The 72089-nt window shown below is 37.5% G+C and overlaps 1 protein-coding gene across 1 annotated transcript; it reads right to left on the bottom strand.

Annotated features, from left to right (window-relative positions):
* Positions 1 to 38005: 38005 nt before the first annotated feature.
* On the bottom strand, positions 38006 to 50044 carry LOC142520475 (uncharacterized). The gene is made up of 8 exons (XM_075623456.1): positions 49812 to 50044; positions 48328 to 48777; positions 48063 to 48237; positions 46945 to 47230; positions 45463 to 45535; positions 44561 to 44651; positions 38674 to 38753; positions 38006 to 38530 (listed from the first exon to the last, which is right to left on the bottom strand). The coding sequence occupies exons 1-8, from the start codon at positions 49893 to 49895 to the stop codon at positions 38177 to 38179; spliced, it is 1593 nt and encodes a 530-aa protein (XP_075479571.1). The 5' UTR covers positions 49896 to 50044; the 3' UTR covers positions 38006 to 38176.
* Between the last annotated feature and the right edge of the window lie 22045 nt (positions 50045 to 72089).

Genomic DNA, 72089 nt, shown 5'->3' with positions numbered 1-72089 from the left:
CAATTGAATGATATTGATATCTTTGATTTATTGATTTATGTACGGAGTCATAGGCGGATACGTCTAGTCGTACACGAGTGATCTTGTGACAGAAGCGCCTGATAGTGGTGGGATCGCCACGGGCACATTGCACGATGTCACAAGATAGGATATTAGTGAAAATGCCAAAGTCTGTGATGGTTAGGTCAAGACACCGGACGTTTGGCTATATCGGAGTGGATAGAATTGGAGTTTCTTCTATTACTGGAGTTCGATATGGAAAGAGCCAAAGTCCGTGAATAAGAACATGCCACCACCCCGATCGGGAGTGTAGGTGAGTGTATTTTCTTATTCCGATCGGGATCCCTAGATTAGGACTGATTCGAGTCTGAGTCTAAGAATCAAGGAGAGTGATTCATTGCTTGATATGGAATTATGTTCCTGATGATGATATATGTTTAGAATATAATTTATTCTGGATATTGATTCATGTTTAGGATTATAATACATGTGATGAATATTTGATTCATGTTCGGATTTCGATACATGTTATGAATGTTTATTTCATGTTTTTATATCGTTTAAATGAAAGGCATGTATACATGATTTATACTGGGAATATAATTTTCACCGGATTTATCCGGCTGTTGTCTTGTTTGTTTGTGTGCATGACAACAGGTGGGACAGGATCAGGGTCAAGACAAGAAGAGAGAGAGATCATGATTAGAGTGGAGACTACGGACTTGGATTAAAGATAGGATTGAACACTTGATAATTAGTTGTTAAACCTTAGTTTTTATTGAATGTAGATTGTACAGGACTTGTACTTTATTTATACGAATCTGTATATTAGTTAGATTCCATTACGTTCCGCAATTAAAAAATTTTTTTTTTATGACCCAAATTACTTGAATTAATAAATTGATCCTAATGATGATTAAGAATTGAATTAGCGTCCGGGTCCCCACAACAGGTGGTATCAGAGCAGTATGTTCCAGAACTGTAGGTTACCTTAGACTAAGATAGAGGCTAGTGAGCAGGGTAGAATGTGTTTTCTTTTCTTGCATGTGATTGCTAGCATGTGATTTATTATAATGTTGAATTGCATTGTGTGTGCTAGCATGATATTATGTGTGATTGTTTTTAATTACATGTTACCTGAATATCTGAGTTGATTTGGTAATATGTCTGATTTGAAAATGAATCAGAACCAATTCTTGATCAGAAGGTAAGCTGATCAGAAAGGGACTGAGATTGATTTATCTCATGTGATACTAACTCTTGTGGTAATCAGATATACCTACTCGAAGAATTCCAGAAAGAGGTAGTACTTCGATTGATCAGATAGATGTGTCAGAAACTCCGATGGAAATACAGTTGAAACAGTTTCAGTCATTTCAACCGCCGATTCTGAAAGGTACTGAGACATCTGATGATTGTGAGAATTGGTTAGATGATATAGAGATATTGTTTGATTCACTTGAGTATCCAGACGAACGGAGAATTAAACTAGTGCCCAACCAGTTACACGACGTCGCAAGGAGTTGGTGGATTACAACCAAAAGAGTATTAGAACAGCGTGGTACGGTAATTACGTGGGAAATCTTTAGAGCGGAATTCTATCGAATATTTTTCTCAGTTTCGTACCGAGAGGACAAGAAAGCAGAGTTTGAGAATTTGAAACAGGGCCAACTGAATATTGAAGAATATGTTGCTAAATTCTCTACTTTATTACGTTTTGTTCCTCTTATAGCTGGGAATGATGAAGCTGTAGCGGATCAGTTCATCAACGGATTGAATGCTGAGATATTTTCCTTGGTAAAGGTAGAGCGACCCCAGCATTTTGGTGATGTTTTGAATAAAGCAAGGAGAGCTGAGGCAAGTTTGAGTCGACAACGAGGGAGGTTGGATGTGATCCGACCCCAGACACAGCAATCCCCTCTCAGATTTGATAGTGGCAGTACAAGTAGGAAGCCAGATTTGTTGAAAGCTCGAAAGAAACAATTTAAGAAATTAGGGAGTGGACCGAGCGGTTCATCTAGATCCAGTGTTTCTAGCCCGAGTTATACTGGAGTGTATTGTAGAGCCTGTGGAGGAAGACATCCCACGGAGCAATGCCAGGGAGTGACTGGTAGATGCAATGTCTGTAAACAGCAAGGACATTTTGCTAGAGTTTGTCCACAGAGAAGTTCCCGAAGATTCCAGGGAGCAGAGGCGTCTGGTGGTAGTGACCGAGGAACAGATCAAGGATGCACTTGATGATGTAGTGACAGGTATCTGTTCTGTTATGATTTTGTCCCATATGTATTGGGAGATTCTCGTACATCTTATACATGATTCCGTATGAATTGCATTGACATATGCTTTATTCTATTGGGTCTGTATATACTGTAGTATTGATTTCTTTATCTTTTGGGGGAAAGATTGATACCAGTGAATTCTGTAAATATCGTATACTGCAGTGAAGTGAAAATGAGATTGAGTTATATTGTGATGTACTTGTGTTGTCTGATTTTGACCGTATTATTGATACTGATATGCTGACCAAGTACAGAGCTATTATAGATTCTTACCAGGAGATGGTAAGATTCGGACCTGAAATGGCCGAAGAATGAATGATGTACGGTAAGGATTTTCGATTAAAAATTCCTTTGATATCTGTATTATTTATGACTCGATGATTATCGAAAGGAATGGAGTAATTCCTTATACAATCAGCTGATTACTGAAAATGAATATACCATGAGCTGATTTGTCAGTAGCAGGAGAAATGCTAGAGTCTTTCTAGATGAAATTCCGGACTTGCCTTATATCAGGGAGAGTGATTTCCGCCTTGATTTGATACCAGGTACTGGTTTTATTTTAGAAGTCCGTACAGAATGATACTGATTGATTTGAAAGAATTTAAATATCAGTTAGAGGATTTACTGACCGAAAGTTACATCTGATTGTGTGTTTCTCTGTAAAATACTTCAGTTCTGATTATGGGTTGATGAATCCGGTATTCAAAGGTATTCTGATGATTTTATGCCGTTTATCTATGATATTTTGTGATATACTCGTGGCATATGACTGACTAAATCGAATATCTTGTATTGAAGGATCTGAGAACTGAAATCGTTGTATACAGAAATTGTTCAGATATGAATCTTAATTGAAACAGATTGTATTCCGAGTATGTGATATCCGAATATGGTACACCGATTGATATTAGCACAGATGAGGCAGTGATCAGTGGCTGAGAATGATACCGATGTCAGAAACTTCTTTATTTTCTTGTCTGAGTTTAACAGATTATTGTATATAACTATTGTTTTGAAATTGCTTGCGAATTGTTATTGTTCTAAAACAGTATTAAATACATATTATATTGTTTGGGGGACATTACATCCGAAGATGATATAGCAGTTGATCTAAACAACGTCGAAGAGGTGATACAGATTATTGGGAACCGTTGAGAGTATATACAGTTCAAGCCGAATCAGAGCTGATTTTGAAAATTAAAGCAGTCCAGAAGTTTAATCAGAATGTTCAGAACTCGGTTTCGATAATAAGAACAGGGTGTCGATCAGAATATCAGGTAGGTAATACTATATTATATGTGAATAATCAACTTGGTTGTGCCGAATATTTCAAATCTGAAATGACAGATATAGTCAGAAGCGCACGATAGTCGATTCAGTATTTATTCTGGTGACAGAAAATGTATGATTATTCAAAAAGACAGTTTTGATATAAATAGAGGAGATCTTTTGTAGCAGAGTTTGTATTGAAATATATGCATCGTCGATAGATGAAGACAGAAAAATAGAAACCAGGAGGTTGGTTATATAGATTATCGATTCTTGAATAGAAATGGGAGTACATTTCTATGGATTGTGTGACGACACTACTGAAATCTGGATAAGATTGTGCTATGATGTAATTATGATTAACAGATTGCTTGAATCTGCTTATATGATGTTGTACAGGATGACGTACAGATACGACCAGACGACTGAGATTTTTGTCAGAAAAAGGGGTCAGATGGTAATGAATGCTAAAGTTGATTATATCAGAATGTGATTTTCGTTTGATTTTGTACTTTTGGCAGAATATAAAATAAACTCTTTCACTTATCGTCTATAGATCGACAGATAATTGGAGCAACTATCCTGATACTGGAGGATATCCAGGAACTGTAGTGCTGGATTTTAGCACTAGTTGACATGATTTATTGTCACTTGTAAATTATCGTATAACGATAGCTATCAGATGAGTATCAAGATAGCATCATTCTAGGCATTGTACAGTAAGAACTGCAGATTTTATTCGTATGAGAATTATATCTCCGAGATACCTGAGATTGGATCGGATGGAATCAAAGATATGAAAAAGAAATTGAAACTGATTTAGAAGAAAATAAAGACAGCTCAGAATAAATAGATTGAATATATCAACGTCGGATGATGAATGTTGATATTTGAAGCTGGAAGATTGAATATAACCTCGATTGGAATTATCAGAGTTGATAGGAGATGATAGTATTGATTTGTTATAAGTTGTTAATTGGTATATACGGATGTTGTATAGCCAGTATTGTAAGATTGATTCTATCATCAATTATTCGAGTGGTATTATGAGATTATACTTCTTGAAGCATTATTCCAGAGGGAAATAAGAATCAGCAGAAGAAAGATGATTCAGGATAAAACTATTCCGTTGTTGGAAGTTCAAAGGAATGGGTAGGGTAGTGAAGAAACTATTTGCTGAATGGAATCTGAAATGAGATAAAGATTCTGGAAGTAGTTCATTAAAGTGAGTTTTCTGATTAACTTCCGGTATACATTTCTTCCGGGTTGATATGATTACCTGTGATATGATCTGATTGCCTATGATTTCGAGGACGAAATAGAATCTTAGGGGGGGAGAAATGTAAGGCCCGAGAAATTTATCCTGTTAATCTGAAATGATTTAGTGATTAATTGATGTGATTATAGACGGAATGAATCAGATCGGGAAAGACGAGAAAAGACGCGAAATATGTGCGAGGGAGAAGCCATCCGCGCACATGCGCGATCTGGTGCGCACACATGCGCGGATTTGGCAGAAGACCCCGCGCATATGCGCGGAGTGAAGGCGCGCATATGCGCGAGGTGTCCAGTAGCCAAGAAGCGATCACAGAACATTGCGCGCACATGCGCGACGTGAGCCGCGCACATGCGCGAGGGAGGCAGAGAGTTGGGCGCACATGCGCGGGGTGAAGTCGCGCATATGCGCGAGTGGTAGAATGCACGAGACAATAGGTCTTGCGCATATGCGCGACGATGGGGCGCGCATATGCGCGAGCTGCCGTGATGCTACGCGCCGAGACTTTGTGTCTCGCGCATATGCGTCGATGCTGGTTGTGCATATGCGCGAGACGTGCAGTATGCACATTTAGCCACTTGCCTTGCATGCGTGAATGTGTATATATATATATATATAAGTACCTTGCAATTCTTCAGAAGAAAGAAAGAAAAGGAAACCGAGGAAAGGTTCCGGGAAAAGTTTTAGCTTCTTTATGATTCCAATCCCGATCGTGCCAAATTCATTCGTTCGATTTTGAATCCGAATACAACACCGAGTTTCTAGCGACGACAGCTACAACAGGACGTAAGTTTTATTGAATTCTGGTATCGTTTGGAATTATGATATTGTCAGAATTGAATATGAATCATATATGGTGTTTCTGATATAATAGACATCGTATAATTGAAGTCAGATTGAAGAACAGACTGTGTATGTATTTGTTATGATTTTCGGAGTTGATTTGATTGAGATTCGATATCAGAACTGTATTGTTATTGATTATAAGTTGTACCAATATTGATTATTAATTCGGGTATTATATCTGTGATGTTGAGATTGACGGGGTTATTGAGACTGTATTATTATACCGTCGAAACATCAGTGGATTGATATTAATCAGATTCAGTAGCGACTTCGATTATATTGTGATATCGTCGATATGGATTAAATTGTATCTTGATTCGATATTGATCGGATTATGAGTTGCATATTGAGATTGTGCATATGCGATATTGTATTTCAGATTGATATGGACAGATTTGACTTTGAGACTTCGACTTCGTCAGACCGAGAAGATAAAGGTATAAATTAATATTGAGTTGTGATTGCACAACTCGAGTAAGGTTTGACTTGAGTCTCCCGAAATCACATACTTTATTTTATTGCATTGTTATTTGCAATTGAATGATATTGATATCTTTGATTTATTGATTTATGTACGGAGTCATAGGCGGATACGTCTAGTCGTACACGAGTGATCTTGTGACAGAAGCGCCTGATAGTGGTGGGATCGCCACGGGCACATTGCACGATGTCACAAGATAGGATATTGGTGAAAATGCCAAAGTCTGTGACGGTTAGGTCAAGACACCGAACGTTTGGCTATATCGGAGTGGATAGAATTGGAGTTTCTTCTATTACTAGTGTTCGATATGGAAAGAGCCAAAGTCCTTGAATAAGAACATGCCACCACCCCGATCGGGAGTGTAGGTGGGTGTATGTTCTTATTCCGATCGGGATCCCTATATTAGGACTGAGTCGAGTCTGAGTCTAAGAATCACGGAGAGTGATTCATTGCTTAATATGGAATTATGTTCCTGATGATGATATATGTTTAGAATATAATTTATTCTGGATATTGATTCATGTTTAGGATTATAATACATGTGATGAATATTTGATTCATGTTCGGATTTCGATACATGTTATGAATGTTTATTTCATGCTTTTATATTGTTTAAATGAAAGGCTTGTATACATGATTTATACTGGGAATATAATTTTCACCGGATTTATCCAGCTGTTGTCTTGTTTGTATGTGTGCATGACAACATGTGGGACATGATCAGGGTCAAGACAAGAAGAGAGAGATATCATGATTAGAGTGGAGACTACGGACTTGGATTAAAGATATGATTGAACACTTGATAATTAGTTGTTAAACCTTAGTTTTTATTGAATGTAAATTGTACAGGACTTGTACTTTATTTATACGAATCTGTATATTAGTTAGATTCCATTACGTTCCGCAATTAAAGAAAATTTTTTTTATGACACAAATTACTTGAATTAGTAAATTTATCCTAATGATGATTAAGAATTGAATTAGCGTCCGGGTCCCCACATGATCCTTGCAGGAAAATGGCATCATCAAGCAAAGTTAATTATTCCCAACAGAAATTCTCCACATAATTAATTTCTTTTGGAGATATCAATCTCCCTGTTTATCCTCAAAACTCACAAAAATGTTTCAAAACTTCAAGACCTTTTCATCTAAAAAAATCCCAAAAAACTTTATTAAATTCAATATGGAACTCCAACCAAACGATTCCAATCAAAAAGTCATAGTCTTAAACACTTTAGCCTATTATTTCAGTCAAATAAATCTTTCTTCCCAATCAGCACATGAAGCCGATTCAGAAACCGTATTATATTATATTGTTTACCAAGGAAAGGTGACATGAATCTACAACCATTGGACCCGAGTGGTTGAAGTAAATAAAATGAACAAAATTCTTTTTATAAAAGTTTTAAAACCATTTCTGAAGCTCTAGAATCAGCAAACCATTTTATTGGTCCAAATTACTTTATTTATTATCCCGTCAGAAAAGATATAAATACCCAAAAGAGTTATGGTAAACTATTAGCCAATGAAAATAGTTTTCCAAAAAAGAGTTTTTATGAAATTCCTAAAAAAGATTTAAAAACTGATTTCCAATTTTGTAACCATTGCGAGACGATGGTAAAAAATTTTAAAAGACTAAATGATTCGAAATCATTAATGTCTGATAAAATAAAGGAATTGACGGAAAAATTACAAGAAACAGAAGCAGCCCTTAAGGCAAACCTTGTAAACTTGGACATTCTTAAAAAGATTCAAGATTTTGAAATAGACAAACCCAGTCTATTAAACAGACCTAGTCTATTTAATTCTAGCCAAAAACTAAGCCCAACAAGATTTTTCTTTAGACCACTTACAGAATTAAGCATATTACCTACCCAAATAAATGACATTATTTTCTCAAAAGCCAAAGAAAATTTCTACCAAAAATTCCAAATGATCCAAGAACTTCTTTTCTTAAAACCCGATGGCATAAAAATTATTCCTTTAAAAGGAATAAATGAATATGCCAAACATAAAATTGATTGTCAAAAAGAAACTTTAGACATAGACAATTGTTCTTGTCAACTTCAATTCTACATCCTTTATACCCAAATATACTTTTCATCCTTCATAGATTTTTTCTTTCAGTTTAATAATAAGGAAGAAAGAATAAGTATAAATTCCTTATTAGATTTAGGATTAGTTTCAGAAACCATTATTACAGATAAAGATGACATAGACAGTCTCAACAGTGTTGCCCTTAAAAGTGCAATACAATATCTCTTTGATACCGGCAATAATGAAGTAAAATTAGAAATAAGATCAACATGTCCAGAATGGATTAGAACAGATTTAGAACCAGCAGTTAACAGAATTTGGGTCAAGCCCTTTTGTAAATGGCAAAAACAAAAAGAGGAACCCGAAGTCCATCATCCAACCATTTGCAGTGCTACAATCCAAAAACAAATAAAACATCAGAGATTATAGACATTAGCCTTCAAGCATAACTTCATCGAAAAAAGAAATGAAGACTACAGATTATATTTTATGAATCAGATTTACAAAATCTACATAATGAGCTCATCTCCATGCGTTGATCATTTTCCAGATTTTTATACAGATGCTCCCAAAGTTTTTTATTTTTATATTAGAATGTACAATAGATTCTTGGAAGAATTAGAAGACCAGAAGATAGAAAAAATCTTCTACTCCTCAGAGGAAGATGAAAAATGACATCAAAATGATGCAAGCATGACAAAGACAAATACTATTCAAGATTCCGAAAATACCCTTGAAGATGTCTATAAAAAGAAGACAAGGCCTCCAAGAGAATGGAAGTTTGTTGATACCAAGTTTTTATTCTCTCTTCTCTTTCTTACTTTTCCTACTTTCTCCACTCACATTCAAAGTGTTCTTATCCTTCAAGCTTTATGTTCTTAAAGAATTTGTAAATCCTTTGAAGATTCATATTGAAGTTCTTATTTTGATTCCAAGGTGTGTTTTATTTATGTGTTAAATAGTTGTACGCATATATATTATATATTATATGGCCGGTTAAACCGCCTAAATATATATAAATTCCTATATATATATTATATATATCTTTGAAGATTTTGTGGTGTTCTTTGCAAAAGTATGCTCTACATACAATTTTTAAAAGATTGTATGCAATCAGAAACTGAGGAACCTCCAATCTTTAAAGATCTTTAAATTCCTGCATTTAAATTCTTGTATTTAAATTATTGCCTTTAAATTCCGCATTTATATATATATATATATTATACATATTATATGGCTGGTTAACATTTTTAACACCGGTGTATCCCTTTGGATCAGTCAAACAATCAAATTTGTCAAAACTCAAAACATAAACCTTCTATATCTTTGAGTTTTCTACGTTATATCTAAATTTCAAATCATTGGACTTCATATGATCAAAATATGTCGTATTTCCCTCTTTAAAAATCATTAATTATTTAGTAATATCACATTACTAAATCAACAAATTTTAATATTTACTTCAGGCATTACATCGGCTTAGTTGGGTTTCGTATGTTGATCAGTTGAACTGTCTGCTTGCAACTGAAATCTAATCCGTTGATCAGTTTTTCTGAAATGCCGATAGATAGGACTCAGAACCCTGTAGGCTGGTTAAAACACCAAAGCTATGAGTCTAGAGAAGTGGCCACAATGTTAGTTGCAGAACCAATCCTCTCTGCTCTTTGCAACACGCGTTAGATAAATTTTTAAAAGGATTTTGAAAATAATATTAAGTACTTTTAAATAACATAATAAAATATTTTTAAAGAAAACAAATTTTAATCAGTTTTCAAATGTCTTTCTTAAAACAGCTGGCTCTGATACCACTTGAAGGATTGGTTCGGAATTGTATCAGTTTAAAACACTCAAAATAATCCTTCGTTAAAAAAACTGAACAGTTTAAAGATTTTAGCTTGTGTAAACTGAATAACTGAAATAAAGGAGATCAGTTCGGGATTGTATCAGTCCAGTTATATGAAGAACTGAATTGATAAAATCAGTTTTAAAATAATTGTTAAACAGTTAAAGACACAATATATGTTTATGGATGTTCAGAGACTTCAATTGCTCTTACACCACCCCTTCTATCACCTCAGGTAAGATACACTAGAAAACTTTGATTTATACAACACCTTGTACAAACCCACTCAAGAAGGACAACACTCAAGATTGCAGGCAACACCTGACAATCATCATAATGTTTAACGTTTCTTATGCCAAGACTACAAACACAATGTTTAATGTCTTTATGAGAAGACTCACTCAGCTAAACGATAAGCTCAACTCTCTGTATATGTAAGTGATTGTGTGTGAATGTGTGAGAACTGATCTAATCAATACAACATGAAGGTATTTTCACACAACTGGGCTAATTGCTTCTAGTAAGCTGATATGAAATGAGCGCGCCCTTTGTTTTCTTCACACACTAGTATTTTGTTGTAGTTCCGCTTATTCTTCAATGGTCTTGATTTGGTATTTATAGTCGCTTAGCTGACCGTACATGAAGACCGAATAATCATGCCTATTGTATTTTCATGTGATTCCTTATGATATGTCTGTTCATTCTGACAACTGTTATGGAAGTTTTCCTCTTTTAACTCTTCTGCAACGTCCATTATTGTACTTCCGTATGTGAAGTAGCTTGTAGCTTGTACATTCGTGGTCAGCTAGATTCCATTTGATAGTCTTGTCGTGATATGCAAATTTATCAGTTACAACTGATGCTCTGAACTCGTCTGTTGAAATCAGCTGGATTGGTTCAGTTTTGTCAATCAGTTGGCGTCTCGATAGCTTCATTATAGACTATGGGAACTGATCAGTTCGAGATATGATCTGTTTCAGCTTTTTTGCGCACTAGCTAAATTTTTAGAAACAAAATAACAAGTTTTGTTAACATCAAAATCAAGATTGCGAACATAAGCTAGTGTTGTTGCAGTATACCCTGAATCAAATCCTTGAGGAAAGATGCCCAACTCTTTTACGAAATTCTTCATCCAAACTACCTCATTTTTTGCAGCTGATACAGCTATGTATCCGACCTCAGTGGTTTAATCCACTGCGGTGTTTTTCTTGGAACTATTCCAAGATAGGACATCACCATTGAGCTTAAATACAAATTCAGATGTTGATTTCAAATCATCCATATATGATTGGAAGTTAGAATCATAGTAGCCTTCCAATTTTAATTCTCCACTCCTGCAAACCATAAATAAATTCTTATTCCTTCTCAAGTATTTAAGAATTTCCTTCACGGCTTTCCAATGCAATGGACATGGATTTGACATATATCTGCTTCAACACTTAGTGCAAAGGCTATGCCAGGTTGTAGATATCATACCATGCATAATACTACCAATGGTAGACGCATATGGAATGCGAGTCATGGTTTCTATCTCATCATTAGTCTTAGATCACATACTTGAATAGAGTCACACCATTATATATTGGTAAATATCATTCATTGAACTCTTCCATAGAGAATCTCCTCAGTATGATATCAATATAATTGGCTTGGGTGAGCCCTAACACCTTCTTTGATACATCTCTATAGATCTCTATTCATAATACATAAGATGCTTCACTCCTATCCTTCCAAGAGAATTTACTAGTCAACTATACTTTAGTTGACTGCAACATCCCTACATCATTATCATTTATTAGTATATCATCAACATAAAGTACTAGAAATTCCACTGCACTCCCACTAACTATAACGCCCCAGATTCGACGACTGTCCTCACTGTACCAAGACGAGTGTTTCCAGCGTGCTTATGTCCTCACTCACACGCACCCTGGGAAACTTCCCAGGAGGTCACCCATCCCAAAATTGCTCCAAGTCAAGCACGCTTAACTTTGGAGTTCTTATGTGATGAGCTACCGAAAAGAAGATGCACCTTCGTGATATGAGTAGTACAAATCAAATCTTTTAAGCCCTCTTCAACTGTACAGTACATTACATTGAACAGAGTCTCGGAATCCCTCTCATTCCGATCCCGTGTGGGTCGGTTCATTCATGTTCCCTCCACCTAGAAGCCTGCCAGGAGCCGCTCATTGTCCGTGCAACTGATGGCACCGGCGATCACCCCCCGCCCTCTTCGGCCCCGGGCCTCACATGCCCACCAGCTTCTGCTTGGTTCGTCCCCGAACCACACCGTACTAAGAGAGGTCGGCTCTGATACCACTGTAAAGCCCCAGATTCGACGATTGTCCTCACTGTACCAAGACGAGTCTTTCCAGCGTGCTTATGTCCTCACTCACACGCACCCTGGAAAACTTCTCAGGAGGTCACCCATCCCAAAATTGCTCCAAGTCAAGCACGCTTAACTTTGGAGTTCTTATGTGATGAGCTACCGAAAAGAAGATGCACCTTCGTGATATGAGTAGTACAAATCAAATCTTTTAAGCCCTCTTCAACTGTACAGTCCATTACATTGAACAGTCTCGGAATCCCTCTCATTCCCGTGTGGGTCGGTTCATTCATGTTCCCTCCACCTAGAAGCCTGCCAGGAGCCGCTCATTGTCCGTGCAACTGATGGCACCGGCGATCACCCCCCGTCCTCTTCGGCCCCGGGCCTCACACTAACCTACTTGTACACACAAGTTTTCTCAGGATTATTAAAAAATTCAAACTCTTTAATAGTGTTATCGAATTTAAGGTTCCAACTCATATATGTCTGTTTGAGACCATAAATAGATCTCTGAAGTTTGTATACCTTTTAGCTCACTTTCGACTTACGCGAATCTTTGAGGTTGAGACATGTAAATCTTTTCCTTAAGATTACCATTAAGGAACTATGTCATCACATTCATTTTTCATATTTCAGATTTATATCAAGTTGCTATGTCTAACAATTTTCCAAACTTGAACATTATGACTAGAAAAAAGGTTTCCTGATAGTCAATTCATTTCCTTTGAGTATATCATTTTGCTAGCAATCTAGCCTTGAAGGTCATTACCTTCACATCCACCCCCAACCTTCCATTTGCAAATTATTTTCCTTCCTATGGAAATAATTCTTTCAGGTAGATATATTAAGTACCATACTTGATTTGAATACATGGAATCCATCTTGGACTGCAAGGCTTGAATCTATTTGGATGACTCAAATCTGATAATGTTTCTTTGAAATTTCTTGGATTATATCTAGGAATGAGCTCATGTTGGCCCTCTTCAAGAATCAGGCTCATCTCCTGAGACCCTTTCTGATCTCCTAAGAGCTTGTATATCTTCAACTGGCTGTAGGGTGTGGGTTCTACTATTCTAAGAGCAGATGTTTCTTGAATCTCATCGAGTTCTATCATACATCCTTTTATATCTAATATAAATTCCTTTTCCAAGAAGGTGGTATTTATTGAAACAATTACTTTTGTTTCTTTGGGATCATAGAAGTAATATCCAACAAAATTCTTTGGATATCATACAAAGTAACATAAATTGATTCTACTATCCAATTTGTCTTCCACTGTCTACTTTACATAAGCAGAACATCATCATTATTTTTAGAAAAGAATATTTGGTCTCATCTATCTCATATGGAGTTTTATCCATTGCATTTGTATGGACGTCATTCAACAACATTGCTACAATCTCTAGCGCAAATTCCCAAAAGTACGACGAAGTTAAGTGAATCACATCGTAGATTGAAACATGTCAATCAATGTTTGATTACAATTCTTTGACATACCAATCAATGTTCGATTACAATTCTTTGACATACCATCCAACTGTAGTGTGGTTGGCCGAGACCACTGTGTGAGAATCTCATTCTCTTTGAGGTAATATTGAAATTCATTATTTAAGTATTCTCCATATCGATAAGATCAAAGTGTTAACACTCTCTCATAATTGTTTCTTTACTTCAGTTCTGAATTTTTTGAACTTTTCAAGGCTTCAGACTTATATTTCTTCAAATATACATACCCATACTTCGAGAAGTCATCATAAATGGTAATGAAGTAAAATTCTCTATATCTTTTGCTAACACTCAACGGACACAGATGGATCACATCCAATAGATCATGTGCACTCTACTTTCCCTAGCAAAGGAGCTTAGTCATCTTTCATTTTAGTGATGACTCACATGTATTAAGAGAGTTTATGTCTTACAAATCGAACATGCACTCTCCTAATAACTTGTGCATCTTTCTTTGAGAAATATGTCCTAGTCTAGCGTGTCACAAGTATGCTTGATTTATGATATCTTGTTTTCTTTTGTTTGTTGTTGAAATCGTATTAACTTGGACATTATTAAATGGAATATATGAAGCTCTAGAGATCGTTTTCTAACTCGCTTGTCCCTATCAAACATTTATTCTTATAAATATTACAAACACATTTAGAAATAAACAATAAAATCTATCTTTGTCTAATACAGGAATGAAAATAAAATTTTTAATAAAATTAGCAACAAATAAAAAATCTCGCATAAAAAAAACTTAAAATTATTCTTCAATACTAAATAAACGTCTCATATAGCATTTGCAGCAAAACTAGCTCCACTGCCCATTCTTAGGAGAGTCTCACCATCCTTCGGTCTTCTACTTCTTATCATTTTTTGTAAATTATTGCAAGGATGAAATGTAGAGCCCAAAATAAGTACACGTAAAACACATGCATTTATTTAATTGTTAAATCATTTATTTAAATTTAAAATCATTTTTTAGTGATGCATGACCTATTTAAATTTCATTATTTTAAATTATGTATGTTTATGTTATGCACGTTAAAATATTTTCTCGAGTTTCATGTTTCAGACGATTATTCGATGCGGGATCGAGGAAAAGAGACCGGTGACGATTTTGGCAATTTTAAAATGTGGTATTTTATTTTAAGTTAAGGATGGGGCATTTTAAATAATTTATTTAGTTGTACCATTTTAAAAGCCTAATTTGGTTATGAGGTGATTCTAAAATTTAAGAATTTTAAAAGGTGTACCTATTGTGTATTTTATTTCAATTTTTAAGATGATAGTATTTTGTGAGGAGTTAGTATTTTAGTTAGTGTTTAATTAACTTTTAATTAGGGGTTAATTTTTAATTAAGCAATATTTTAATCCTCTAATTTGACTAAACACACGCACACCGAGACACACACACATACATGTTTTAACACACACACACATATATCAATTCAGGTTTTCATATTTTTGAAAGAATAAAACTAGGGTTCCTTGAAGCAAGAACAGCCGCCCCTCTCCTTTTAATTCTCCAGCAATTTTTCGAAAATTTTTTTGCAAGAAAATTGTTGCACGATCGTCCCGGATCAACCCTCGCTTCCTTCCCGCGTCGGAGTCGTCGTTTCGGTAACGTTAAAGATTTAAATGCATGTATATTCTGTTCTTTTTCCTACGTCGATTTAGTCATATTATGTGTTGCGATGTTTTTATACGTGAAGGTACATGTGTGATGTGTAGAAGTTTGAGCAATCAGGTTTGGATCACTTTTGAAACCACTTTTGAGATCTCAAATCTCGTTTTTTATGTTCTTTTAAATACTGCGATTTTTTGGTCGCTTTTCTGGAAAAACGTTTACCATATGAAACATATAATTTTTTGATACCTTCGATTTGATATAAAACTCGAAATATTTGGATAAAAATTGAGTGAGTTATGGCGTTTTTCGTGGGACTGCTCAAACTGCGTTTTCTGAAAATTACGCTATTGATGTGTTCTTGAAGTTTATTTGTTGCAGGCTTCCTTGGGAACCGTCGGATGATCGCTGCTGTGTTTAGGTATATGGAGTATGAGTTTGGGATGAGTTTCGATACTTCGTTTCGCGTCGATAGTCGTCGGTTGCATTAGAAATCGTAGGAAACAATTGGTTTCAAAATTTGAGTTTATGGGTTTTATTGCGTTGCGTGTGGTGCATCGTTTCATTGGGAATGTTTGGGGCGTTTTTATGGAGTCGGGTCAGTTTCATAGTGTCCTAGGATGAGTTTCGATGGATTGGTTCATGAATTGTATTATTTAGTTAAGAGTATTAAGATGCAAGTCGCGGATTCCAGAAGACTCGGTGCCCGAGCGGTAATATTTTACCGCCCGAGCGCGACCCCATCTGTGAGAGTGTTTGGGTTCTTTCCTCTTTTCAAGTTCAATAATGAGTTCATGTCTTTTATTTTTGAGAAAATTTCACACATCATTTTAGAGCTTGTTTCGGGGTTTGATGTCATGGTTAGTATGATTAAACGAGGTCAAGTCCCGAATGTTCTAGAACGTCATAAGCCACTTATTTACTTCGGGGTTGAGTGCGAGTAGTACGTCTAAGTATGAAAGCTAAATACTTGGTTATGTGTTAGTATGTACAGCAATGGCCCCAAGCGAGATCTAACGAATCCTTCAACATCAAGTAAGTATGTTCGACGTGCAAAGAAAATATTTTTAAGTTTTTGAGTTATGCTAAATGTCTTGTGACCAAGTTATTTATGGGATTGGAAAGCGGTAAAGTATGAACAGGGACCAATCCACCCCATTAAATCATGAACGGGTTTAAATAAGGATTGGAAAGCGGTAAAGCATGACTAGGGACCAATCCACCCGTTAAGCATGAACGGGGATCTCATGTATGTGGCAGTGGATCTTCCCTGTCAGCCCAGTACTGTGGTTTAGTCTGATCAGGCGTATTTATGTAAGGGTCACTTGCTTTGAAACATGCCTCTACGCAAAATGATGAAGCTATGTATGTTCAAGTATGTACAAGTATGCAAGCATGTTTAAGAAAAGATTCACGTTATGGCATGTATATGCAATGTATGTAAGATCAAGCTTTTACACGCATGTTAAAGTTCAAGTATGTATGTTCTACTTTAAAGTTGCATGTGATTTTATTACTTGCTACTTCTAGTTTATACGTGTTGAGTTTTTAGACTCACTAGACTTGATCGATGCAGGTGAGGATGCATTTGAGGAGACGAGGGGTGAGGACCGGTGAGCTGGCTTGGACTGAGCGGGAGGCTAAACCCGAGGACCGCCATGTTTTTAAAAATTTATGAAAGTTTTAAATACTCTGATTTCATGTTTGTTTACGATATTCTAAAACAAGTATTTTGGTTAGCAAAATTTCTACGGTGATCTTTTATTGCAAATACTTTTAGATGGTTGGCAAACTCGAGTGTGGTTGGTTTATGGCAAATGTTATTAGACGAACGAGACATTTTAATGCAAATTCGAAAGTTTATTTCATATTTAAGAAAATTTTTATTTTTCCGCAAAATTCTAAGTAGTGTAAAGTATGGTATGTTACAGTTGGTATCAGAGCCGACCTCTCCGAGTACGGTGTGGTTCGGGGACGAACCAAGCGGAAGCTGGTGGGAATGTTAGGCCCGGGGCCGAAGAGGATGGGAGGTGATCGCCGGTGCCATGAGGTGACACGGACAATGAGCAGCTCCTGGCAGGCTTCTAAGTAGAGGGAACATGGATGAACCGTTCTTACACCGGAAGGAGAGGTATTCTGAAACTGTTCAGGTATGGGACTGTACAATTGAAAAGGGCTTAAAAGATTTGATATGTACTACTCATATCAAGAAGGTGCATCTTCATTTCGGTAGCTCGTCACATAAGAACTCTAAAGTTAAGCGTGCTTGACTTGGGGCAATTTTGGGATGGGTGACCTCCTGGGAAGTTTCCTAGGGTGCGTGTGAGTGAGGACATAAGCACGTTGGAAAGACTCTTCTTGGTACAGTAAGGACAGTCGTCGAATCTGGGGCGTTACAAGTGATATCAGAGCGGTGTTCTTGTAAAGGGTTATGCCTACTGCTAGTTGCGAGAAGCTCACGAAGCCACACCTCAAGTCTGTAAGTTTTAAAGTTTTGAATTATGTTATGTATTAAGCATTAAGTCATGATTTCAGCATGTCCATGTTTTAAGTTCAATTTACGTGCATCTTATGCTATTGATATTATGTTCATGCATATTAGGTTTACGTGTTGGGTAAATTGTTGGAACATTATGCCTCCTAGACGCTTGATTAACCGGGAAGCAAGAGAAGAGGACAGAGAGCCCGAGAGGAGGGGAGAGACGCTCCTCCTCCTCCCATGCCAGATATGCAAGCACAGATGCTTGCAGGTATGACTCAGTTCTTCGCTCAATTTTCGGGGAACCAGCCTGCAGTTGATACGGGTGCTAGCCCCAGACTAGAGGCGGTGTACGACAGGTTCAGGCGGATGAGCCCAAAGGAGTTTTCGGGGACCACTGACCCGATGATAGCCGAGGGATGAATTAAATCCATCGAGGTGATTTTTGCCTTTATGGAGCTGCAAGATGCAGATAGGGTCAGGTGTGCCACATTTCTACTGATTGAGGACGCCAGACTGTGGTGGGAGAGCACGTCCGTAGCAGTGAATTTGCAAACCGTTTCCTGGGATGGCTTTAAGGAGGTCTTTTACTCCAAGTACTTCAGTGAAGAAGTACGATCCAGATTGACTAGGGAGTTCATGACGCTGCGTTAGGGAGACACCAGCGTGGCAGACTTTATCAGAAAGTTTGAAAACGGGTGTCACTTTGTGCCCCTGATAGCTAATGATGCCCAGGGGAAGGTGAGGCATTTCATGGACGGGTTGCGGCCGATCTTGTGCCGTGATGTGAGGGTTGCCGGTCCTACTACCTATGCAGTTGCCGTGTCTAGAGCTTTGGCAGCAGAACAGGATTAGCGAGATATTGAGGTTGACAGGCAGGGCAAGAGGCTCTATCAGGCACCGCAGCAGCAGCAACAGCGACCATAGTTTAAGAGGCCCTTCCAGGGTCATCAAGGGAAGAAGCCATTTCAGGGACCACTGAAGGGCAAGGGTCCGGTCCCTCAGCAGAAGGTGCCCCAGAGGCCGGGTGAGCACCCGGTGTGCCCGAAGTGCAACCGCCAACACCCGGGATAATGTTTATATGGGTCAGGCAAGTGCTTTAAATGTGGAGCCAGTGACCACATGCTGAATGAGTGCCCACAGCGGAGGCAGCCGACCCAGGGAAGAGTGTTCGCCATGCATGCTCAGGAGGCGAACCCAGACATGACATTACTGACCGGTAAACTTATTTAAATAAGCGCAGTATTGTTTTACCATGCATGTTTCAAATTTTAATTGGGATTATTAGTGTGCTAGTAGTATTTTTGGGATCTTGGGTAGAGGTTTTCTACTGTGCTTGAGGTTAAGATTAGAATTGTTGGGATATAAGTTTTTGTATTATGCTGACGTCTCACAGGAAATATTTTCATAAAGAGAGTATCCATGAAGGCCCTGATATACTCAGGAGCCACCCACTCTTTTATTTCAGAGACATTCTCTAGTCACCTGGACGTCAAGTCTATTGGACTCGACGTGAGCTATTCAGTGACAGTCCCATCAGGGGAAGAATTGTCAGCTACTAGCGTGGTCAGGAACATCGATCTCGAGCTGCAAGGCCACCTAGTGTATGCCGATCTAATCGTGTTGCCAATGCCAGAATTTGACATCATTTTGGGAATGGACTGGCTGATGAAGAACAGAGTTCTGATTGATTTTCAGAAAAGGTCAATGTTAGTAAGACCTTTAGGCATGGAGCAGTTTCTCTTCGAGCCAGCTAGATGGAGGAGTTTCCCTCGCATGATCTCTTGCATGCAAGTGCGGAGACTTATGCACAAGGGTTGTCAGGCTTTCTTGGCCGGCATTGTTTCTGCACCTGACGTACCCACTCCGTCTATATCTGATGTGCCAGTAGTCAGAGACTTCCCAGATGTCTTCCCAGATGACGTCACAGGCCTTTCACCAGAGAGAGAGGTGGAGTTTTCCCTTGATCTTTTGCTAGGCACCATGCCAATCTCTAAGGCACCGAACTGGTTAGTTCCAGCTGAGATGTTAGAGCTCAAGCAGCAGGATTCAGGAGCTCCTAGACAAGCAATTTATCTGCCCTAGTTTCTCACCTTGGGGTGCACCAGTGCTTTTTGTGAAGAAGAAAGATGGGAGCATGAGGTTATGTATCGATTACTGAGAACTGAACAAGGTAACGATCAAGAACAAATACCCACTTCCAAGGATCGAGGATTTGTTCGATCAATTGCAGGGAGCTACAGTGTTCTCTAAGATAGATCTTCGGTCAGGGTATCATCAGCTGAAGGTGAAAGAGGTAGATGTTCATAAGACAGCTTTCAGAACCAGGTATGGGCATTACGAGTTCTTAGTGATGCCGTTTGGACTGACGAATGCTCCAGCGATGTTCTTGGACTTGATCAATCGAGTATTTCAGCCTTACCTTGATCAATTCTTCATAGTGTTCATTGACGACATCCTTATCTATTCTAAGAGCCATGAGGAGCACAGTCAACACTTGAGTACAGTTTTGCAGATTTTGAAGAGTCGCAAGTTATTAACGAAATTCATTAAGTGTGAATTTTGGTTGGAGAAGGTAGCATCTTTGGGCCATATAATATCTAGCATTGGTATTGAGGTGGATCCAGCTAAGGTAGCAGCAGTCCAGGAATGGGTTGAGCCGAAGAATGCGTCTGAGATTCGCAGTTTCCTAGGCCTAGCAGGCTAATACAGGAAATTTATTCAGGGATTTTCGTCGATAGCAGTGCCACTCACCTCATTGACAAAGAAGAATGCTAAGTTCGTGTGGAGTGACGAGTGCCAGAGGAGCTTCGATACTTTGAAGCAAGCTCTTATTTTAGCGCCAGTGTTAGCCATGCCAGCAGGGCAGGGACATTTTGTGTTATACACCGATGCATCTAAGCTCGGGTTAGATGCAGTGTTGATGCAGTATGGTCGGGTTATAGCTTATGCTTCCAGGCAGTTGAAGGTGCATGAGAAGAACTACCCGACTCATGATCTTGAGTTAGCCGCCGTTGTCTTTGCCTTGAAGATTTGGAGACACTATTTGTACGACGAGAAATGTTAGATATTTACCGATCACAAGAGTCTCAAGTATTTCTTCACGCAGAAAGAGCTGAATATGAGACAGAGACGGTGGTTGGAGTTGGTGAAAGACTATGATTTCGAAATTAGCTACCATCCAGGGAAAGCTAATGTTGTGGCAGATGCCTTGAGCCGAAAGGTTGCAGTCGTAGCACAGTTTTCAGTGCAGAGATCTCTTCAGTCATAGATTCAGAGATTCGGGTTAGAGGTTTATCATAAATACAGAGCTCCTAAACTGTCTAATCTGACAGTCCAGTCTTCCTTGCTAGACTGAATCCGTGCAGGTCAGCCTTCAGATGAGCAGTTACAGAAATGGCGACTGAAGGATGAAGCCAAAGGCAGTGTACTCTACACAATGTCTGATGGTATTGTGAGTTACAGAGGAAAGATGTGGGTGCCTAGTGTTGATTCGATCAGAGAAGATATCTTTTCAGAGACACATGCATCTCCGTATTCTATTCATCCAGGAGGTACTAAGATGTACAAGGATTTACAGATTCTGTACTTGTGGCCAGGTATGAAGAGAGACATCCGCCGTTTTGTATCTGAATTCCTCACTTGTTAGCAGGTGAAGGCAGAGTATCATAGGCCAGCAGGAATGCTCAAGCCACTCCCTATCCCCGAGTGAAAATGGGAGAATATCACCATGGATTTCGTTGTTGGATTGCCGAGGTTAGTCAGGGGATCCAATGCTATTTGGGTTATAGTTGATCGACTTACTAAGTCGGCACACTTCTTGCCAGTGAAGACGAATTTCTCCATGACGCAGTATGCAGAGCTTTATATCAGGGAGATAGTCCGATTGCACGGAATCCTAGTTTCTATTGTGTCCAACAGGGACCCGAGATTTACATCGTCCTTTTGGAAGAGTTTTCATGCAACCATAGGGACGAAGTTGCTATTCAGTACAGCTTTTCACCCGCATACAGATGGCCAGTCTGAGCGAGTGATTCAGATTTTAGAGGATCTATTGCGAGCCTGTATGATCGATTTCCATGGGACTTGGGAATCTAAGCTACCTCTAGTGGAGTTTACCTACAACAACAGCTTCCAATCATCTATTGGTATGGCTCTCTACGAGGCACTGTATGGGAGGAAGTGCAGATCGTCGATTCATTTGGATGAAGTCGGTGAGAGGTCAGAGCTTGGTCCAGAGATTGTTCAGCAGACTGCAGATGTGGTGGTCAAGATCCGAGAATGGATGAAGACTGCTCAGAGTCGTCAAAAGAGTTATGCTGACAAGAGAAGAAGGGATCTTGAGTTTGCCGTAGGCGATCACGTTTTCGTAAAGATAGCACCCATGAAAGGTGTTATGAGATTTGGGAAGAGAGGCAAGCTTAGTATGAGATTCATTGGGCCGTTTGAGATTCTCGACAGAGTTGGGACACTAGCTTATCGTGTTGCCCTCTCGCCGAATCTGGCCGGGGTACACAATATGTTCCACGTCTCGATGCTGAGGAAGTTATTAGCGAATCCTTCGCATGTTTTGAGCTATAAGCCGTTGCAGCTTGCTCCAGACATGTCATATGAGGAAAGACCTGTCCAAATCCTAGACAGACAGGAGCGGAGGCTACGGAACAAGGTGACCAAGTTGGTCAAAGTCCGGTGGCTGAATAAATCAGTGGAGGAAGCCACTTGGGAGACCAAGACAGATATGAGGAACCGATACCCAGAACTGTTTGATAAGATTTAATTTCGAGGACGAAATTTATATAAGTAGGGGAGGAACTGTAGAGCCCAAAATCAGTACAAGTAAAATCATTCATTTATTTAATTGTTAAATCATTTATTTAAATTTAAAATAATTTTTTAGTGATGCATGACCTATTTAAATTGCATTATTTTAAATTATGTATGTTTATGTGATGCACTTTAAAATGTTTTCTCGAGTTTCATGTTTCAGGCGATTATTCGATTCGGGATCGAGGAAAAGAGACCGATGACGACTTTTGCAATTTTAAAATGTGGTATTTTATTTTAAGTTAAAGATGGGAGATTTTAAATAAATTGTTTAGTTGTAGCATTTTAAAAGCCTAATTTGGTTATTAGGTGATTCTAAAATTTAAGAATTTTAAAAGGTGTACCTATTGTGTATTTTATTTCAATTTTTAAGATGATAGTATTTTGTGAGGAGTTAGTATTTTAGTTAGTGTTTAATTAACTTTTAATTAGGGTTAATTTTTAATTAAGCAATATTTTAATCCCCTAATTTGACTAAACACACACACACACACCGAGACACGCACACACATACACGTTTTAACACACACAACACACACATATATATCAATTCAGGTTTTCATATTTTTGAGAGAATAAAACTAGGGTTCCTTGAAGCAAGAACAGCCGCCCCTCTCCTTTTATTTCTCCAGCAATTTTTCGTAAATTTTGTTGCAAGAAAATCATTGCACGATCGTCCCGGATCAACCCTCGCTTCCTTCCCGCGTCAGAGTCGTCATTTCGGTAACGTTAAAGATTTAAATGCGTGTATATTCCGTTCTTTTTCATGCGTCGAACTAGTCATATTATGTGTTGCGATGTTTTTATGTGTGAAAGTACATGTGTGATGTGTAGAAGTTTGAGCAATCATGTGTGGATCACTTTTGAAACCACTTTTGAGATCTCAAATCTAGTTTTTGCTGTTATTTTAAATACTACGATTTTTCAGTAGATTTTCTGGAAAAACTTTCAACATATGAAACGTAGAATTTTTTGATACCTTCGATTGGATATAAAACTCGAAATATATGGATAAAAATTGAGTGAGTTATGGCGTTTTTCGTGGGACTGCTCAAACTACGTTTTCTGAAAATTACGCTATTGATGTGTTCTTGAAGTTTATTTATTGCAGGCTTCGTTGGGAACCGTCGGGTGATCGCTGCTGTGTTTAGGTATATGGAGTATGAGTTTGGGATGAGTTTCGATGCTTCATTTCGTGTCGATAGTCGTTGGTTGCATTAGAAATCGTAGGAAACAATTGGTGTCAAAATTTGAGTTTATGGATTTTATTGCATTGCGTGTGGTGCGTCGTTTCTTTGGGAACGTTTAGGGCGTTTTTATGGAGTCGGGTCAGTGTCATAGTGTCCTAGGATGAGTTTCGATGGATTGGTTCATGAATTGTATTATTTAGTTGGGAGTATTAAGATGCAAGTCACGGAGTCTAGAAGACACGGCGGCCGAGCGGTAATATTTTACCTCCCGAGCGCTACTCCTTCTGTCCGAATGTTTTATTTTCCAGAGACCTGGCACTCGAGCGGTAAAGTTTTACCGCCCGAGCGCGACCCCATCTGTGAGAGTGTTTGGGTTCTTTCCCCTTTTCAAGTTCAATAGTGAGTTCATGTCTTTTATTTTTGGAAAATGTTCACACATCATTTTAGAGCTTGTTTCGGGGTTTGATGTCATGGTTAGTATGATTAAACGAGGTCAAGTCCCGAATGTTCTAGAACGTCATAAGCCACTTATTTACTTCGAGGTTGAGTACGAGTAGTACGTCTAAGTATGAGAGCTAAGTACTTGGTTATGTGTTAGTATGTGCAGCAATGGTCCCAAGCGAGATCCAACGAATCCCTCAACATCAAGTAAGTATGTTCGACGTGTAAAGAAAATATTTTTAAGTTTTTGTGGTATGCTAAATGTCTTGGGACCAATTTATGTATGAGATTGCAAAGCGGTAAAGCATGACCAGGGACCAATCCACTCCGTTAAATCATGAATGGGTATAGATCAGATTGGAAAGCGGTAAAGCATGATCATGGACCAATCCACCCGTTAAAGCATGAACGGGGATCTCATGTATGTGGTAGTGGATCTTCCCTGTCAGCCTAGTACTGTGGTTTAGTCTGATCAGGCGTATTTATGTATGGGTCACTTGCTTTGAAACATGCTTCTACGCAAAATGATGAAGTTATGTATGTTCAAGTATGTACAAGTATGCAAGCATGTTTAAGAAAAGTTTCACGTTATAGCACGTCTATGTAATGTATGTAAGATTAAGCTTTTACACGCATGTTAAAGTTCAAATATGTATGTTCTACTTTAAAGTTGCATGTGATTTTATTACGTATTACTTGCTACTTCCAGTTTATACGTGTTGAGTCTTTAGACTCACTAGACTTGATCGATGCAGGTGAGGATGCATTTGAGAAGACGAGGGGTGAGGACCGGTGAGCTGGCTTGGACTGAGCGGGAGGCTAAACCCGAGGACTGCCATGTTTTTAAGAAATTATGAAAGTTTTAAATACTCTGATTTTATGTTTGTTTATAATATTCTAAAACAAGTATTTTCGTTAGCAAAATTTCTATGGTAATCTTTTATTGCAAATACTTTTAGATGGTTGGCAAACTAGAGTGTGGTTGGTTTATGGCAAATGTTTTTAGACGAACGAGAAATTATAATGCAAATTCAAAAATTTATTTCATATTTAAGAAAAATTTTATTTTTCCGCAAAATTCTAAGTAGTGTAAAGTACGGTACGTTACATGAAACACATCCAGTATGCAATACAAAATATTTTGAATTAATTGATATTTACTTCAATATTGAACATGCTCTTGTCAGAACTCTTATGCGCTAGATATTCCTTTAAGTTTCGCTTCCAGTGTATAGGGTTCTTGTAATAGAAAGCAAGAAAATATTACACTTTCTTTTAATTTTTCTTTTAGTGGGATCGCTATAAATTTTGAATCTTATTCATAATGAGGGATTTTAATTTATCAAATGTGTCTCATCATTTAATTTAAAAAATGTGTCTTGTTTGTTTATGTGTTTGTCAGATTCATGGAACTCTAGTTTTTACAATAATAATAACGCATATCATATACATCATAAACAATAACCTAGATCTATTTTATCCGTGGGAGTCATACACGAATCCAAGTCCAAAATCCAGATAAATGCATGGATGCAAAATGTAATATTACAAAAACTTCCAATATTTTACATGTTTTCAATCTTCAATATTCTTCTGGATTTTAGTCCACCGTCTTCAAATCTTGGTCTTCCATTAAATCTTATATTTATATTAGATATTCATGGCACATTAGAATACAAATATAAGGGGTCAGAACGAACCACAAACAAGCACACTTCAATAATTATCAAATAACTAAAATTTAACATGTAAATATCATAACATACACCTAAAAAATTGTTCGTGAATCTCGATCATCATTATATTATATAATATCAAATATTATACTAAAACCAAAATATTAAATATTATCACAAGAAATCCAAATTCGACTAGAGCGAAGAACGTGAAAAGAGCTTCCACACATTGAAGAAAAATCTCACGTCCAAACCAAAATTAAATTTTCCTACTGAGGATAAGGATTTTACCACCTACAGTGACGCATCAAAGGAAGGTCTGGGATGCCTACTCATGCAAAAAAGAAGAGTGATTGCTTATCCATCGAGACAGTTGAATCCGCATAACCAAAACTACTCTACTCATTAACTTGAGCTAGAGACAGTGGTCTTTGCTTTGAAAATTTGGAGGAATTGCCCTTATTGTGCTAAGTGTGAAATCTTCACATGCCACCAAAGCCTCAAATGCTTGTTCACCTAAAAGGAAATAAATATGAGGCAATGACGGTTGATGAACTTTTGAAAGATTGTGACTTGACCATAAGCTACCATCCGGGTAAAGCAAACAAAGTGACCGATGCTTTAAGTCAGAAGAATTGAGTAAAGTCATCCTAGCTTCACTCTCTGCTCAGCCATGTCTACAAGAAATAGTCAAATTAAATCAGGATCGAGAACATGTGCGAAAAAAAGCTTAAAGAGCAAGTCAAAAGAGGAAAGTCTCAAGATCTTCAGATCGACAACAGAGGAGTCCTATGGATGAAAGTATGGTTATGCGTACTTGACAGTGATAACCTTCGCCAAGAGGTAATGACATAAGCACACAAGTCCAAATTCTCAGATCATCCTGACAGTGCAAAAATGTACAGAGATGTTAAGAAGAATTTTTTATGGAATGGAATGAAGAGAGATATAGCAGAGCTTGTCTTTAAATGCCAAGTCTGTGAGCAGGTCAATGCAGAGCATCAACGACCTGGAGGATCAATGCAATCTTTAGAAATCACAAAATGGAAATGAGAGCGTATTTCCATGGACTTTACGGTCGGTTTACCAAAGTCAAGACAAAGTCATGACGAAATATGGGTAATCGTAGATAGACTATTAAAATATGCACACTTTCAACATGTTCGCATGAATTACAATCTTGATAGGTTGGCTACTCTATATATGGACAACATTGTGCAACTACATTGGGTGCCATGTTAGGACATCGTATTCTCGCACCAGAGACGCAGCGCAAGTTTAAAAATTTTGTTCTTGGGCATCGTGTGTTTAGAAATATTCATAGGGTGTTTAGAATTATATTTTTGCGTTCTTAACGGTTGGACTCCAAACTATTCCGATTTTTAGACGAAGATAGCCCTTCTTATAATTTCCTACGAACGGCTCTCCTCCTTTGATCGTCTAATTGGGTCCACGATTAGACTTGTCAAAATGGGTTAGGCCCGTCGGGCCGGCCCGCCCCGCCATTAAAATTGAATGGGTTGGATTGATAAAATAGCAGCCCGTTTGGAGGCGGGCCAAATGGGTTGAGCCCGTTTGGGTTGCAGGTCAAGACGGGTCGGGCCCAAACGGGGCGGGCTGGCCCGCCAAATTAGGATAAAATTTTATATTTTTAAGTTTTATATAAAAATTGGAATAAGTCTTATGCGCCCCCATATTTTAGAACAAATATATTGATAATTTACTTTTAGAACAAATATACATAAAGAAAATAAAAAGAGAGAAATTTACAGATATAAATAAAGAAAACAAAAGGGAAGAAATTCCTGTAAATTTTATTCATGAATCTTAAAATAATTATTAAGCATAGCAGTTGTTTGTGAACCCAAGAGCGGTTTCGTTTAAAGTCCGACGAGTTGCAGTGAAATTTTGTGGACCCGACGGAGGTTTGCTAATTATGTGTATTGTTGAAGACATAATATTTTTAAAATTTACTACCGTCTCTTTCCTCGACTTTATGTTCTCTTCAATGTCTCAATCTTCATGTTTGGTTTAAACACTTTATTTTTTATGGATTATGTTGTATGCTTTCTTAATTTCTTATTTCAACGTTTTTAAGTATTTTATGAAACTATTTGACTGAAATATATTTTTCTTCTATATTTACTGCGATACTTTTTAGAATTTTTTTTTAAAAAAAATAAGCGGGCCGGTCCGCCTAACCCGCGGCCCAAGGTGGGTTGGGCTGGGTTGACCATTTAGAGGCCCGCCAAAATGGCGGGTTGGCCCGCCCTGCCCCGCCCCGCCTAATGGCGGGTTGCGGCTGGTTGTGGGTTGGCCCGTCCCGCCAACCCATATTTACATGTCTATCCACGATCAGAAACTGAATTTCTTGTTTTGATTGCACTAGTAATTCCAAACAATTTGTGTATTGAGTTTGTAATCTCCGAATTTCCAAAATCCGGAGACGATGTGTTGTGACGACGCGGCGTGGTGGAATAAAATAAATTAGACAAAAAATTCCTTTTTCTCAAGGTTGGCCGTGACTTTACCTTAGGAATTGGAGAGAATTTTTTTATTGTTTTGTGTGCAAAACTTCATCCTGCAACCATGAGCCCTAATGATGTATTTATAGAGTGAGACTCCTAATCTAAATAGGAGTCCATCTCCCACAAAGACTCTAATAATTTGATTATATTTAAACTCCCACATAAATAATATATAATATCACTGATAGTACCTGCAAGAACCTTTAGTCATGGTTAGCGTACAGTACGGTTCCTTCAACACATATATCCCGATCGAATCTGCAACCATTGGTATATCGAGAGTTGCATATGAATTCGATAACGATGTGATTTATCTTTGAGTACTAATAGTGGCATGGTATGTGCAACTAGGAAAACACATTTCCCTAAAGCACATTTCTTGCTCTGGCCAGAGACTCCTTGCACTATTAACTCATCAGATCACATAGGTTATCTTCACCCGTAGGCGAACGGTGAATCCCCGACTACAATGCATTTGCTCCTTCGTATTTCGAAACTACACCCAACCTCACCACCTGATGACCCTCGATTGAGCCGGTAAATGGATCAAAGTGCATGCTAGTACGTATAGCCTCTACATTGTCCCGGGTCAAAGGACTAATGTTGTACAACCATAATTGCGGACTATTCCACTCGATAAGTGAGAACAACTTGGACAGTCCGAGGGAGGGTTGTTCAGTGCATCATCTTATGATCACACATCTGCGTGAATGGACATCTCCATGCCCTTGCCAATGAAACATGGCGTTTACACCACAAATGTTAGTCTCAAGCTCGAGCGACCTTTATCCTTGTTTTAGGCGGCTGAATCGACTAGGAACCTGTTTAGAATATACGGTACACTTCTTAATGAGTTCCATGATCTTACGTTGCGACGCAGACCTCATGGTACCTATTGTATATTCAAGGACTTTATCTATGCATCTTGCATGGGTATACAGACAAAGTATAATGCCATAATCAAATAAAATCGTAAAATATTATTAAAATAAAGATTGTTTTACATTAGAGTCAATGAAACTCGAACAACAAGTTGGCTTGCCGGGCACCTACTCTAACAATCTTCCACTTGCCATATAGCCAACTACCCATAGATCTTAGACCCATTGCTTCGCGATGCTTCTCAAACAATGGTCCTGGAAGGGGCTTCGTTAGTTGATCAGCAATGTTATCTGCGGAGGTGACTCTCTCTACCGATATGTCTTCTCTTTCCACATTCTCCCGGATTATGTGAAACTTCCTCAGTATATGTTTGGATTGCTGATGAGACCTCGGTTCCTTCGCTTGCGCAACAGCACCGGTGTTGTCACAGTAGACCGGGACTGGATCAACTGTTTGAGGAATTACACCTTACTCTTGGACGAAATTCCTCATCAAAACACCCTCCTTTGCTGCAGTCAGTGCAGCTATGTATTCGGCCTCAGTGGTTGAATCCGCTGTGATGTCTTGCTTGGAACTCTTCCAAGAGACATCACCACCATTGAGCTTGAATACAAATCCAGAGGTCAATTTCGAATCATCCACATCTGATTGGAAGCTAGAATCAGTGTAGTTTTCCAATTTTAGTTCTCCAATCCCCTAAACCAAGAACAGATTCTTAGTTCTTCTCAAGTACTTAAGAATGTCTTTCACTGCTTTCCAATGCAGTAGATCGGGATTCGACTTATATCGGCTTGCAACACTCAGTGCAAATGAAATATCAGGTCGAGTAGATATCATACCATACATAATACTGCCTATGGCAGACGCATATGGAATGCGGCTCATGGTTTCTATCTCTTCATCAGTCTTAGGGCACATAGACTTGGATAGATTCACACCATGAGACATTGGGAGATATCCTCTTATGGACTCCTCCATAGAGAATCTCCTCAGTATGGTAGCAATATATGTAGATTGGGTGAGCCCTAGCATCCTCTTTGACCTATCCATATAGATCAGTATTCCTAACACATATGATGCTTCACCCATATCCTTCATGGAGAACTTACCAGCTAACCATACTTTAGTTGACTGTAACATCCCTACATCATTCCCAATGACCAGTATGTCATCAACATAAAGTACTAGGAATGTCACTGCACTCCCACTAACCTTCTTGTATACACAAGGTTCCTCAGGATTTTGGCAAAATCAAACTCTTTGATAGTGTTGTCAAATCTGAGGTTCTAGCTCCTCGATGCCTGTTTGAGTACATAAATGGATCTCTGAAGTTTGCATACTTTAAGCTCACTTCCTACTTATGTGAATTATTCAGGTTGAGACATTTAAATCTCTTCCTTAATATCCCCATTAAGGAACGATATTTTCACATCCATCTGCCATATTTCATAGTCATACCATGCTGCTATGGCTAGCAGTATCCTAATGGACTTGAATATTGCGACTGGAGAAAAGGTTTCCTCATAGTCAACGCCTTGTCTTTGAGTATATCCTTTTGCTTCCAATCTAGCTTTGAAGGTCACCACCTTCCCATCCGCTCCAAGTTTCCTTTTGTAAATCCATTTGCATCCTACGGGAACAATTCCCTCAGGTGGATCCACTAAGGACCATACTTGGTTCGAATACATGGAGTCCATCTCGGACTGCATGCCTTCAAGACATCTAGATGAATCGGCATCATGCTTCCTTGAAATTTCTTGGATCATATCCAGGAATGAGCTCACCTTGGCCCTCTTCAAGAAGTAGGCTCAACCTATTGGGCGGCCTTGAGATCCTTTCGGATCTTCTAAGAGCTTGTGTTTCTTTGATTGGCTGTTGGGTGTGGGTTCTGCAATTTGTGTAGCAAGTGGTTCTCGAATCTCATCGAGTTCTATCATCCCGCCTTTTCTGTCCAATAGAAACTCTTTCTCTAAAAAGGTGGCATTCCTTGAAACAAACATCTTTGTTTCACTTGGATTATAGAATTAATATCCAATAGAGTTCTTCGGATATCCCACAAAGTAGCAAAGATTGGCTCTACTATCCAATTTGTCTCTCACTGCCTACTTCACGTAAGCAGGGCATCCCCATATTCTTAAGCAAAAATATTTGGGCGGCTTTCCCATCCATATCTCATATGGAGTTTTATTCACTGCCTTTGTATGGACTTGATTCAACAACCTTGCCTCTGTTTCAAGCGCATATCCCCAAAGGGATGGTAGCAACTCAGTGAATCCTATCATAGATCGGACCATGTTCATCAATGTCTGATTACGACGTTCTGACACACCACTCAACTGGGGTGTGGCAAGCGGAGTCCACTATGAGAGAATCCTATTCTCGTTAAGGTAGTCTTGAAACTCAGTACTCAAGTATTCTCCACCTCGATCTAATCGTAGCGTTTTAATACTCTTTCCTAATTGTTTCTCTACTTCTGCTCTGAATTCTTTGAATTTTCAAAGGCTTCAGACTTTTATTTCATTAAATACATATACCCAAACCTCGAATGATCATCGGTAAAAGTAATGAAGTAGAAATGGCCAAATCTCGTGCTAACACTTAGCGGGCCATACACATCTGTATGGATCAAATCCAACAGATCATGTACACGTTCCAATTTCCCTAGGAAATGGGCCTTGGTAATTTTTTCTTTCAGACAGGACTCACATGTCTCGTAGAGAGTTTTTGTCTGACGAGTCAAACATGTCCTCTCCCTCTAGCTTGTGCATCCTTCTTTGGGAAATATGTCCTAGCCTAACGTGCCACAAATGTGCTTAGTTTAGACTATCTTGTTTTCTTTTGGTTGTTGTTGAAATCATGTTTACTTGGACATTAACTTATCATCGCCAAAACATTTCTGGTCCAGATAATATATTATGTCCAGACTTCTTGCAGTGAAGCAAACATGTTCTAACTTATCGGGCTTTGTCAAATTTCAGGCCCACCACCTTCTCATTAGGCCCAATCATACTTATACCATGCTCATGGGCAAGAGCCCCATCTTGCATGCGTGTGGTCATGAGCTCCTTGAAAGTAGTGTGCATCATTGTACGAGTTTAATGCACTATGCAACTCTTGCATGTGTATTTGAATGTCAACAGCATTCGACATTTCCTCAAACTGTCTCTACAGTTCATTTGACATAGAAGCGAGCACATAACAGTTTAACTTGCATACTATGGTCCCACCATCCTGCATGCTTTGTCAGTTTAGCAAGACTAACATTAGTGTGTATGCTATTTTCTACGAATTTAGAACAATTTTCCCAGCCAATCTTGAAAATTAGTGTTCGGTTAGCTTGTTTTAATAACAGATATGAATTACGAGCCGAAATCATAAATATACTGATATGGAAACCGAATAAATGTTACCGACTATTTTAAAATATTTTATAAGACGTAAAATATGGACTTTTGTTTTTACGAATTGCCTCCCACTATTTTGACATTCTCACCACCATCTGATGAAAAACGAGAAATCCAATTTCCTTAGTGAGTACGCAAGGCCCAATTGCGAAATTATGATCCCGAATAATATCGGCCAATCATAACTTCCAAAAGGTAGAGCCCAATTGCAACCCCTTGCATTCCTTACGTAATTTTGTCTCACGTTTGAGGAGGGTCCAATAATATTATCCCCTTTCTCTTTACGTGTCGGGCTCGGTCCATCAATTTCGAACCTTAATAGACGGTCTCCATGAGATCTCACAATAATATGAGCCGAAGTCATAGGAGTTCCACGTAGTTCACATCAAATATGTCAGTGGAAGTCACAGCTTTCCGACGTCCAGGCCTCCCCAATAATATGAGCCAGACACTGACTGCGGGTAGCGTTCATCATGCAACCACCGTTGATGGAAGACAAGGAATTATTAAACTTTATTTTAATTATCCTTTTAATGGGCTTGATTTAATTTTTGGATCTCATCCAAAATGAAGGATTTTAATTTTAAAAATTTGTCTCATCTTTAGTTTTAAAACTCGTGCCATGATTGTTTGTGTGATTACCGGATTCATGCAACTATTGTCATTATATCAATAATAACTCACATACTGATTATTTATAATATATCACATACATCATAAATAATAAAGGATAATCGATAACCGATAGCTAATTGATCGTACGAACCACATACGGATCCATGTCCATAACCTAGGTAAATGGAGGGATGCAAATGCAATATTACATAAGCTTCCAATATTTAAATGTATTCGATCTTCAAAACTCTTTTCGAGGATCGGGCCCACCGTCTTCAAATCTTGATCTCCCATTAATTTTTACATTAAATATCCATGGCACATTGGGATACAAATTTAGGGGGTGGGTACAGACCATAAACCAGGTCCACTTTTAATTATCAAATAATCAAAAATACAACACCTAAAATATCCTAACATACACCTAGCACATTGGTCATATCTCTCGATCATCCTTTTAAAATATAATATCATATATTATATAAATTCCATAATATCACATATTATCAATAAATCGTGTATCTCGTAAATTATCACTAACCGCCATAATTATAAAATTAAATAAACACTTTTATTTAATTTCAAATAATTAAATTTCTTGTAAAACACCTTTTACCATAAATAATTAAAATCATATTTTAACTATTTATTTTGTAAGAAATTAATTTTATCAAAATTATTGTAGAGGTAAAATCGTCTGTATCTTAACAAAAATATCAATTTAGCCCAAAATTTTAAAAAATCAGAAAATCGCCCCTTGCCCGAACAATTCAAGCCCACGACCCAGGCGGTGCCCGAGACGTTCCCAGGTACCCGCCCGCCCGCTACCCGATTCGATCGGGCGCTGGCGTGCGCGCTGTGCGCTGGCCGCGCGCAGAGGCGTGCAGGCAATGCAGGCGCCGCGCGCCCGTCGTTCAGCGCCTTGCGCGCGCGCGCAGGGCGCCTACCGTGCACGCGCGCTGCGCGCGCGTCTGCCCGGAATTGTTCCACTCTCTTTGCTTATTTAGCAATCATGCCAACTTCCATTTCTTCCATCCTATGGAATCAGCTCATAAACTCTTTTATAAGCTTCATGTTTGATCTCCATCAAACTATAGTCGCCAAATTCCAACTCCTTGAAATTTGACTATCTCAACGAGAACACAGAATCCGATACTTGTGTGACCCTCGATGGTTCAAGGATACAGCTAGCCGTGGGTTCACATCTTCATGTGATTCAGAATAACATTTATTCTTATTCGTGCTTACCCTAGTTAGCCCCATTCTTTTCATCAACACCTTGATCAAGAATGTTAGAACTCATTTCTGATTTCACCCATCGGATCATGGTAAGAGCGTCTAGTAGCATCGTCCCATGATCTCCTAGGTATCACTGATAGTGCCTGCAAGAACCTTTAGTCATGGTTAGCGTACAGTACGGTCCCTTCAACACATATATCCCGATCGAATCTGCAACCATTGGTATATCGAGATTTGCATATGAATTAGATAACGATTTGATTTATCTTTGAGTACTAATAGTGGCATTGTATGTGCAGCTAGGGAAACACATTTCCCTAAAGCACATTTCTTGCTCTGGCCAGAGACTCCTTGCACTATTAACTCATCAGATCACATAGTATATCTTCACCCGTAGGCAAACGATGAATCCCCGACTACAATGCATTTGCTCCTACGTATTTCGAAACTACACCCAACCTCGCCACCTGATGACCCTCGATGGAGTCGGTAAATGGATCAAAGTGCATGCTAGTACGTATAGCCTCTACATTGTCCCGGGTCAAAGGACTAATGGTGTACAACCATAATACGGACTATTTCACTCGATAAGAGAGAACCACTTAGACAGTCCGAGGGAGGGTTGTTCAGTGCATCATCTTATGATCACCCATCTGCGTGAATGGACATCTCCATACCCTTGCCAATGAAGCATGGCGTTTACACCACAAATGCTAGTATCAAGCTCGAACGACCTTTATCCTTGTTTTAGGCGGCTGAATCGACTAGGAACATGTTTAGAATATACAGTATACTTCCTAATGAGTTCCATGATCTTATGTTGCGACGCAGACCCCATGGTACTTATTGTATATTCAAGGACTTTATTTATGCAGCTTGCATGTGTATACAGATAAAATATAATGCCATAATCGAATAAAATCGTAAAATATTATTAAAATAAAGATTGTTTTACATTAGAGTCAATGAAGCTCGAGCCACAAGTTGGCTTGCCGGGCACCTACTCTAAAATGCCAGTAAGCACCTACTCTAACATGCCAGTAAGCATTATGTCTAACAGAGATCCTAGATTTATCTCATGTTCAATGGGAACAAAGCTTACTCTTAGTACGGTCTATCACCCTCAAACAAATAGCTAAACCGAGAGAACAATACAAAACCATAGAGGATGTGCTGCAAGCATGCGCCCTAGAGTTCATTAGCAATTGGGGCACTCATTTTACCTTAATTGAATTTGCATACAATAACATATACCACAACAACATTCGAATAGCCCCAGATGAAGCTCTGTATGGAAGAAAGTGTCGATCACCTCTGTATTAGGATGACGTTGGAGAAAAAGCCATTGTTGGACTCGAACTTTTACATAGGGGGAAAATTCAAAAATGTAAGGGCACAAATTAAGTTGTACGGTATAATAAAAGATCTACCAGATGCTGGAAAATTAGACCTGGAATTTCTCATTTACAGGCTTAGCAAGGGAATATTTTCGAAAACCTATCCAAGGAGATAGATAAGGGAGGATAACTTATCTTAAATTCAAAATTTAATTCAAAAGTTTAAATGCGAAGACAATACATGATTAGGATAACAATCAGCCCCTATAAATAAGTGGATCTTCCCATTCGAAAATAACACCTGAAAATTTCGAAATTTTCTCTCAAGTGCTCTCAAGATTTTGAGTTTTGCTCTCCAAGTTTTGCCGAGTATCGAAGTTCTGTTGCAGTCCAAATCCAAGGAGAATTCGAAAATCCTAGAAACAAAACCATTCTTCACACTTTTAGCATCAAGATCTAAGGTAAATGAGCTTATATAAAATAATCTGCATATGAATTGTTTCGTTTTTGAAAGTTCCGGTCGAGTGCAATTCTTCATTTACTCTTTCTTGTGATATGATTATCTTTTGTTTGGCATTGTGAGGATTAAACTGGATATGCATTATAATCTCAAATAAGATATGTTTATGGCCCTTACACGGTAGAATTGTAACGGTTATATGTTATTGCCCCTTTGATAAGTAAAAATTAGGAGTTGATATCAGTAAATCATTCGTAGAGGAATATCAGTGCATATGCCACGAAATATGTTATATATGATATAAATTTTTCGAAAATCATGTATGCATGATATGTATGTGCTCAAATGGCCTCTGCTTACGGAGTAACGGTCATATCACTCATCACTTACTCTACATTCCACAGATAACTCAGAAGAAGAAATCAGGAACAAGAATAAGACTAATTTTGGGGCTAGTAGTGGACATATGAAAAAATTTAATTAAGAATATGTTCCTTTAAGTTTCATTTATTTAAAGTTGCAAAACGTTTCCGCATATTTTCTTCATTTTAAGTATTCATGTTGTAAAGACAATGTAATTTTTATGGTGTTTATGATATAAACTGATTTTGGTTTATATTGTACTATGAGGCTTGTTATTTGGTGATTATATGATTGTTGAACAACACCGGTGTGGATTAACCTTAGGCTCAGGGCGTGACATTATGTTTCAATTTTCTTTAAAAATGTAAAAATATTTTAATTTTCTTTAAAAATGCATCAAAAAATTTGATACCAAACCAAATACTGAAACTCATATCAATTTTTACTTTTTTAAGAAAAATCAATTGTTCATCACCAAATTAATAAAATTTCTTTAATGGAGAAGCAAAGCTCAAAAATAACATTTTCTAATTATTCAAAAATGTTTTTTAGCACTTATTAAGAACATCTATATACGAAACATCGAATAAAAATAACTTTTATTCCTCATCATGGAACACATGTTTTTGTTACACATGAATCATTTTCAAATTGGCAAACACTTGTGTGAAACGGTCTCACGAGTCGTATTGTGTGAGACGGATCTCTTATTTGGGTCATCCATGAAAAAGTATTACTTTTTATGCTAAGAGTATTACTTTTTATTGTGAATATCGATAGTTTTGAACCGAGTCACAGATAAAGATTCTTGAGACCGTCTCACAAAAAACCCACTCTTTCAAATTTAACACTTCAGCTCATATTTAGTTGAACTTGACTAGAGAACCTCAAACCTAATATTATTTGTGATGAGATCATATAAATTAATCGAGATGGCAATAAACCCTCCAAGTCGTCGTGCGTCTTCAATCTCTTTTATTTTCTTCGTTGCACCATTCATTTCGACTTTATTGATTGTATATATGCTTCACTCACGTGAAACTAGAACTCTTAAATGATAAGTCCGTTAAGTCAGCGATACCGGCATTATTTTTCAGAAAAGTTGAAGCAGAAGCTAAATTATCTCCAAAAATAACATTCACGGTTTGTTTATAACTCAATAGCATCGCTTCGTTACATATGTACTATCCCAAAACTCCAAAGCTGAGACCCAACCCTTCGACTAAAAAATCTATGGAATAACTCAATATACGAGGCTTAAATGTTCTGCAATACAGTTTCCTGCTGTTGCACGGTGCTTTGTGATGATCCAACAGGGATATGATGTGCCGATGGATTTTGAATTACTTGATTATACTCATTAAATTGCGCAGCTGGTTGCTGATGTTGGTGATGAATTTGATGATTTCGGTGCTGATGCTGCTGCCGGTGTTGGTGACGCCTCTGCCCACTTTGTGACTGCACAATGTTGCTTCTTTGCTGTGCTGAAGAATGGGGATGACGGCTTGATCTCCATCTCAAGTACTCGACAAGAAGTGAGTTGGTGCTGATTGCGATTCCAAACCCAGTGAATGAGGAAAGTAGAATAGACAGGATAGAGTTTACTTTGAGCTGCACGGGGTTTAGCATGTAATGGTTTAAAAAACAAAGCCCAACAAATTTATTGCTGAAAAGGGTATGTTCACATGAATTCGAGTCAATATACAGAGAGAAAAGGGAATGAACTAAGCAGAAGATGAACAGTTGTGTCATACCACTGTGTAGAATATATGAGCGAATAGGATGACTATGGCAAACTGGAATGAAGCATAAGCCCATATGTATCCCTTGCTCACTGTCAATTATAAGATAAGTCATTGTAGTTTTTACCCAAAACATTAATCTTTTAAAGAAAAACACTTCAAACAAGAAACACTAAAGGGTAAGCAAATGACTCAAATGAATAAAAAATGGTTTTCACTTTCAAATTATCGAATACAATTCAAAATTAAGAGAGAATACCCAGTTTAAGCTAGTATACATTTGTCATTGAATATCAGGTTTACAACCAGGAACACCAATATTATGCCATACTGTTTCTCGCTTTATTATCTTCCTCGCGTTACAAACTTAGTTCATACAATGGAAGATTCATTAAATTTAATGGGCAGCTGATATCATAAGGACATGGATCTCCCTGCTTCACGAAGTATCAAGATTGATATCTTATTTAATCATCAGACCATATCAGCCTATCCTCACTAAGATTTTGTGTCCAAGGAACGATGCAACAGAGAGAATTTATGGTTTCAAAGTATTAAAGAGAATTCCAACAAATTGTGAAAAGACCATCAATGTTCTATGATAATAATAGAACAATATGTCAGACAATATAAAGAGAAATAATTCTATTATTTCTTATTCTTTAAAGTTATGGATTATACACTTTATATATAAAAGTGATAAAAGGAGTAAAAACAAATCCCACTAAATCTGGAAAATATCCTATCATACCAATAATATAGGATCTTAGTTCAAAATAGAGCCTATCAAATCCTAACTACTTCAACACTCTCCCTCAAGTTGGTGCGAAGATATTCATCATCCCCAACTTGCTCACTTGTTTTTCAAAAGTTTGGATAAGCCCTTAGTTACGATATCTACAACTTATACAGTTAACTCCTCCTTCAAGCTTCTCTTATAGAAATGCATGTCAATTTTGATATGCTTTATTCTCTCATAAAGAACTAGATTGTGAACAATATTAATGACTGCTTTGTTGTCACAGTACAACTTGATGGGAAACTTCACTCATTTTTAGATCCTCCGTGACTCGATTAAGCCACAATATTTCACACTCTTTGTGCCATAGATTTGAATTCTGCCTCGGCGCTGCTTCTTACAACTACTCGTTGTTTTTTGTTTCTCCATGTTACCAAGTTGTCCCACACAAATGTTCAATAACCAGAGGTCAATCTTCGATCAGTGACTGATCCTGCCCAATCAGCATCTGTATATACTTCAACTTCTCGATTCTCAGTTTTCTCAAAGTGCAATCTCTTCCCTGGAGTTCCCTTTAGATATCGTAGAATTCAATGTACAGCTTCAAAGTGTTCTTCACACGGCAAGTGCATAAATTGGCTAACCATACTTACTGCGAAGGCAATGTCCGGGCGTGTGAGCGACTGTTAAATCAATCTCCCGACCATTCTTTGATATCTTCATGTATCCACTGCAACGCTATTGTTGATATCTCCTAGCTTCTTGTTGGCTTCTATAGGAGTATCTGTCCACTCATCCCTGTCTCCATCAGGAGGTCGAGAATGTATTTTCTTTGAGACACCATGATTCTCGTTTTAGACCTTGCTACCTCCATTCCAAGGAAATCCTTCGTTTCAAACTCTCTTGCCAAGCTTTTCTTTAATCTGTTCGTCTCTTCTATATCATCACCTCACAATATTATATGTAAGGACCGTGTATCGTATTATCGTAAACCTTATGGTGATTATCGATAATTCATGAATTTGTAATGTAATTATGTATATCATGATAATGAAAGTGAGAAAATAAATGTTAATAATGAAATATTGTACTAGATATTGATTAATTAACAGAATTGAAGTTGTAAGAGCGCGAGTGGAGAAGCCGGACGCCGATACAATACAAGACCAATAGTTGGGACAGAACATCTGGCGCCCGAGCGGTAGAAGATGACCGCCCGAGCGCTAGTGCACCACAAGTTGGGTAATTGTATAGAGCGTATGGCGTCCGAGCGGTAGAAAATGACCGCCCGAGCGCTAGTGTAGAATAAACTAGTGCTCGGACAGAACGTTCCGCGCCCGAGCGGTAGTTTTTGACCGCCCGAGCGCGGTGCAAGTAATACTCGGGGACAGAATGTCTCGCGCTCGGACGCGAGAATTCTATCGCCCGAGCACGAATGCGGTGGAGATAAGAATAAGTTTTCTTCTTTCTTTCCTTCGTCATTTCTTTCAGCAACTTCGAGAGATAAGTTGGAAAATTGATTTCTTACGTACGAAATCACCTCGAAACGTTATCCAAACGCGAAACAAATTATATATTTGGAATCTTCGCGTCGAGAGCTTCCTTTTGAGGTAAATTTCTTCTAGTTTCAGCCGCTCTAAATATTAAAGTACTGGAATAGCATGTATTTGAAATCGATATTCATATATGTGGTAGAATAACCGACAAGAAACTCATATTCGAAGTCGAAATTGAATTATGTTATGATTTCGATTTAATATGAATTTTCAAAATTTCAAAATATATTTGAAACTTATATTGATGATTTTGAATGATGTTATTGATTGGAATGAATATGTTATTGATGTAGATAGATTATTATACTGATATCTTCAAGCTACATCAACTGGAAGAAGAATTGAGGTATGTTGCGACCGGATAACATACGACAGGTATCTGTATCATATGATATATGTTTGATTGGTTTGATTGAGAAGATGTGTCTATATGCCTTATGTGATGACTTGATGTGGCATACATGACATTGTGATTGGAATATCGATGTATAAAATAAACATTTTGTTAACACATCGTTTGATGCATACATCGATACATAACATGCACGTTGAGCTATGATCCTTGGATACCCTGATATGATTTGATTTGATTCTGGGGTTTGTGAACACAATGCTATGTTTGGTATTATATGACCCTTAAAGCATAGTCATTTGTGACCCCGATGATTGATTGAGATTTGGGATTTGATGGCGCTTTGTCGACGCTATCATACGAGTATCCCTGATTGAGGCCGGTGTGCCAGCTCGAGCATTGATTTGATAGCGATTCGTTTGATTCTGACATGTGCTCAGTGGATGAGCATTTGAACTGATACCTCCACGACATACATGCATTGCATATCATATATTATCGTGTAGATCTGTTGTATATATGATGGTTGTTCCATACGGAGTTTTGCTCACCCCCAAGGGGGGCTGTTGTTGTCTTTGTGTGTGGACAATGGCAGGTACTCCAGGATATCAAGAGGCCGGAGAGGGTACTTCTGGAGAGAGTCACAGTTTGAGCTGAGGTTTTATGCTTTGTTTCCCAGTATATATGTATGTGTATCTATATACCGGGGCATATCCCGAGGATATGAGTTGTTTGTTTGTAGTTGGTCTTGATTACGTGTGGGCATGTTTTATGATGTGAGATGAAATACTATTTTTAGTATTCAAATAAGATGTTTTGGGCTCATCGTAAAGAAAATTTAAACTCGTTTTCCGCTGTAATTAATTAACCCTAATCAAATTGCATTGTAACAACGATTAGGAGTTAAAGGCCCCACATTATATCATCAACATAGACAATTAACATTGAAACCTTTCCACTATTGAACCTTTTTGTGAAGAGAATATGATCCGATTGTCCTTGACAATAGCCTTGGCTTCTCACAAACTTTCTGAACCTTTCGAACCATTCTTTGAGAGACTGTTTTAGTCCATAGAGTGATTTCTTTAGCTTGCACACCTTCGGTTTAAACTGATCAATAAATCCAAATGGTGGTTCCATGTAGACCTTTTCCATCAATCACATGCCGAACTGATTGTGCCCACTCCAAATAATTCTACCCATTCACTTTGTGGATCGTTATTTGAAGACAAGAATTTGGGGGTGTGACATGCGATTGGGTTCCACGGTCACTGCTTGAACTGGCGCCTTCACTACCAGAACCAGCGCCGACCATGGCTGCTTTGAAATTCATGGCCGATTCTAACCTAGACGCTCTAATACCATATAGAATAATATGGCAGACAATATAAGGATTTATTATTTTTTAAAGTCATGGATTAGTACACTTTATATAGATCAGAGGAGTAAAACCAAATCTCACTAAATCTAGGAAATAACATATCATACCAATAATATAAGATCTTAGTTCAAAATTGAGCTTATCAAATCCTAACTACTTCGACAATAATTAACAAGTATTCTCCAAATTATCAGGCTAGAGATTATGCTCAGAAGATAATGAGAAAGTTGCATCGAAGTGTAGAGCTCTTTGAGCTCCATCTTCGTTTATCTGGGTCTAAAGCCCAGATAAACATTGTGTACTGAGAACTAAATGTGTTGGGTTTCTCTAAGCAGCTGCATATGTAACTTTTTTAGACAAAAGATAGCAGAACAAATTTTAAGTTATTTAAGTTGTTGAATGCTCATTTGATTTGGTACAAAGCTGTACACAAATTGAACTCTTAGATTTCTGTATCTTACTATAAATTTCTTGGATACAGTGAAAACATTTGTATTTTGATGACTTCAGAAACCTATTACCCATGATTTGTGGCTAAATCAGGCCATTTTCTAGTGAATTTTGGCATCCAGAAAAAAAAAGCAATAGAATTCTAAGCCACTTCACTCTGGCATTCCTGTAAGTTGTGCAGGTCAAAAGCTTTAGTATTGAACGATGACAAAAGCAATCACAACAAGATCTTGCTGACATTCGAAGGTTATAAAAAATCACTTTAAATGGCTTTTCCAGTGGAGCATAACATCCAAGATTTCAAATCCTATTCCTGACTTTGAAAATATACACGCAGAATCTTTGTTCCGATGGAATTGATCAAGAAGCTATATAAGTCACAAGTGAATATCAAGAGGACTTTAGGAGCGAGACACTTATAAACAGACTTAAATTGCAAATTGACTCATTTTATACACAGATCCATGTCAGATTGTAAACCAAGGGCATCTAAAAAGATAGCAGTCTTTGTATCTGAAGCTTCACAAATAACTGAGGACTAAGTAAAGGAACCAAAATTTGTTATTTTCATTAGTTATATAGAAATGGGGAGAGGGAGGACGCAAGTTAGTGGCAACTGCTTATATGGTTCCCCCTAGTTTATATCTAGACAATTTATCCATGTACAAAGTAAAAGGTCTGGTATTCTTGAAGATTGCACAAGAGAGAGCAAAAGAAAATGGAATTATAGAATGCAATACCCATATGTCTCTTCTGGTTACCATAGAAAGAAAAAATGCTTTGGAAAGAAAAAAAAGTATATCCAAAAGAAAGAATTTTTCTCTCCTTTCACTGAGCAACTCTAGCTGATAAGTGGAAATTTAGTATACAGCCTCTTACAAAATTCAATTTCAAAATATGGTATACAACCTCTTATTCAATTTCAAAACATGACCTCATTTTTTAAACATTGCCCCATGCATTGGACCATGTGTGTATTTTCTAAGCATGTTCAATACGTAGTCCAACTTGTTTTTTGCAAATTCGAAGGTGACGTAACAAAAAATAAGTCAAAGAATGTTATAATTAAGCAATGTTTTCATAACCGAACTAGTGATCGAACCAGTACTGTTCTGAAAACACTGTAATTAAGTACAAATTTTGAACAGGATCATTTCTTAAATTGTCCCCATTGGTAACAACATTCCCTCGCTGATTTTCGAGATGTTAAGCACACACAGAGATAACCAGAAAAAAAAATCGGAGTAAGTGGGAGTAAGCCTTTGCTGCCCATTAATAAATTGTTCACATTTATCCTCTCAAAGAAAAAGAAAGAAGAGTTAAGAAAAGGAAAAAGGAGTACCTCACATGAAATGGTAATTTACCAAATAAAAAAAATATGTTGATTAAACCAAAAAATGTGATTAGCTGAGTAATCTTACCCATAGTAGATGCTATCATAGATGAAAGAAGTCCTAAAACACAAGAAAATGGCAAAGATATGGCAAGAGCTCGAGCTCCCATGTCAGATACCTGTAATAGTGGAAATCTTAAAGTTGATTGGAGACGAAACTTGAAATTTGAGATCAAAGATGAGAGATAGCATACATGAGAATATACAAAGCATGATAAGGCTCACTGCTTAAAGATGAGAAGCTTAGTGCATACAGTGTTGTCAGTTTCACTAGCCAAAAGTGAAAAACAAGATTATTAAATGAATCAATTCAATAGATGCAATGGATGAAGTGGGATCAAATCTGTGGAAGTTAATGCTGCAGAGAGATCATATCACTACAAACGACTATCTAGAGAGCACTGTTAGGTCATGAGCATCTTTGTTTTAGGTTATGAGCATCTTAGTTTTCCATCCCTAAAAACTAGCAAATATCGGCCATACGCAACACAGATGCATGTCTGTCCCGAAGTATACAGCTGTACTAACATGAAGCCATCAATCTCCATTCCGTCAAGGCGACACTAAAAGCCCAGCATTCTAAAGATCTGGCTATGATTTTCACACAACATAAAAAAACTTCAATACCCTATCAATTTTTTATTACAAGGAACAATATGCAATCAGACGTTATGTATCATAACATTACTAGTTCACCATGTCTAAAAATAGTTACAAGTCATGTAGTACCTTCACAGAGCATCATGAAACCAATGAAGATCTCACCTCTCTTCTGGAAGAGTCAAACTATCACGCATACAATCAAAAAGGAAACCAAGAAGAGTTGCTAGTAGAATGGGGAATAATTTGAATACCGAAGAACTTGATCAGCTAATAAGACAGTTTCTGACAAACACGGATATGAGCAAATTAAAAATGAAAAAGAATTACCAAAAGCTGCTCCAAAAAACAGAAATATGCAAGCATGCTGACCATGACAAGAACGGGGACATCCTGCCAGACCCTGTCGAGAATCGACATTAAGTTTACAAAATCAACAATGAGATCCAATTCGGAAAGCAGTTAAGTATAAGAATTATTTCCATAAATGCTTTTAAACTGTTGCCATTAAACATAAATCTAAAAAGGAAAAGAAACAATAAAAACATTCAACGGTTGGAAGAAACTGAAATGACATTCCACAGGTAGAAAGCACCAAGATAGGTTATTTCATTACTATGTCGTAATGAAAGAAATATTTGAGATGATGTATTTTAACATTTACATTTGAGATGATATATTTGCACATTTACAAGTTACAACCTTTATAAGGTATTGTCAAAGCAACCAAAGCAACCATGTTAAGATTTTCAGAAAGTATAACAAAAAAATAGAGGCCCCTTTCACTTGGCGGAAACTATGAAAACAGATATATTGAGTCCTTGTATGCCGCTTCCTCCATCACTCTCATAAGTCATCACTATGTCCAAAAACTACAAAACTAGATATATCAAGCCTAATCGATATCATAGAGCATAACTCACATGGTAAAATGGGTACTTATTGAAGCTACAGAATATAGTGCGACGTTCATATGGTTTCTGGTCCCTTTCACCTGGACCGGTCACTGTGGAGCAAGAATCTCACAATGACCAAACATGAGCACGCATTTCAACTAATGTGTCCCAGTTTAAATTCCCCGGCTGGGGAGAGAACACCATTGAAGCTTTTAATCATGACTAGGTAAAGAAAATGCAACGCTAACACACATTGGCACTAGTATTGTGAGTGTGGCGTGTTGCTTTGCCCTTAATTAGTCCCACATCAAAAAGGTGTTTGAGTTTGGTACCTGATTTGTGTGGCTATTTACCTCCCCTACCTTCACAGTTAGCTTTTGACGCCAAGCTAAAAAATTCAGTTTATTATACTATAATTTTATGGTTTATGTTTTATGACTTGACATGATGTTAGAACATTAATTTGAGAAAATTAGCTTCACCTGATTATCTTACAGATTTAAAGTGAATTGTTTCTACTAGATTTAGCTATCTCAGATTACAAAAAGGCTTGTATCTTTAGCAAGAACAAATCAAGATTTCATCAATAACATTCACAACCCCCACAATATCCACTTTCCACTCGTTTGAACTCCTTTTGTTCACATTGTAACTAGTTCGTGTGTCATCTCAGCATTGAAAGACATTTGTGAAGTCTGGCTTATGCATAGTCTCATCTAATCTTAAATTGTAGATCATAAAAGATACGAAGATTAGACATAAACAACATAGATGGAAAATTACTATGGGGAAAGATAATCTAGTAATCAAATTAGGTCCACAAAGTCAATGAAGCAGCAGGACAACAAACAAAAAGGAGAGATTGATCAGTGATACCAGCAGTGTCAAACTGTTCATAAAAGATTATTTTACTTACCTATAGCGAGCAGCTTCCCTTTGCTGCAGTCCAGCGGATCTTCTTGAGGCATTCGGAGGATTTTGTATTTTAAGCAATGTTACAGGAAGGTTACGGACATCCTGCTTACAAACATCACAGGTTTTATTACCTTTGATGCTAAACCACTTCACAGCACAATCCTTGTGGCAAAGTGCAAGCTCTCCTTTGCAGCTGCACTCCATCTTCAACGTTTCACCCCCTTCTCCAAGTTCAACAAAACAAATTCTGCATACAGCTTCTTCTTCCGGAATGTCTTCACCATCATCTATATATGAAGTAAATATGCTACAATAATTATCTATAGGGAGAAAATATATTAACAAAGGAACGTAACAGAAAAAAGAAACACACAAAAAATGGTGACAAATAGAAAGGTTTTACCACCACTCCCTATGAAACACATCGGTTCATGTAAATTAATTTGAAATACTATAATTTATGGAAACAGTTGAAGAGTCACTGATGAACCATCCACACACTGAAATGGAGTATCTGATTGGCCTCCCAAGATCATAATATGCTGAAGCTCATTTATAAAAGCTTTAAGCTAAGCATTTGTGGTGTGCTTCACACACACACACACACACACATATATATCCACTGATTACCAATATTTATGTCTGGATTTTCAACATTAAATTTTTTGAATCTGTCAGCACAATATGCATGGATGCAATACGAGATTCACTGTCACGGGCTCTTTCTGTGGAGGCAGTGTCAACTGATCTAGCCAACTCATTTTTGATATAAAAGCACTAAGCTCAGTATTTGTGGTGTGGTTGACATATGGAGGCCCATTGATTGCAATTATTATGGTTAGATTGTACAAGCACAACACAAAAAAATTTCTGAACTCTAAGCACAACACTCATGGATGTAGTACCAGATTCAATTGTCAACGATATATCCGTGGAGGCAGTGTCAACTAATCTAGCTAACTGATTTTCGATATAAAAGTATCAAGTTTGGTATTAATGTGTGTGTGACATGTATGTAGGTCGATTAACGAAAAATATTTTGTTTGTATTTTTAAGCCCAGTGCGAATATAATTTTAAACTCTATGAGAACAGCATTCATGGATGCACCGATGCAGTACCAGATTCATTGTCAGGGGATATATCTGTGGAGGCAGTATCAACTGATATGGCCGACTGATTTCTGGATATTACACGAATCAAACCTCCCAAAGAATCTGCCCCCCTCAAGCTTCTTGTCTTGACATTAACTGGAACAGAAAATGACCGCATCATGTGTTGTTTAACTTCTGTTATCTGAACACATCAATTAAGTTAGAACGGAAGAATTTGAAACAAAAATACACTCAACATTTCTAGTTATAAGAACTTAGAAAAGTAACTTACAGGTGTTTTAAATTGGCGATTGTTGTGATTTTCATGTGAGGACTTAGGATCAACATCAGGAATTGGTGTGACGGGTAAAGAATGTGCCGATTTTGTTGAGGAAGAGAACAAAATTTTGTTTAGAGAAAACGACCTTGAAGTCGAGGGTTTGTCTGATAGAGGTGTATCCGGGGTAATCAGAACTTTTTTACCATCATCCCGAGATAGATTTTTACAACCTGCGAAGCTTTTCTGGGGAAGCAGGTTTCTAACAGATGATATAAATTTTGCTGAATTTGGTCTGGGTGGCAATCCTGCTCTTATGGAATTTGGGCTTGGAACATCAATCCTCGTAAAATCGGACAGTGTACTTTCCAAAGAACGCACAGGTATTTCCAACGACGAGAGGTTTGGCCGTCTTGGGTGTTGCTGCATTAAGGTGTCTTCTTTTTCATACTTCAGACAAGGTTCCTGGCAAATCAAGGAAAAACCAAGCTCACTTTTATCCCTCAACTTTCTAAATAATCTCTGTACAAAGCATCATGGAGATGTAGTTGAGAACCAACCTGATAAATACTAAATAGACAAGAAAGTGATTGCTTATAAGTGGTGCAACAAGTAATTTTGCAAAGGACGATATAGGGGGAACTGTTGCTAAATGGCACACTAGTTATCAACAATGCAATGAAATTGTTGCTATAGAGACAGAAAATACTACTAGAAAACTCCCTTTTTCACTTTAATTAATTATGTATTTCTCAATTGTTATTGAATTCAACAAGCAATTCGTCTCCACATTTTTTACACCTGAGTTTCAAGATATCCATACACTCTCATTTCCTCCATTCATACTAGCAATATATGGCATGAAAATCACATTTTTTGATACCGCAATTTCAAGATAATCCATTAATTTTCATTTTCTCCATTTATAATAGCAATAAATAGCATGAAAACCACAAAACCTGTCCCAGTACCACATTAGTTGCATCCAAAGCCGATCTTTCCAGTTTCTCATAATTTAAGATGATCACATTCCTTTTGAAGCACTATTTAGAGCCTTGGACTGTTGAGTTTCTCCTTAAACATTCATGATATTTTAAATTGCTTTCCAATATTTTTTTGGAAACTTATTTTAAACACCAAATCCCAAATCCCCTTTCACCAAGAAAACTTAAACCCTCATCATGTATCAGAGAGTAAATGAATTTAAAAAAAAAGCCACAAACTTGTGGGGGTACCTAATAAAAAGGATCCATTCCTCGACAAAAATGCTTGTAAATTACATGGAATTAACCAAGACCATCCCAGATTTCCAAAAATCAAAGAAAAAAACAAAAGGGTAATTTTAAAGTTTCCATAGCCATTAACTTAAAACTTCCAAGAAAACCAAAGAATCACACATACAGATCATTGTAGAAAAGCTAATACTCATCACCATCACCAAGAAAACAAAAAACCCAGGAAAATTACACAGAAACAAGAAGCATAAACGAGAGAACAACCTGATCATAAGCCTCATGGGCATCATTCTCAAGTTCTTGAAGAGAATTTTGATTCACTGTTCCAACACTGTTAATCTCCGCCATTACTGATGTTGATTCCCAATAGGAATCAGGCACTAGAGAAGCTTTATTAGGCGTGAAAGGTGTCGTTGGACTTTGAATAGAAAGCAGTCAACAAAATTCTGTTGGGAGTTTGGAGTGAAGCTGAATCGACAAGGTGGGTAATAATACGATAAAGGGAACAAAACAAGCTTCTTTATTTTTATCTTTTTACAAAAATTCGTGTGAAAAGTGTCATGTGTCGTATTTATGAGATAATATCATCAATAAAAAAATTTTATTTTTTATACTACGAGTATTACTTTTTATTGTGAATATCGGTAAGGTTGACTCATCTCACATATAAAGATTCGTGAGACCATCTCACAAAAAAATTCCCTTTTTTTTTAAGCAAGCTTCTTTAATTCTTAATCTCCTATAATATTACCATTAATTAACAAATCAAAAAATAATAATGATCATCAGCAGCATTAGATTTTATTTATTTATATTTCGAAATTACACACACTACATAATGATCATCAGCAGCATTTGAGTTTATTTATTTATATATCAAAATTATACACACACTTCATTATCGTTTAAGCTATATTTACATAAATGTTCATAATAAATAAATAAATAAATATTTATTTATTTATCTTTTTGTCTTGGGATGGTAAAATATTTATTCGTAAAAAATATTAAAAAATTGTATAAAAAAAAACAACTCTAAATATGATATTTATTGTCATAGGTCTGTTATCTAAAGGCATCCTCGGTTTCTAAACCCATATAAAACTTCACTCCTCAAATATTGAAAAAATGATTTTTATTATTTTTGTAATTTATTTAAAATAAGGGCAACTTCGTATTCACTCCACATCTCCATATTAATTTTCTCTTTTAATTTTTATTCCCTCACATTTTTGTTTTAACTCCCCAGATTTTCAAAATTTCCAAAAATATTTTTAATTCTCATAATTATGGTATGTGGCATTATTTTACACATCAAGTTTGTTCTTAAAAACATATAGCCTCAAGACATGCAGCTACGCAAGGTTTTCGGCCTATATATCATATTTCGATTATCGGTTTTTTTTATAAATGGCTCATCATGCTTCCGTATAATAAATTAAACAATTTACCTATGTGACCGGAGTGCCGTTGTGTTATATCCACCGAGTTTTACAGATTGTTCTTCACAGCCCAACCACATAATCGCAACCGATGGTTTCTGACGTAGATTCTTTCAACAGCACTTGGCACAACCCTATTTTGTTTCCTACCTCAGGGTATATAGTGAAAAGCTCAATTTGAAACTAACACATGAGAGAGGCAAAAGCCTTGGTCTTTTTATTCAAATATAACAAATTATTATTACATAGTAATCTCTTGTAGAGGATGAAGAACTTGTTTATCTACTTATAATAGCCGAAGTTAACACACACATAAACTAGAAAGAGAAACTATTACAATGTTTTGAAAGAAAATGAAGAGATTAAGTGATGTCTTCATCTTCCTTCTGTCTTTATATTTATAGAAGTCCTTTGCGGATATGAATTTAGGACTTCAAAACTTGCCTTTGATTTTCTTTAATTCCTTCCAGCTGTGTTTGGCATTATCTCTTGAGTGGGTTGAGTAAGTGGTTGAATAATCCCTCCTCTTTTTCTTGAATTGTCTCTTTTTTTTCTAGATCATTAATCTAGAAACAGCTTGTTCTTCCATTTTTATCTTCTGGCATAACCAGTAGATACGTATTTGGATCATATCAGCTGAAATCTCATTCCCTGCTTCTTTTAACAGTTTGTATAGATCTTTGAAGATTACTACTTGATTTCTTATCGCCTTAATCTGTCTTTTGGAAACCTTGAAATATGTAGAATACATTTAATTTGGTTCCAATCTCGTTTTAATTCTTGTGTGATTTTCTTGTTCTCATTTACTATGTATTTATAGGTGTATTTGGGTCCAATTCTTTTAGTTAGTGAGCAAATTACATGTCTACTTGCTTTTGTCGGGGAATATTTATCTTTTGTTATCCCCAAAGAAAAGTGATTGTAGTCACATGTCCACTTATTTTTGTCAGGGAATCTTAAACTTTTGGTATTCCCGAGGAAAACGTGGTTGTGGTCCTTCAACACTTGGTCATGTCTCTGCAAGATGCTTCCTGTCTGACCGAGATCTGAAGCCCTTGCCAAATTTTGGCTCCTTTTGATTCGGGCATTCTAGGCAGATCTGTTCTAACTATATTCCCACATAAGCCATGTTGCAGAATTTACGACGAGTTTCTTTACTCCCCGACAGCTTGTTATTCCACAAAAGATTTCTTTTCTTTCAAATAAATCTTCTGTAAAACTTGTTGTTTTTCCTATCATAGCATTTAATAGGAATGATCCATTTACTCAATTATGATAAAATTTAAACGGAAATGTCATCTTCAGTTATTGAAGCAACATGAGTGTTTCTTCTATCGGAGGATCATTGATTAATTTTTGAACAATAATATCTGGCCTCCTTAACGTGATGAAATGAAAGACTTCGTGAGAGCCTTTTCCTACTGGTTCTGGTACTGTACTAAAGAACTATAACTCCAGAATGTCTCATCTGGACAAATAGTCGTTATTTGCTCATGTTTCATGAACTGCTTCCTGAATCCATTTAGGTAGCCCTGAAATTTCTGGGAAGCTAGGTGATATAGTATAAACCGAGGCAAGAGCCCTGAATTCATACCAGACGTTTACTTCCTTTGGATATGAATTTGGTTTCATCCATACCCTAGGATATTTTCCTGAAACATCAACCCTGATTGTGGCCGGGTTAATGTCTACTCTTTTTTTTTTAATTTCTCTCACATTTGTTGATAAACCTGAAACGGAGAAATTGTAGCTTCATTAGTATCAACCTTAGATTTTCCCTTGTCTGTATTGGGTCTAAGGTTGATCTTTCTCTCTTCGATCCCCGAGGTGAAGGGTTGACTTGAAGACTCGAGATAGGGATCTGGAGTTTCAATTTTCGTTTCAGCCGACTCATCTGGAGATGATCCCTACTTAATACTTGTGCTAAGGGTATTTGAATCACCTGCTCCAGTTATAGAGTCATGTACTCGAAAACTCTCCATTTGGAAAACCAGTGGCTTCTCAATGCCTTGGAGGATAGGCCTTTGTATGACAAACCATAGCTGAGTATAAGCCTGTAAACATCATGTGATTTGATCAGAGACAATTTTCTTATCAGCTTATTGTAGCCTACCCACAACTTCTGCATTTAGGACAAGCTTATTGAACTCGTTTTGAAGCAATTCAATGTGTTCCCTCAAATGCCTCTACATTTTATAATGGCATCGATATCACAGCTGTCCATCTCTTGTTAAAAATCTGCAAGAATATTTTCATGATATTTAATAATCACAATATCAAAAATGTAATTTTGACATTATATTATATTTTATTCCTCAAGAAAGCTTTTACCTGTATGTCATCAACTTTTAAAGTAAATTTCTTTGCAAATAAAAATAATGGTCATTTTTCAAAAGCTCTTTTTACTGCATAAAATTCTTTTTCATTAATATGTCATCTTATGGCTTCTGCATATGAGAAAATTCTACTGCAATATATGTATGATTGTTCTCTTTCTGGTGTGAGCTTGGTTAATACTGCCGCCCACCATTGATCATTGGAATCTATATATAATATCAGATCATCTTCATCCTGAGGTGTAAGGTCTAAGAAATTCGAACTACGTAACCCGACTGCATGCAATCTAAAGTTTTATTTAAATATGTGTTTAATGTTTTTTTATGTATTTATTTCTTGGTTGGCATGAATAGGTGGTTATTTTTAAAGTTTCACGCATTAGGGTATTTAGATGCATTTCGAGCTCGAACAGGTAACGGAGACCGGAGATATCAGGAATTTTTTTTAGTAAATATTTATTTTAAATTATTTAATATGAGGTGTTTTATATGTGAATTTCGAAAATTGAGCCTTGGTGATTAATTTGACTCGTCAGGTCATATTTTTTTACCGGTACGCAATTTTTAACGTTTCGAATGACTTTTTGAGGGTTCAGGCATTATTTTAAAAAACATACCAAAACGAAATAATTTTCGAGAGCGTAATTGGGTTTAATGGGTTTATTTTAATGCTTAATGAACTCGAAACCTTTTTTAATCCATTTAATTTTCTTTAAGGCCCATTTATGCATGCAAATTATATTTAAACCCTAACTAAACAAACCCTAAACCTAATTACACTAAGTGGCCGCCCCCTCCCTCACTTTTATCAGCATCCACCTTCGAAAAACAGCAGCAACCAGCAGCCATTTCGAAATCCTCCATAATTCTTCAAGAAAGCTTCTCCCTCGCCTCTCCGTTTCACGTCCCACGCGCGTATCTTCGAGTATTTGAACTCTTAAACGCTAAGGCACTCCATGTATCTTTATTTTTGCATCATTCATATTGTATTTATGCTGATATGTGTGCTATATATGTATAATGCTCGATCCTTGCATGGTTTTATGATTATGCTTTCGATTTGTTCATGAAAACGCATGTTTATGCATTCAACTCACGTTTTTATGATTCATGTGCAAGGAAAATGCCGAGTTTAGTTGTTAAGGGGCTGTGTACGTTGAAAATTATAGTTTCATAGGGCTGGAGTTTTATGAGGGTCGAGATATTGCATAGGCCGAAGGGTGCACCTTGGTTGCTTGAGTCGAGGATGGCTAGATCAGAACATTTGGGTGCGCTGGCTGTGCAAGGGTCATCTATAGCCCTAGACCAGACCCTGGTGGGTCTGAACCATGGCCTAGGATGGCTCGAACATGCCTGGGGTTAGTGAAGAAGTGGTTTGAGCGAAGGGTGTTAAGGTGGTTCTCGGTTGGGGTTTTGTGAGTGACTAGCGGTCGTGTGCATCGTGCGGTGTGCATGGGGCTATGAGCTTGAGTTAGGTTGGTCCAGGAGGGTTCTAAGCTTTGCTAGGATGGGTTTGTCCAAGGCTGGAACGAGCTGGTAGGGCCTAGGGTCGAAGGGTTGCACGTTTGGTGGACTAGGGTTGAAGTTCGAGAGACGCTGGAAAATTCCAGCAACTTTCAGGCTTGTTCGTGACTCATAAGTAGGCTGAAATAAGTGGTTTTTAGGTTGTACATGTAGGTTTAAGTCATATTTTAAGTTGGGAAAAGTTGGTTTGAAATTCGAGTTGATTCGGGTTAAACCGGAACCCATGTCCAAGTTTTAAAACAAATCGTTTAAGTTTTGGAACGGGTTCGAGTTTACCTCTAGGAAATGCTTATAATTATTTTTTGAGGTATGTTAAGGAGTTTGGTAGGCTTCGGGTCGAAAATTTGAGATCCATGGGTAAAACGGTCATTTTGGGTCTTTAGGGGAAAAATGGTTATTTTGCACTCGAGTCGAGTTTTTAGTCATGGCAGTGCCCTAAACACGATTTTACATGTTTTAAACGTTTATGATATCATGTATATGACTTTTTATGTAATTATGAAAAATACGTTGTATGCTTGATTTTAAGGAAAAGTTTATGTATATGCATGTTTTTATTAAGTGGTGAATATGATGACATGTTTTTGAAGGAAGGGAGTTGGTTGTGACTAATACGAATACGTTAGTTAATACAATGATATGGAAGATCAATGCCCAGTGGGGCGGGGGGTGGTAATGTCGTCGCTGATGTCCCCGCCGTCGAGTACCGCAGTTACACATAGATGGATCCGTCGCCTAATACAATGATACGAAAGTCACAGCTAATGAACGGAATTCAAATTAAGAAAACGAACACGTATATTTTGATATGTTATGAAATTTTTATGCTTTAACAGACCACGATTATGCATACGAATTTATAAGATCATGAAACGTATATTTATTACAGTACTTTTCTCTGTTGTCTGTTATCTATATGTATTTGCTATAATGTTACAGGTGTGTTGAGTCTTTAGACTCACTAGTTGTGAATGATGCAGGTGGGTTTGTTTATCAGAAGATTAGAGGTCCTGAAAACTAAGTAGGCAGGGTTGGATAAGCGCACGCTAACCCGAGGACCTTACTTCTTCTGCATATCATGTTTACGAGATAAGAGTGTTTTGAATATTTTCGAACTATGTATTTTTACGTTGATAATTTTACAGGAGTTTTGAGATTATTTTAATTGCAGTGATTTTCAGTATCAGATTTCGCTTATTTTAAAAATGTTTGATTTACAGTAGTTATTGCATGCATGCTTGTAGTTGTTTATTTTCGAAAAATAGCTTTCAAAAAAAAAAAAATTAGTAGACGTTTCATGAGGAATAGCCATTTTTTGAATATTTTTACAAATCTCCTTGAGTTGACTAAGTCCCTGTGTGTGTTCTTTCATCCATATAAATTTCGCATCTTTTTTTAGCAATGGATTGAACACTTTCCTGTATTTTGCTAGGCTTTTAATAAACATCCCAGCAAAATTAACAACTCCTAGAAAACTTTGAAGTTGTTTCTTTTCTTTTAGCTTGTTTGGAAAATTTTGCATTTTTTCTACTATACGATCCTGCAAAATTATTCCAGACTCATCGATTTCTATTCCGAGGAATTCAATCATTCTTGTGGCAATGACTGCTTTCTTTTCAGATAGAACCAATCCTTTCTTTTTACAAACTTTAGAGAAAATCTCTAAATGCTTGATATGTTCCTCTATATTCTTAGATGCGATTAAAACATCATCAATATTGTAAGGCCTGAGATTTGATCATTATAACCCGAGATTAATTAATTGACAAATTGACGTGATTATAGAAAGAAAAGCCGAGGACGACGTGGGGAAAACATATGATTCATGTGTGAGGACAGAAGGCCTCGCGCATATGCGCGGAGATGAGGCGCGCATATGCACGAGCAATCAAGGCCGAGGTAGAAGACCTCGCGCATATGCGCGAGGCGGGGCGCGCATATGCGCGAGCTGGTGAATGTCATTATTGTCGAGACAGTAAGTCACGCGCATATGCACGAGAAAAGGCGCGCATATGCGCGAGCAGATGGATTGGCCAAGCGCTGAGACAGTTGGTCTCATGCATATGCGCAAGACTAGGCGCGAATATGCTCGAGCAGAAGACTTTCTATGTGCCGAGACAGTAGGTCTCGCGCATATGCACGGGTGATGGACGCGCATATGCGCGAGACGTGCTGAAGAAAGGATGAGCCACATGTATATACATGCATATCAACATGTAAGTTTCTTCACTTTCCCTTAGAATCCTCAACAAGAACCAAGGAACTTCCGTGGGAGAATTCTCAAGTTGTTCATTTTAGAAATTTGATTGTGCAATATCCGGCCGTCTGATTTTCAATCTGTGAGACCCCGAATATAAAATAGCATTGATGGCATTTTCGTAAATAAGTTGAAAAATAATGAATTAATTTTAATGGCAAAATGGTAATTATGTTATGGATTTTAACTGTAACGCCCCGAAAATTTTAAGGGCCACGCAAACCACGTGCATGAGTTATTAAATTCTTTTGTATTTTAATTAAATGTTTTAATTGCATGAATTAATTATGTTTTGCATACTTGCATATTTAAAATATATTTTTCTACATGATTGCATAAAAGTTGTATTTTTTAAGGAATATTCAAGTGACGATCGAGGAACGGGGACCGAGGGCTGAAAAATAGAAAATGTTTTTATTAAATAATTATTTTTAATTATTTAAAATATGGTTGATGGTTTTTAATATTTTTGAAAATAAGGGGTTTTGAGGTGATTTTATACGCCGGGACGTAAATTTTATCGGTGTTGGTTTTTCAACTAAAATACGAGCTTTTTGGCAACCCGGCTAATAAATTCACAAACTTATTTAAGCAAAATTATTTTTAAATCTTTTAAATATTTTAATTAAGCATTAATGGGCCTAATTAATCTCTTAATGGGCCAAAGCTTAATTAGTAATTAATTAACTATATATTATGTAATTAACCTACCCCAAACCCTTTAACTACACGCCCCACTTTCCCCCAACCAATAAAACTCTTCTTTCTTTCAAATTTACACGGCACACACAAGCAAAAGGCATGGGAAGAGTTTTGTTAGTTCAAGGGAAAAGCATCAAAGTTTGCTAGAGTTTTCAAGCGTCGTCCCTCGTCGTCGTTCTTCAATCGTCAACTTTTTTATCGTGCGTTAAATACGCAAAGGCACGCCATACATCTCCTTTTCTCATCCATCATATCATATTATTGTTTGAATTATTGTATGCATGAAGAACATGAAATATTTCTCATAATTTTCGGATTATTGCATGTATACATGAGGAAACTTGATTTTTGATCCAAAAACATGTTTATATGGTTGCTAAAGGGGCTGTCATGGCTAGGATATAATTAAGGATGATTTACACATGTTTTAAGAGTCCTAATCACCCCAAAACGCTGCACAAACATGAAAGTTAAAGGCTGGAATCCAAGGGGAATACGTACAGAGAGGGCCGATGGTTTTGGTTGGGTTGTGAAAGTGCAAGGTTTCGGTTGTCTTGCATGGGGTTTAGGGGTTCGACTAGGGCTTGAGGAGGGCTCGGTTGGGATGTGGCTAGGTCCTAGATAGGGTCCTAGGGTGGCTAGGGTTCGAATTCTAGGCTGTGGAAGGAGTCCACCCGAAGTGGGACTCCTCCCATATTCACGAGCAGAGGCTGTTCGGGGTAGAAGAGGGGATCGCAGCTTGGTCTGGGGGCTAGCTAGGTGGTTCATTAGAGTCCTATGATGATGGTCAGGGGTCGGGCTAGGGCCTGGAGTGGTGGGCTCGCTGCTGGTTGAACCAAAACGTGAGGAAGCGCAAGGGAAGCAAAGCTCGCAGGTTCTGGTGTGGCCGAGAATTTCAGGGGGGTTGCTCGGTTAGGGGCTTGGCTAGGTGCTCTGGACGGTGGCCAAGGGTGATCCAGTGAGGGTTTGGAAGGGCTGGGCTCGGTGGTGGCATGGGTAGAAGCCTCCACATGAAGTTGACAGCAGCCGCGCAAGGAAGGGAAGGAGGGACGCGCAGGTGGTTTACTGGTTACAGAAGCTTTGTGCGTGGGTTAGGGGCTCGGGGCTGGTCTGGGTCGAGTCTGGGCGTGGTCCAGGGTTGGTGAGGGTCCTAGGTGATCGTTGGTTAGGAGGCTAGAGGAGTCCTAGTTGGCTAGGAGTCTTGGTAAGGTGGTAAGAGTCACACTCAACACATACAGATTTTGGGTCGACTTTCAGCAAGTTTTGAGCGGTTTAGGGTCATGTTCTTTGGGGTGGGCTTGGACAGTAGGGTCCCTAGATGGGTTGGCTAAGTTTTGGCTCGAGGTGGCTCGGGCGTGGCTCGAGTAAATTAGGAGATGGCTCGGTGCGTTTGATTAAGTGTCAAAAACGAAATTAAAGAAGGAAAAAATTGATCCAAGGGTCCACGGGGGTGGTTAATGACTTGGGAGGGTAGAATAAATACTAAAAATGCTTTTTTTTAAAATTTGGGATCAAAATAACGAGTTTTGGATTTATTCGGATTTTAATCGCCGCACGAAACGCTAATTAACGAGTTAATTAAAAAGTCTAGTTTTATGCTTTATAAAATTATGAAAAATTACCTTTAAGCTTAAATAATTATTAGAAGTCTAAGTTTTTAATTTGGGAATTTTATATTAAGGTTTGGTTTAATTCGGGATTAAAACGCGTTAATACGTCTTATTTAAAGATTAAATTAAAAGTCCTCGATTTAAGCTAAATAAAAATATGGAAAAATTCATGTAGGCTTAAATAATTATTTGGGACATGTTAGAGTCATGAAATCAAGATAAAAGTCGAAAACGTAAAATGTCGAGTCTTGGGGTAAAACGGTCTTTTTACACCTAAAAATTAGTAAACGTCATGGCAGTGCCCTGAATGCTGTTTTATGTGCTAATATGATTAGTTTCTATAGTTATGGATGTTTATGGAATTTTTTTATGTTAAAATGATATTTTAAATGTTTAAGGAATTCTATATGTTTATGATTTAATATGTAAAAATGTTATTTTACATGTTTTGAGAGTAAAATGTCATTTTAAATGTTTATGAAATGTTCATGATTAAATTATGATTTTTAAATGTCTAAGGGATTTTTAGGATTTAAGGAAGACATTTAAAAGACATGTTGCATGCTTGGTTTCAAAAACAAAATGTTATGTTATGCATGATTTTTATAAAGTGGTGAGAATATAAATGTTGAAGGAAGTGAAGTGATTGTGACTAATTCGTTAATGATGGCGACGTCGTGAGGGTTATGGTCCCAGTGGGAGCCCGACGATCGTGTTTCCATTATTATGAATATGAGGTTATGAGGTTTGAGGTAAGAATGAGAATATCGTGAGGGGAGAAGGCCCCAGAGGGAGCCCATTTATGGGAGAAGGCCCAAGAGGGAGCCCCGACGATCGTATTTCTATTCGATCATGTTAGGCCGGGGCCCAGTTGACCGGTGAGAGTGTTGCTGGTGCCCCCCGCCGCCCAGTACTGAGGTTTCACGTAGATGGATCCATCGTCATGTCATGTCATGTCAGAAAAGTCACAATTAACGATCTGAATTCAACAAAGGAAAAAAAAAGGAAATGTTCATGATTATGTTTAAGGTTTTATGTCATGTCATGTTTAGGAAAAGTAAATTCATGTTTGCATGTCATGAAAATGTTTATGTTTAAAGTTTTATGCATCATGAAAATGTTTACGAAAATGTTTATGTTTATGCATCTTCATGAAAACGATATTTTAAGTACAAGTATTTTTCACCGTTATATGTTGACTGTATTACGTATTACTCGTTATCAAGATTATGGTGTGTTGAGTCTTTAGACTCACTAGGTGTGATGGATGCAGGTGGTATTGAGGGAGGACTTGATGAGTGACTTGACTGGACTGAAGGCGCACACAACCCGAGGACCAGCGCTTCTACTTTTTCCGCATTATGACTTTTGACTCATGCTTTATGATTAAAGATTTTTAAGATTATTTATTTATGCATTTGAGAGATTTTTGAGAGGTTTAGTATGGGCTATTCTTTTCAAATTATTGTTTTTTAGGTTTGGTAAAAGGGTTGACGATTTTATGCTTTAAAATATTTTCCTTTGGATTTTTAAATAGCAGTTGGATGTTTATTTTTAAAATGATGTCAAAAATATTTTATGATTCGGCCGATGCTAAGTGAGGTTTAAAAAAAAAAAATCTTGTACTTTTAAAGCAATAAAAAGGACAGGACGTTTCATTAACATAATTGTCCGAATATTAGCCCAAATGATTTGAGATTTGGATATAACGTAGAAAACTCAAAGATAGAGAAGTTTCATGTTTTGAGTTTTGAAAAATTTGATCGTTTGACTAGTCCGAAGAGATATATCGATATTAAAATGTTAAATATTAAAAAAAAGAAATTTAAATCTTGAGGCGGTGGAAATCGATTTGCAATTCAATTCATTTCCACCGTACAGCATATGTCGAACAGAGAGGTGAGATATTAGAGAGAAAATATTATTTCGGTTTTCTTCTCGATCGTGTGACTTATCGGTTTATCCAATCGACGAACCGACTTCAGATCTAGGATCGTTGACACGAGTTCTTCGATTTGAGATATAAATTTCATAGTTTTGGTGATGTTTGAAATTCGTCGATTTTTGGAATAAATCCGATAAATTGTTAAATCATACTGGAATTGAATATTGTTGAATAGTGTATGATTTTAACGAAGAAGAGATGATTATATTGATGTTATTTTGAATTATTCTCAATTTATTATAATTAGAGAATTTTAATCATTTGACTGAGATTGAAGAATTATTTGTCGGTTATATATGCGGTAGAATAACTGACAAGAAACTAAGTTTTGAAGTCGGAATTGAATTATGATATGATTTTGATTTGATATGAATTTTTGAAGTTTCAAATGATATTTGAAACTCATATTAATGATTTTGGATTATGTTATTGATTGGAATGAGTATGTTATTGATGTAGATGAAGTATTATACCGATATCTTCAGGCTACATCAACTGGAACGAAGAATTGAGGTATGTTGCGACCGGTTAACATACGACATGTATCTGTATTATATGATATATGTCGGATTGATTTGGTTGATTGGAATAAGAATACATGTCTATATGCCTTATTTGTTGATTGATGTGGCATACATGACATTGAGATTGAGATATCGATGTATAAAATAAATGTTTTGTTGACACACATCGTTTGATGCATACATCGATACATGACATGCACGTTGAACTATGATCCTTGGATACCCTGATATGATTTGATTGGATTCTGGGGTTTGTGAACACAATTGCTATGTTGGTATTATATGACCCGTAAAGCATAGATAATTGTGGCCTCGATGATTGGATATGAGATTTGGGATTTGATGGCGCTTTGTCGACGCTATCATACGAGTATCCCTTATTGAGGCCGGTGTGCCAGCTCGAGCATTGATTTGATAGCGATTCGTTTGATTCTGACATGTGCTCAGTGGATGGGCATTTGACCTGATACCTCCACGACATACATGCATTGCATACCATATATCATTGTTTAGATATCTGTGGTATATATGATTGGTTGTTCCATACGGAGCTTTGCTCACCCCCAAGGGGGGCTGTTGTTGTCTTTGTGTGTGGACAATGGCAGGTACTCCAGGATATCAGGAGACCAGAGAGGGTACTTCTAGAGAAAGGCACAGCTTGGGCTGAGGTTTTATGTTTATATCTTGTTCCGAGTATATATGTATATTTATCTATATACCGGGGTATGTCCCGAGGATATGAGATGTTTGTATGTGATTTTCTTTGATTACGTGTGGGCATGTTTATGATGTGAGATGAGATACTATTTTTAGTATTCAAATAAAAGGATTTGGGCTAATTGTAAAGAAAATTTTAACTTGTTTTTTGCTGTAATTAATTAACCCTAATCAGATGGTGTTGTAATAACGATTATGAGCTAAGGGCCCCACACTAGTATGGTATCAGAGCATAGCTGGGAATGCTCGATTGAGTTTTGTGTACACTTGAATAGGCACAAATGAATTGTGCGTATGTGTTTGATTTATTTGTATTACTTGCTCTTACTTGATTTGATTCGAGTAAGTATCTGATGAGATTAATGATATGAGATAATGATGATGTGAAATTGATATGGATTTGTGATATTCATCTTTTGATTGTAGATGGATCCCACAAATGAAACTGCGAGTAGCAGTACTGAAAGAATAGTTGGGCAATTTGAAGGATTGTCCATGGATGTAGTGATGGCTCGATTTCAGGATCTAAAATCACCGAGGTTCTTTGGCACTGAGAGTGCTGAAAGAGTTGAAGCCTGGTTCAAGGATATCGAGCACTTGTTTAATATTGTGGAGTATTCCAAGGCTCGGAGACTGAAACTTGCTCTCTATCAGCTGAAAGACCGAGCTAAATCTTGGTGGGAAGCCGCTGAGATTGGATTGAAAGAGGCCGGGATTGAAGTCACATGGGATGTCTTCAAGGCTCAGTTTTTGGAGTAGTATTCCACTCCATCCTATTATACTGCTCAAGAGAATGAATTTAATAGTCTACAGTAGGGAACGATGACTGTTGCAGAGTATGCTTCGAAATTTTCTACTTTGTTGAAGTATGCACCTCACGTAGCTGGGAATGCGAAGGCAAAATATAACAGGTTTGTGAATGGATTGCATCCTGCTATATATACTTATGTTGTTTCTGGATTGCCTACCAGCTACGCAGAGACAGTTGAACGAGCCAAGGTAGCCAAGGCTGGACTTAGGCGAGGAGGTCCACAGTATACTCCTCCACCTCCAGTGTCAGCCCAGTAGCCTACTTTGCGGCCGAGAGGTAAGAAGTTCAAGAAGACTGGTTATGTTTCTTCGTCTTCTTCGAGTTTGAGTGGATTACAGCGAGGGAGTCCTGTGATTGCTCCTTACTGTAGCCATTGTGGGGGTAAACATACTATCGAGCAGTGTCGAGGTATGTTTGGTACTTGTATCGGTGTGGGCAGGAAGGCCATTTCTCTCGAGTATGTCCGAACAGGGGTACGACTTCTTCTCAACCCCAGCCAGGATTTAGAGGCGGCCCCAGTATGATGAGACCTGTTGTTACTGTTCCATCTTTTCAGCAGTCGAGTGTCCCACGATATCGAGGACCGGGTGGTCAGAGTGCCCAAGTTCCTCCTCAAGTGAGAGTGTACGCTATGACCGAGGATCAAGCGAGAGAAGCTCCTGGTGGCGTGATTGCAGGTATTTGCACGCTTTGCGATTATCCTACACGTGTTTTATTTGATACATGAGCATCTCATTCATTCATATCTCATGCATTTGTTGCATCTCACGATATTGAGTGTATCCCGTTGTATGATATTTTGTCGATAGCCACGCCAGCAGGGAAGATTATTTTGTCTGAGAAAGTTGTGCATAATTGTGTATTGATATATGAGGATAATGTGGTATTTCGGAATTTAATTGTCCTCCCAATGCACGACTTTGATTGTATTGTTGGCATGGATATCTTGATGGCAAATCGAGCTACTGTTGATTGTTGTCATGGAGTGGTTCGATTTCGGCCGATTGATGGACCCAAGTGGAATTTTTATGGCAAGGATTCCCAAGCCAAAATTCCATTGGTATCTTCCTTGGAAATGCCTCGACTTTTGACTAGCAGAGATGAGGCTTATCTTATCTACGCTATTGATGTCTCTAAAAAGGAACCTTCTTTATCTAAGATTCCTGTTGCGAAAGAATTCCCAGATGTATTTCCCGATGAGATTCCTAATTTTCCTCCTCATCGAGAAATTGAGTTTAGTATTGATCTTGTACCGGGAACTGCGCCTATTTCGAAAGCTCCTTATCGCATGGCACCATTGGAATTGAAAGAATTGAAAGAACAATTACAGGATCTTCTCGATAAGGGATATATTCGACCGAGTGTGTCACCTTGGGGAGCTCCAGTTTTATTTGTTCGAAAGAAAGATGGTACTATGCGAATGTGTATCGATTATAGACAATTGAATCGGGTTACTGTGAAAAACAAGTACCCACTTCCTCGTATTGATGATTTGTTTGATCAGCTTCAGCGTACTTCTGTATACTCGAAGATTGATCTTCGTTCTGGGTATCATCAAGTACGAGTTCAAGACGAAGATGTGCCTAAAACTGCTTTCCGTACGAGGTATGGCCACTATGAATTCTTGGTTATGCCTTTCGGTCTCACGAATGCTCCTGCTATCTTTATGGATTTAATGAACCGTGTCTTTCAAGATTATCTTCACCGATTCGTTATTGTATTTATTGATGATATTCTTGTGTATTCGAAATCGAAAAAGGAGCATGCTGAACATTTGAGACTGGTGCTTCAAATTCTTCGTACTAGTCATTTATATGCTAAATTATCCAAATGCGAGTTCTGGATGGACAAAGTGATATTTTTGGGCCACGTCATTTCGAGACATGGCATATCTGTTGATCCTGCTAAGGTCGAAGCTGTATTGAATTGGCCAAGACCTACGAATGTTCCTGAGATCCGTAGCTTCATGGGTTTAGCTGGCTATTATCGACGTTTTATTGAAGGATTTTCGAAAATAGCTAAACCTAATACTCAACTGACGCAGAAGAATCAACGATTCATTTGGTCAGATGAATGTGAAGCTAGTTTTTTTGAATTGAAGACGAGATTAACCACAGCACCTGTGCTAACTATTCCCTCAGGTACCGGAGGATTTGTGGTGTGTACAGATGCGTCTGGTAAAGGTTTGGACTGTGTTCTGATGCAACATGGCAAAGTGGTTGCTTATGCGTCTCGTCAATTGAAATATCATGAAACTCGTTATCCGGTTCATGATCTCGAATTGGCCGCCATTGTGTTTGTTCTGAAGATTTGGCGCCATTATTTGTACGGAGAAAAGTTTGTTATCTATTCGGACCATAAAAGTCTGAAATACCTCTTTTCTCAATCTGATTTGAATATGAGGCAACGCAGGTGGATGGATCTCCTGAAGGATTTTGATTGTGAGATTCAATATCACCCTGGATCGGTGAATGTTACTGCGGTTGCCCTTAGTCGGAAAGTTTATGATTCTGTTTTAGCCTCTGTTTGTGTCGCCAAAGTACACGAGGATTTGTAACGCCCCGAAAATTTAAAGGTCCACGCGAACCACATGCATTTGAATTATTAAATTCTCCTGTATTTTAATTAAATGTTTTAATTGCATTAATTAATTATGTGGTGCATATTTGCGTGTTTAAAATATATTTTTCTACATGGTTGCATTAAAATGTATTTTTAAAGGTTATTCGAGTTGCGATCGAGGAACGGAGACCGAGGGCTGAAAAATAGAAAATGTTTTTATTAAATAATTATTTTTAATTATTTAAAATATGGTTGATGGTTTTTCATATTTCTGAAAATAAGGGGTTTTGAGGTGATTTTATACGCCGGGACGTAAATTTTATCGGTGTTGGTTTTTCAACTAAAATACGAGATTTTTGGCAACCCGGCTAATAAATTCACAAATTTATTTAAACAAAAACATTGTTAATATTTTATTAAATTCTAATTAAAACTCATGGGCTTAATTTAGAGGCTTAATAGGACTAAAACCCTTGATGTTAATTAATTAGTATTTAAAGTGTTAAATTAAACAAATCCCTACAGTTTTTGGCAAAAGAAATCGGCCACCCACTTTTAATTTCTGAAAACTCTCCCCACCACCCCTTTTCACGACACACACTTATTCACCACAAGTTGAAGGAAATTCGAAGGGTTCAAGGTAGAACAAGCCAAAGATTTCACTCCGTTCTTCGTCGTCAACGTTAATTCGTGCGTATAAAATGCAAAGGCACGCCATACATCTTCTTTTCTCATCCATCATATCATATTAATGTTGAATTATTACATGCATGAAGAACATGAAGGATTTTTCAGAATTTTCGTAATCTCATGCTTATGGGTTCTAAAGTGGTGTTTTCAATCTCCAAAAACATGTTTATTATGTTAAGAAGGGGCTGCCATGTCTTAGGAAGTTAAGGGACAAGTTTTACACAAGTTTTAGAGTCATTAGAAGCAACAATAACACTGCACGATACCAGAAACACAAAGCTGGAACCATTTGTTTATTATTGTAGCATATGTGATCGGTTGAAGGAAAATCGACGCATGGGGGTGAGTGGATCGACCAGGCTTGGTGGTTGGGACCTAGGAGTCATGGTTAGGTCCTAGGAAGGGTCCTAGGTGGGCTAGGGCTCGAGATTTGGGCTGGGGAAGAGTCCACGTGAAGTGGGATTCTCCCCCAAGGCATGCGCGCGCATGTACTGTTCGAGAATTTCAGGAGCTGCGGCTCGTTCAGGGGCTGGGCTAGGTGGTCTGGACGATGGCTTAGGATAGTCCAGGGAGGGTTAGGAAGGTCTGGATTCAGGGGTGGCTTGGTTCATAGAGGGCCGAGCAGTAACGCGAGAGGAAGCATGAGCAGGAAGAAGAGAGGGGGCGCGGCTACTGGTTGTGGAAACAAGTGGCTCGCTGCTCACGACTAGGGGCTAGGCTGGTCTGGGTAAGGTCTGGGCTTGGTCCAGGGATGGTCAGGGTTAGCTGGGTTCGGTGGTGGCTCGGCTAGAAGTGTCCTAGGTTGGCTAGGAGTCTTTATGTGCTTAGGGGCCTCACACACACACTAGCAGAATTGGGTCAAGATTCAGTGGGTTTTTGAGTGGGCCAGGGCTTGTGTTTCGGGCTGGGCTTGGTCATTAGGGTCCCTAGGTGGGTTGGCTAGGGTTTGGCTCCACGTGGCTCGAGTAAATTAGGAGATGGCTCGGTGCGTTCGATAAGGTGTCAAAACGAGAAATTAAAAGGCTAAAATTGAATCCATGGGTCCACGGGGGCGGATCATGACTTGGAAGGGTAGAATAAATCATAAAAATTTTATGTTTAAAATTTGGGATTAAAATAATGAGTTTTGGATTTATTCAAGATTTAATCGCCACACAAAACGCTAATTAACGAGTTAATTGAAACGCCTAGTTTAAGCCTTATAAAATTATGGAAAAGTTAGGGTTAAGCTTAAATAATTATTAGAAGTCTAAGTTTTTAATTTGGGAATTTTATGTTAAGGTTTGGTTTAATTCGGGATTAAAACGTGTTAATACATCTTAATTAAAGATTAAATTAAAAGTCATAGATTTAAGCCAATCAAAATTATGAGAAAATTCATGTAAGCTTAAATAATTATTTTGGACATGTTAGAGTCAATAAATCAAGGAAAAAGTCGAAATCGTAAAATGTCGAGTCCAGGGGTAAAACGATCTTTTTACACCTAGAAATTAGTAAAGGTCATGGCAGTGCCCTAAATACTGTTTTTATGTTAATATGATTATTTTTAAATGTTTATGTAATGTTCATGATTAAATTATGATTTTTAAAATGTCTATTTGATTGTTATGATTTAAGGAAGACATTTAAAATACGTGTTGCATGCTTGGTTTCAAAAATGAAAAATGTAAATATTACTCATGATTTTTCTAAGTGATGTGAATGTAAAATGTTGAAGGATGTGAAGTGATTGTGACTAATTCGTTAATGATGGCGACGTCGTGAGGGTGATGGTCCCAGTGGGAGCCCGGCGATCGTGTTTCCATTATTACGAATATGAGGTTATGAGGTTTGAGGTAAGAATGGGAATATCGTGAGGGGAGAAGGCCCCAGAGGGAGCCCATTTATGGGAGAAGGCCCCAGAGGGAGCCCCGACGATCGTATTTCTATTCGATCATGATAGGCCAGGGCTCAGTTGACCGGTAAGAGTGTTGCTGGTGTCCCCCGCCGTCCAGTACTGAGGTTTCACGTAGATGGATCCATCGTCATGTCATGTCATGTCAAGAAAGTCACAATTAACGATCTGAATTCAACAAAGGAAGAAAAAAAGGAAATGTTCATGATTATGTTTAAGGTTTTATGTCATGTCATGTTGAGGAAAAGGAAATTCATGTTTGCATGTTATGAAAATGTTTATGTTTAAAGTTTTATGCATCATGAAAATGTTTACGAAAATGTTTATGATTATGCATCTTTATGAAAATGATATTTTAAGTACAAGTATTTTTCACCGTTATATGTTGACTGTATTGCGTATTACTCGTTATCAAGATTATGGTGTGTTGAGTCTTTAGACTCACTAGGTGTGATGGATGCAGGTGGTATTGAGGGAGGACTTGATGAGTGACTTGACTGGGCTGAAGACGCACACAACCCGAGGACCAGCGCTACATTTTCCGCATTATGCTTTATGATTTAAGTTAAAGATTTTTAAGTTTATTTATTTATGCATTTGAGAGATTTTTGAGAGGTTGAGTATGTGCTATTCTTTTCAAATTATTGCTTTTTAGGTTTGGTAAAATGTTTGACAATTTTATGCTTTAAAATATTTTCCTTTGGATTTTTAAATAGCAGTTGGATGGTTATTTTTAAAATGATGTCAAAATATTTTATGGTTCGGCCGATGCTAAGTGAGGATAAAAAAAATTTTTTATTATTATTTTTAAAGCAATAAAAAGGGCAGGACGTTTCAGGATATATGTACTTCTGGCTAGACTTTTCACTCGAATTGGAATTCTGTCACTGTCTCAGTATTGCAAATTGAGCCGAACTTGATATCAAAAATACGAAAGGCCCAACGAAGCGATGCTCAGATCCAAAAATCGAAAGAACTTGTATCTGCTGGACATCAGTCTGGATTCCAGATTGATTCTGATGGTTCTTTACGACTTAATGGTCGGCTGGTAGTTTCTGATGATTCTGATTTGAAATCTGCCCTTCTTCGAGAAGCACATTGTAGCAAATACAGTATTCACCCTGGAGGTCGGAAGATGTATTTGACATTGAGACCTCAATTCTGGTGGAAACGTATGAAGAAGGACATTGCTGAGTTTATTTGTAAATGCTTGGTCTGTCAGCAAGTGAAAGCCGAGAGAATGAAACCGGGAGGATTGCTCCATAGTCTTGAAATCCCGAAATGGAATTGGGAACATATTGCTATGGATTTTGTGACTCATTTACCTCGTTCGCCCAAGGGCTGTGATGCTATTTGGGTTATTATTGATCGGCTTTCGAAATCTGCACATTTCATTCTGTATGAGCGGACTTATCCTTATAAAAGAATGACCCGTTTATACATCGAGAATTTTGTGAGACTGCACGGTGTGCCAGTCTCGATTGTATCAGATCGTGATCCCAGGTTTGCTTCTAAATTCTGGGGTAGTTTCCAAGAAGCGATGGGTATGCGTTTGGCTATGAGTACTGCTTATCATCCTCAAACTGATGGCCAGACTGAGCGTACGATTCAATCGTTAGAGGATATGTTGCGTGCGATTGTGATGGATTTTAGAATGGGGTGGCAAGATGCCTTACCATTGGTTGAATTTTCTTACAATAATAGCTTTCAAACGAGTATTGGTATGGCACCGTTTGAAGCTCTATATGGGAGACGATATAGATCACCGTTATTCTGGGATGAAATTGGTGAAAGACAATTGACTGGACCTGAAATGATACAGGAAATGAACGATAAGGTTTAGTTAATTCTGCAGCGGATGAAAGCTGCTCAGGATCGTCAAACGAGTTATGCGAATAAACGAAGACGACCCTTGGAATTCCAGAAAGGTGACAAAGTATTTTTGAAAATATCTCCCTTTAGAGGCACTGTTTGATTTGGCATGCGAGGGAAGTTATCTCCTCGTTATGTTGGTCCATACGAGATTCTGGATCGAGTTGGTGATCTTGCGTATCGATTGGCATTGCCACCAGCTCTATCTGCTATTCATGATGTGTTTCATGTTTCTATGCTGAGGAAATATGAACCAGATCCATCACATGTACTTGCACCTGATGAGATTGAAGTTGATCATTCTCTTTCCTATGTCGAACAACCTGTTCGTATTATGGATCGAAAGGAAAAGATATTGCAAAATAAGTCGATTCCTCTAGTTCGAGTGCAATGGACACGACATGGTGTTGAAGAATCAACGTGGGAATTGAAAAGCAAAATGCGAGATTCGTATCCGCATTTATTTGATGCTAGTCCATCTTTTCCATTGTATTCGATGTATTCTGATCCTTTTACTGATTTTAGTTTTGATATGTACTATAACTGGTGACATATTATATGTTTGCTAATGTTATGTATATAGAGATGTTTGAGATTTCGAGGACGAAATCTTTTAAGTTGGGAAAAATGTGAGACCCCGAATATAAAATAGCATTGATGGCATTTTCGTTAATAAGTTAAAAAATAATGAATAATTTTAAGGGCAAAATGGTAATTATGTTATGGATTTTAACATAATTGTCCGAATATTAGCTCAAATGATTTGAAATTTGGATATAACGTAGAAAACTCAAAGATAAAGAAGTTTCATGTTTTGAGTTTTGGAAAATTTGATCGTTTGACTAGTCCGAAGGGATATATCGATATTAAAATGTTAAATATTATATATAATATAATAAAAATAAAAAAAAGAAATTTAAATCTTGAGGCGGTGGAAATCGATTTGCAATTCAATTCATTCCACCGTACAGCATATGTCGAACAGAGAGGTGAGATATTAGAGAGAAAATATTATTTCGGTTTTCTTCTAGATCGTGCGACTTATCGGTTTATCCAATCGACGAACCGACTTCAGATCTAGGATCGTTGACACGGGTTCTTCGATTTGAGGTATAAATTTCATAATTTTGGTGATGTTTGAAATTCATCGATTTTTGGAATAAATTCGATAAATTGTTAAATCATACTGGAATTGAAGATTGTTGAATAGTGTATGATTTTAACGAAGAAGAGATGATTATAGTGATGTTATTTTGAATTATTCTCAATTTATTATAATTAGAGAATTTTAATCATTTGACTGAGATTGAAGAATTATTTGTCGGTTATATATGCGGTAGAATAACTGACAAGAAACTAAGTTTTGAAGTCGGAATTGAATTATGATATGATTTTGATTTGATATATATTTTTGAAGTTTCAAATGATATTTGAAACTCATATTAATGATTTTGGATTATGTTATTGATTGGAATGAGTATGTTATTGATGTAGATAAAGTATTATACCGATATCTTCAGGCTACATCAAGTGGAACGAAGAATTGATGTATGTTGCGATCGGGTAACATACGACAGGTATCTGTATTATATGATATATGTCGGATTGATTTGATTGATTGGAATGAGATACATGTCTATATGCCTTATTTGTTGA

Source organism: Primulina tabacum, chromosome 12 (genome assembly GCF_025594145.1).
Source record: "Primulina tabacum isolate GXHZ01 chromosome 12, ASM2559414v2, whole genome shotgun sequence".
In the NCBI taxonomy this organism is placed as follows: domain Eukaryota; kingdom Viridiplantae; phylum Streptophyta; class Magnoliopsida; order Lamiales; family Gesneriaceae; genus Primulina; species Primulina tabacum.
This window is presented reverse-complemented; position numbering and strand designations above follow the sequence as displayed.

What these genes read in the sequence shown, in the direction of transcription:
- LOC142520475 (XM_075623456.1), bottom strand. Translation starts at nt 49,895, where the DNA reads ATGGCGGAGATTAACAGTGTTGGAACAGTGAATCAAAATTCTCTTCAA. An exon ending in AGGGAAGCTGCTCGCTATAG is followed by an intron (nt 45,536 to 46,944) that starts GTAAGTAAAATA and finishes GATTCTCGACAG; the next exon opens with GGTCTGGCAGGATGTCCCCG. An exon ending in CTCATATATTCTACACAGTG is followed by an intron (nt 38,531 to 38,673) that starts GTATGACACAAC and finishes AACCCCGTGCAG; the next exon opens with CTCAAAGTAAACTCTATCCT.